General features: G+C 44.1%; 1 protein-coding gene and 1 long non-coding RNA gene across 4 annotated transcripts; one reads left to right on the top strand and one right to left on the bottom strand.

Annotated features, from left to right (window-relative positions):
* Positions 1-18,308: 18,308 nt before the first annotated feature.
* Positions 18,309-25,789, bottom strand: NR4A2 (nuclear receptor subfamily 4 group A member 2). Of its 2 annotated transcripts, none has more exons than XM_088462015.1 (8): positions 25,540-25,789; positions 24,153-24,277; positions 22,688-23,550; positions 21,603-21,732; positions 20,859-21,022; positions 20,073-20,275; positions 19,720-19,898; positions 18,309-19,606 (listed from the first exon to the last, which is right to left on the bottom strand). In XM_088462015.1, exons 3-8 carry the CDS (start codon positions 23,546-23,548, stop codon positions 19,350-19,352), a joined length of 1,794 nt encoding a protein of 597 aa, XP_088318141.1. In that variant the 5' UTR covers positions 23,549-23,550; positions 24,153-24,277; positions 25,540-25,789; the 3' UTR covers positions 18,309-19,349. The 2 variants fall into 2 exon arrangements, with proteins under 2 accessions (XP_088318141.1, XP_088318142.1); XM_088462016.1 differs by having other exon boundaries at positions 20,934-21,022.
* A 5,736-nt stretch (positions 25,790-31,525) lies between these two features.
* LOC148453519 (uncharacterized) lies at positions 31,526-44,982 on the top strand. 2 transcript variants are annotated; one of them, XR_015874930.1, is made up of 4 exons: positions 31,526-31,775; positions 42,060-42,144; positions 42,586-42,693; positions 44,809-44,982. It is a non-coding gene; the product is annotated as an uncharacterized LOC148453519 (long non-coding RNA). The 2 variants fall into 2 exon arrangements; XR_015874929.1 differs by lacking the exon at positions 42,586-42,693.
* Positions 44,983-72,089: the final 27,107 nt, after the last annotated feature.

Below are 72,089 nucleotides of genomic sequence, written 5' to 3'. Positions count from 1 at the left end.
CACCCGAGGCTGAATCAGTTGCAAAGTACAAACGCTACATTGGCCACTATATCATTACTCCTATACTGACATATCACCTTTGCAGAGTATAAGCCTACTGTACAGTACAGTATAACAGTGTAGTTATTTGGTTGTTTATTACAGGCCTGCAAATGGGCCCTCCAAACAAATCAGCGCTGGAATTTGTTTACACCAGGAGTTTTTCCACCATAGACTTGTCTTTCTAGCGTGTCCCACCTGCAGATATATTGGTTTTGTTACCAAAAATGTAGATCAACTTATATTTCTGGACCTTTGTGCTATACATGATATTATTGTAATCACTGTTCACTCACAGTTACCGATAACATGGCCTATGTCTCTGTATTGCCTTATATTGGGCGTTAAGTGCGTCCCTATGTTTTGTTAGTATGGTAAATGTCGGGAATTATAGGTTTCTTTTTATGATATTAATTGGTTGCATAGATTCCCATGTGTGGTGTGTTTTTAGATGGCTCCCCGTCTCTAGCAGTATAATAATAACCCATCTTCCATACACTAAAATCATTATCTCCTGGCTTTAATCCATAGCCGTCATCCTTATACCTGTATAGGCTAATCACTGAGTGGAGTCTTTGCCCCAGGTGAAAGAAAGCCCAGTTTCTCCCCTGGTGGTAATTGGGATTACAGCGTTATTCCTCCACAACGACCATTGAGCTGTTTATGTCCAGCACTGCTAGGACGCGTGATAGAATTACCTCCCAGGTAGAATGAATTTCTTTACATTTTAAATTAACTTATAATATTTTGAACTGTTGAAGGTGTAATTGGAATTGATTCACACAGTGACTCCAATCTAAATATTTCCAACCTTTCATGCAGAAGAAATATGAATGTAATGCATGTGCAAATGTTTGTTTTTCAACATTCATTATACACACAATAAGGGGCTAATTGTAATTTCCTGTGACACAGCCGTAAGCACAGCGATGTTTCCTGTCAGAGGAGTTGAAATTCTTAGCACTGTTTCAAGTTTAGACACATTTCAAATGCTGTCATACAACAAATGACATGAGAGGGACTTGCAGTGTTTCCTTAGTATTTAGCAAATTGCTTTGTAAATGTCTTCTTATACTTTGTGTAAGACGGGATCACACTTTTCATGGGTAAAAAAAATAGGCCAATGTTTGTCAGGATGAGAGGTGAATGGTAAATGATTTGAAAGTCAAGATATTTTAGAAAATAGCTGGTTAACTGTTGCTAGTGACTGAGGGCCTGATACAGTACTGGTTGAATCTCCCATATCCAAAATGCTTGGGACCAGGGGTATTTTGGATATCAGAATATTCCGTATTTTGGAATAATTGTATACCATATTGAAATGTCTTAGGAATAGGGCCCAAATCTAAACACAGAATGCATTTATGATTCATATACACCTTATATACACAGCCTGAAGGTTATTTTATACAATATTTTCAATAATTTTGTGGCTCAAAAAAAGTTTGTGTAGATACATGAAATTCATTTATATGTCATATACACCTTATATACACAGCCTATAGGTCATTTTATACTTTATTTTTAATAATTTTGTGCCTTAAACAAAGTTTGTGTACATTGAACCATCAAAAATCAATCAGGTTTCACTATTTCAGTCATGCTAAAAATATTCCGTATTTCGGAATATTCTGTATTTCGGAATATTTGGATATGGGAGACTCAACCTGTACTGCGAATGCAATAGCGATTATGCACGCAGTGTCACTACGATAGTATGCTAACGCAATGCTGCAGCACAACATAAGGACGCCTACTTTACCTTACACATATCCGTAATGTTTAGCAAGTCTGCGAAAACATTGGTACAATTGAGTACCATCGCAGCCTCATCCACACTTGCACAAGCCTTGACCTCACTCAGAAATTGCTAGCTTCATTGCACGCTATCAGGCCTCAGGCTACGTAGGGCATCGCAGTGGATAATTTATGCACGCCCCTGCATCGGCGTCCAAACGCACTGGCACTCCTGCATCTCCCCGACCACCCCCCCGTCACCACCCACAAACGTCACTCCCTGTCAATCACTCTGCGATGGGTCTGCGTAGTCACTGTTATCTCAGTCCCGATCACAGTGGCCGTTTCGCGCACGTGTACTGCGATACATACGTATGTGCAGAACGCAACAATCGGCCAATTGCATGCGTATTAGCAGTTGCTTTCCTTGCTAAATCAGGCCCTGAGAGCGATAATGGGGTCTATGTGGGGCAGCACAGATGGTATAATGGTTAGCATTACTGCCTCACAGCACTAAGTCGTGGGTTTGATTCACACCACGGCCCTAACTGTCTGGAGTTTGCATGTTCTCCCTGTGTTTGCGTGGGTTTCTTCCGGGTGCTCCGGTTTCCTCCCACACTCCAAAAATATACTGGTAGGTTAATTGGCTCCCAACAAAATGAACCAAAATTAACCGACCAACAAAATGAACCCTCGTGTGTATGTGTGTGTGTGAGCATGTGGTAGGTAACATAGGGCCTGATTCAGAGCCGCTCGTAAGCAGCCGCTCGTTCGCTCCGAGCGATGTTTGCCCAACTGCGCATGCGTACGGATCTTAATACGCATGCGCGAACCAGTCAGTGCAGCCGAAAATCGTTTGTTCGCTAAATAGCGAATGCCTGCTAATATGAGTGACAGGAGGAGGCGTATGTGGGTGGTAACAGGGGAAGGTGCTTGAAAACGGGGAGTGGAGATCAGAACGCAGGCGTGCTTAAAGGTCAAAACAGGCGTTTTATGGGTGTGCATAATTAATACAGCAGCGTCACTGACCACGTCACTGGGTTAATCTATAGCCAGAACTGCTCGCAAATTTGTGGTAGCAAAAACCAACCACAAGAATAGCGAGCAGTTCATACGCTGGTCGATGTACTCGATTAATCTAATAAATAGCGGACATGACGTAGGATGCGAGCGGCCAGGGGGCGTATTTTTCCAAAAAACGACTGCAAGTTTGGTTCGCTCGTTCAGACATAGAGGCGTGAACAGACCGCAAAGAGCGAACAGTTCATTTGAATAGCCACCCCTATTTTCTGGACGAGCGAGCGCTAATTGCGTCTGGCTCTGAATCAGGCCCATAGATTGTAAGCTCCACTTCTACAAAAGCAGTTGAAAATGTATATTTTTGGGGCCATTCACCAATGAGATAATGCAGGAGATATCACAGATACCTCCTGCTTACCTTTCTCCCTAGTATGGGGACAGAATTCATCAAGCTCCGAAAATATTTTTTTTTTCGGAGCTTGACTGCTTGAGCATTCACCATCTTCAGATGGCGTTTGCTCCCGGTTTGCTGCCGGCTCCTTCCGCCGGATGCTGGGGCTTTTGTGCACCTGCGTGACCTGTAGGTCCCACAGGCGCACTAGTTTCTCTGCACCAAAAGGAGCAGTGAAAAGACTTGAGGAGACAGCTGATTTTCGGATCAGCTGTCTCCATGCCAGAGCAATGATGAATTGCTCTGGCTCTCGCGTCGAGTTGGAATGTTAATTATCTGGGACCGGACCCCGATAATTAACATAATGAACAGAGGCCCTGATTCAGAGCCGTTCGCAAAAAGCGAGCGCTCACTCTGAATCAGGGCGGCCGCTATTTTTTTTTAAACCAGCCTCCTGGCCGCTCGCTATGCTGTGGGTGACCACCCACAGCTTTTGCGAGCGACCAGGTGATGGTTGCGATGGTCCCAACCATCGCGACCATTGGGCTTGCGACGAGACCCTTATGGTAGGGTCTCATCTGCCGCAAGCCCCAGTGAGCTTCCGGCTCTAATAGAGCCAAAAACTCACTACTGACATCACTGGTGATGTCAGTAGGGCCGTCCTCAAACGGCAGGCATTCCTTCAGGGATGCCTCCATTTGTCCAGCTACCCCCCCTCCCCGCCTACAAAACGGGGAGAGCTGTCGATCAACATTTGTAGCGAGCCCCGGAGTGAGTGAATTTCTCACTCGCTCCGGGGCTTGTGCACGCGCATTGCGCACGCCGCGCGTGTGCGCAATGCCCCAACATTGACCCGCTTGCGAGCGCATAGCTCTTGCGAGCGGGTCTGAATCAGGCCCAGAGCCCTTAGAGAGAGATAAAGTGGTTGGAGATAAAGTACCAACCAATCAGCTCCTAACTGTCACTTTACAGGCTGTGTTTGAAAAATGACAGTTAGGGGCTGATTGGTTGGTATCCCACCTACCCTGTAGCAGCCACCAGCTATACAGAGTCCCCTAGTAGCCCCCCCTCCCTCCCCCCCACGTGCCAGCCTTACACACACTGAAAAAAAAAGAAAATAAACAACTTACCTGAATCCCCGCTCCTGACGTGACCGCCACTGTCTGCTCCTCCCGAACCGCTCCGCAGTGCACTATGGGAGAGACGTCATTACGTCTCTCCCATCACCCGCTGCGGGCGGAGCTAGCCAGCTCCCTCCGTGGGTGCAGCAGTCAATGAGAGTCTGTCTGACTCTCATTGGCTGGCTGCTATAACAAACACACAGCCGCCGCTGGCGTGTTTGTTACTGTGTAGGGCAGGCCACTCTCACTGCGGTCTGCCCTAGAGTTGTGGGGCCTGGGGGACTAGTGGTGGGTGCAGCGGCGGCTATGGGCCCCTGCACCACAGCGCACCGCCGCTAGTTCCGCCCCTGGGGAAGTCCACCCCTTGGCTGCTGGTGGCACTGCCAGACGGCGCCCCCCTTTGGCCGATGCCCCTGGCAATGGGTAGATATGCCCCTGGTGACTGTATGTACGCCTATAACTCCATACATATGTACGTGTATATGTGTGCATGCATACTTCCCAACCATCACAATTTTGGCAGGACAGTCCTGGTTTGGTCACTGCCCCACCCGTGGACTGGAGGAATGGTAGTAAGGAAACTCTTTCACCTGCTGTGCACACAGTACTGGATAAGCAATATGCACAACCCCAGTGTGAAATTAAATGGGGGGCGTCATGTGTGACCACTCCCCTTTTTCATGAGCAGATCCAATGCTTGCACATGAGGACCCAATCTCTCCCAAATGTTGCTCTACAGGGCCCCCCAGTCTTAAGTACCCCGGGTCCCCAAAGTCTTAGTTCAGCTCTGGCAGTGGTGTTCACATGATTATATATTATCCAGCTGTGCCCGCATGGTTACCAAAGATAGAGATACCGACAAGATAATATACCAGCCAAGAGATAAACATATCATTTCTATATGTATGATCAATGAGGAGTGCTCACACAATTACATACCAGCATAACATGCCCATAGAACTTTTTTGTGTGCAAGAGCCATGTAAGGGTAGATGATTAGATGACAGTCAGAGGAAGGCGGCCAGAGTTCACATTACAGCCAGTAAGGGTGCCCATTTATTTATGCACTTGCCAGCGGTGTCTATACTGTATGTCTTCTGTATAAACCAACTTGAAGAAGAAGCTACATGATTAAATACAAGCAAGTGGTTCCCATTAGATTATAAACTGAGGGCCTGATTCAGACCCGCTCGTGAGCGCTCGCAAGTAGGTCGATGTTGGGCCAGTGCGCATGCGCACGACGGACCCGGCTCCGTCGTGCCCATGCGCGAGACCCGGATAGCGACGGGCAAGCCATCGCTATGGGTCTCGCTACAAAGGGGGCGTGCTGTCGATGGTGAGTGACAGCACGCCCCCTTTGGTGGGCATGCCAGGGGCGTGGCTGGCCAGATGGAGGCGTTCCCATGGGAATGCCTACCATCTGGGGCCAGCCCCACTGACATCACTCTGATAGAGCAAAAAGCACTCCAGGGCTTGCAGCAGACGAGACCCTACCACAAGGGTCTCGTCGCAAGCCCGATGGTCGCGATGGTCTTGACCATCACGACCATCTTTTTGGCCGCTCGCTATAGCTGTGGGTGGTCACCCACAGCTATGCGAGCGGCCAGGACGCTCTTAAATCAGGAAGGACGGCCCTGATTCAGAGCGAGCGCTCTGTCAGAGCGTCCAGCTCTGAATCAGGGCCTGAATGTTTTCTTTCAACTGTGAAATAAAACTATGTAGTTAAATAAAGATATTAGGGTTTCAGTTATGTTTGGGGATTTGGATTAGATTTTCACTTAGACTTTGATGTTAAGGTTTGTATTGACATTAGTGTTTGGATGGCTTTAGGTGTAGTGGCAGGTAGTTCCCAAACCTTAACTCTATTTACTTATTTCATTTTATGTGTGATTTTTTTTCTCCCAATTCAAACAACTCATTCTGAAAGTTAGTGCGACTCCTGAGCAGAGCCAGGTTGACCCGATGGGCCCAAGACAATATACTGCTTGAGGCCCCCTATTAATCTTCATTAAGAAGAATGAAAAATAAATAATGGGTTAGACCAGTGGTTCCCAAACTTTCTCAGTTGGAGGCACCCTTGGGGTCTCCATAATTTTTTCAAGGCACCCCTAAGCCAAAATAATTACAGAGCAGTCTCATTTTTTAAGTAGTGGGTTAAAATAGCATTAAAAGTATTTAAAAGAGAAAAAGAAAGAGAAAAACTGTGCTATACTTACCCTTTGCCCCTTCCATATCTGTCCTATTGCCCCCTCCATCTCTCTCCCATTGCCCCCTCCATCTCTCTCCCATTTGCCTCTCCATGTCTCTCCATTTGCTCCCTCCATATTTCTCTCTTTGTCCCCTCCATCTCTCTCCCTTTACCCTCTCCATGTCTCTCCATTTGCCCTCTCCATGTCTCTCCTTTTGTCCCCTCCATGTCTCTCCATTTGCCCCCTCTATCTCCCATTGCCCCCTCCATCTCTCTCCCATTGTCCCTCCATCTCTCTCCCATTGTCCCTCCATCTCTCTCCCATTGTCCCTCCATCTCTCTCCCATTTGTCTCTCCATGTCTCTCCATTTGCCCCCTCCATGTCTCTCCCTTTGTCCCCTTCATCTCTCTCCCTTTGCCACCTCATGTCTCTCCCTTTGCCATCACCATGTCTCTCTATTTGCCACCTCCATGTCTCTCCCTTTGCCCTCTCCATGTCTATCTCTTTGCCCCCTCTATGTCTCTCCATTTGTCCCTCCCTATCTCTCCATTTACCCCTATCCATGTCCCCTCTTTTACTTACCTTCAGTTGTGATCATAAATGCCGTTCTCCAGCATCACTCATCAGATCAGATCAGGCACTTCCTGTCTAATAATCTCCCACAACACACTGCACTGTAGGACCCCATTCAGCAACAGGCAGGCTCAGGATTCACTGTCTGTTGCTTTACAGTGACAGCTCTCCCCCCGCTCATTGTAACCTCCCCTCCACTCCGCACTGCCAACCCCTCTCCCAGTTGTGCAAAAAAAAAATTTCCACAAAAAAAATGCACTGGCCGGCCTCATTATGCCACCGCGGCACTACGATGACAGCGCAGTGGTGCACAGTTTGGGATCCACTGGGTTGGGCTAATCTGGGCCCCTGGCTGCCCACTGAACCCCAGGTGGGAGCCTCAGTTGAACTTTGGATTAAGCATTTATGTTCCTAAGTGATAGGGTTAATCGATGTGGTATTTTTTTAGAACCACAGGTGCATCAATGGTTGGAATGTGGACCTCTGTATACCTCCAGTCCTGTCATCAGCAGATGGAATTATAGTGAAGGTATAATACAGAAGAGATTTTACTGGCAACACATAGGAATAGCATCATTGGATAAATCTCCCTATACTGCAATGTTATAAACTAGATAGGAAGTGACATTTTGCAGCATTATATTACTTTAAGGTTTTTTAAACACTATTTTTTACAGTTTTCCTTAAACATAAGTATGTGTTGTGGAAACCGCTTTAAGTGATAATAAGAGTGGCAAGAAGGCATTTGGTATGATTTACCGCCGCATGGCCGGAAATCCTGACCGTCCTAAAGGTAAGTATAAACTAATCTAATTCTACCCCCTAACCCTAACCCTCCTTTAGGGTGCCTAACCCTAACTTCCCCCCGGAGATGCCTAACCCTAACCCTTCCTCCCCCTAGCCTAACCCTAACCTCCCGGGGGAGTGCCTAACCCTAACTTCCCCCCCTGTGCCTAACCCTAATCCCCCCTCTAAATGCCTAAATCTAACCCCCCCTTCCCCGCCGCCTAAACCTAAGTCCCCCAGGGGGTGCATAACCCTAACCTCCCCCCGGAGATGCCTAACCCTCCCTCCCCCTAGCCTAGCCCTAACCTCCCGGGGGGGTGCCTAACCCTAAGTCCCCGCCGGGAGCCCCTAACCCTCCCTCCCCCTAGCCTAACCCTAACCTCCTGGGGGGTGCCTAACCCTAAGTCCCCCCACGGGAGTCCCTAACTCTCCCCCCTCCCCCGCAGCTGTCCGCACCCGGCGCCCAGCATCACTTCGATCGGGATGCCGGGCACTGGTCTTCCGGCGTTGGTAAAATGACAGGCGTCTAAATTTAGACGCCTGTCATTTAACCCTCTCCGGGATTAAGTAGTTGGGATACCGGCTGTCGGCATTGCGACGGCCGGTTTCCTGAACGTATACCACAAGAAGGGTTACTTGCAAAACTGCGCTCCACACCACAAATAATATGTTGAAATAGTAGATTTATAGTTTTTGCACAATTGCATCAATTTATTTATACAAATAAACATAAGGCTTAGCAAGACAAGATGGCAGCAAGTGTGCGTGGCACAATGTTTCGTTTTTCCTGATGGGAATAGCTGGGTAGATTTGGGGGTTATTTGCTGAGTTTATGAGAAATGCTCTCACCAGCACGAATACAATTTCTTGTTTCTGGACAAGATTTTCAAATCTGATTCATAAACAGCCAGCTGCAGAGACTTTATACTTCTCTGCGATAACCTGAATTTGTGCTGGCCAATCGTCTGCCTATAATTTCAATGTTACACTTTTTGTATTAATTTCACACTGCAATGCACAAATTTATGTTTGACTACGCCAAAAAAATTTAAAACGTCCAAATGTGACACATGCAATGCAAAGTTCAAATGTTCCCTTATTCTCATTACTAGTCAAAAATAAAACTTTTTAGTTAAAAAGCTACAAGTAGGCAGGGCTCTGAAGAGACATTTTACTTTTAGCAGCAAACAGATTGTCATCTGGTTAAGCAGACCCATAAATTGGCACTCAGGGCCGTATTCAATTAGACGCGAAAAGCCATTTTCGGCAAAAAAGTTTTGGTGATGACATAATTTCGCCAGACGGAAAAGTATCGCTGTATTCAATTCCAAATACTTTTTGCGGATGCGTAAAAAAAATGCAACATAATAGGCCAAAAAGATTTGCCTATGAATAATTGGTGAAAAAAAGTGGTTTTCGGGTGCAAACGTCTGGAAACCACTCAGCACCCTTGGAACAGTCCCCCAAAACCTAACTGTGTCAAAAAAATCCTAAAATATAAAGAACACCCCAAAAAATTATTTTGAAAAAGGGGGCAAAAAATCAAAGTCGGGGTACAAACTTAAAAACTAGCGACATAAGCTTTTGGGGGGTCTGCAAGTATGGGGGAGGTATTTTTTCGTTTGCAGGTGCTTGCTGAAGGTGCTTTTTTTACATTTTTAAAAATTTAACTTTTGCAATTTGTAACCATACTTGCACCCATTTTCATGTACCCCAAATTTGCCGGGACTAGTTATTTTCTCAAAAAAAACCTGCTAAAGGCTATTCTTCACCACTTGTGCAAAGACATTAATTAGCAGCTATTGAGAACATTTAAGTACCCCAAATACCTTCAGCAGGGCTATTCGGGGGCATCTACATTGATCCCCAATGTTAGTGCATCTTTTGGGGGGTGTCAGGCTGATTTCCCCAAATCTGACAGCACTTTTCGCCTGTTTGCGTTTCACCGGGTCCCGTTTTCGCGTCCTTTGGAATTGAATAGGGCGAAAAGTGGGGCCAGCGCACGAAAAGTTTTCGCGTCCAAAACACGTACATTCTGCCGACAGCTGCGAAATTATCGCTGCTAATTGAAAACGGCCCCTAGATGGGCTGAGTAAGAGATTCACTTAAGTCGACTGCAATTGTGCTTGCACTGCGAATATGGAGCTAAGAGTCTGATTCAGCAAGGATCGCACCTGCGAATATGCAAGCAATTGGCCGATTGTTGCGCATGCGTATGCGTCACAGTGTGTGTGCGCAAACGATCCACTGCGATCGGGACTGCGATCGCAGTGGCTACGCAGACCCATTGCAGAGTGATTGAAAGGAAGTATCGTTTGTGGGTGGTGATGGGGGGATGGTTGGAGATACACAGGTGTGCCAGTGCATTTGAACGCTGTTACAGGGGCGTGCATAATTAACCCCCTGAGACGGCATACGCAACCTGAACTCTAGATTGCAGGGGCCAACACCAGAGCAGAGCTTTGTGTTGCCCTGTGCTGGCCTCGCCCCCAAGCACGTAACATTGTGATGTCACACCAAGGGGGCGGTGCCACCAGCAGCAGAAAGTAGAGCATACCCCAGAGTGTCCTTTGGATACAGCGGGCAGCTCTGCATCAGCACTACAGGCTGCAGGGTGCCATACTTGCACTCTGGCAGCTACTGGCCTCTAACCTGCCAGACTCCTGCTTCCTCAGTGGACCAATGGCTGCATGTTCAAAGATAGAATAAAGTACTTCATATCCACACATCACAAACCAGGCATTTTATCAAGATAATTACAGATTATCCAGGTGCTTTGGATAAAGTCAAATAATATCTGTAATACAATTTGTAAGAATCGTGGACGGGGATAAGGCAATGGAGGGCTGCAAATGTCTTGTCTGGAGACTGTGTTAGTGACACACAGTACAGAGTACAGAGGCTTATTACCCCTGTGAGAAGGAGCATGGGTACGATGATAAGTCGGCAGCTGTGTTTGGAATCTATTCACTTTTTTTTTTTTTAAATCAAACCGAACACATAATCCAATTTCCTTGGCTACAGCAAATTCATGATACAATTTGAAGCTGAAAATCTGTGCTATTGTCACGTTATTTCCAGATCCACAAAACTCTTTCTTCAAGGAAAATGGTTTTACAGATTGTGGCCGACATACTCAGTTGCATATTACATAAATGTATGCATTGGAACAGAAAGCCTTGACAAAGCACCCGAGGCTATAAAATTCATTGGGGTCTTGTCAGGTCACAGGCTGGTGCAGGTTCTGCTTCTGTTCACCATCACTGTTTCTATTTCCATCCGAGTTTAGCGCTTATATAGCAATTCAAGACTCATATTTAATTACCTTATGGCTGTATATTAGATATTATTATTAATACAGATATCAAAAGCTGCATGTTCAAAGAACAGTCCAAGTGTATAAACATCCCAGTTTAGAGGGAGTATATATATGAATCAGTGCAACAATCATTTACATAAACCTAGTATAGGTGGCATCTATGAAAGCATATTACTGTGTATTCTGTCATTGAAAAATTCAAATGAGCCATGTGACGCAAGTGACATCATTGCTCTCCAATTCTATGGATATAGGGCCTGATTCAGACCTGCTCACGAGCACACAGCGCTCACAAGTGGCTCGATGGTCCCCGACTGCGTATGCGCTGCCCCTGGCGTGCGCATGCGCGAGACCCGTACTGCGATGGCAGCTCCGTCACAACAGGTCTCGCTACCAGACGGGGTGGCTGTCGATGTTGATTGACAGCTCACCCCGTTTTGTATGCGGGGAGGGGGGGTAGCTACACAAACGCAGGTGTTCCCTTAGGAACTCCTGGCATTGTGGGCGGCCCTACTGACATCACTTGTGATGTTAGTAGTGGACTTCCTGCTCTATTAGAGCAGGAAGTCCACTCGGGCTTGCGAGAGCAGAGACCCTACCACAGGGTCTCCTCGCAAGCCCGATGGTCGCGATAATTGTGACCATCGCCAGGCCGCCTGCAAAAGCTGTGGGTGGTCACCCACAGCTTAGCGAGCGGCCTGGAGGCAGAAAAAAATAAAAAACACCCTGATTCAGAGTGAGTGCTCACAAACAGTGAGCACCTCTGAATCAGGCCCATAGTTACTATACAATGGCACAAGACTGCAGAATCTTTTTCTGGAGTGCACTCTCTAAAGAGCTCCTCAGAGATATTCCACACTGAAGATGTTAGACTCATACTTACTAAGATGGTGGTTTTTAGAAGTGGAATGTTGCCCATAGCTACCAATCAGATTCTACTTATCATTTATCTAGCACCTTCTAGAAGATAATAGCTAGAATCTGATTGGTTGCTATGGGCAACATATCCACTTCTAAAAGCTCGCACTAGTAAATGTACCCCATTGACCTATAATTTTTTGGCATAGATCTCCATCCAGTGGCAGAACTAGTGCTGGGGCAGGACTAAACTTTTATCAGTCCTGATTGGACAATTAGTGCCAAATCCATAAACATTTTGTTTTTTGACCAGTTAGGATGCTAATTAGGTTACACAAGCTGTGTGCATGTACAAGACAGTGCCAGATCATCAATTATGCACCCGCCTAGAGACCAGTGGGCAATGTGGGGCCCAAATTATTTAAAAATGTTGTTCTGCAAGGAGCAAGGAAAGAAGGGAGCCCAAACCAGAACAGTGTCTATAGCCTTATAAATTCTTAAGCAGGATCTGGTCCAAAATCATCATCTGACTAGTTGAAGTCATACATGCAATAATGTAGATGGTCAAGTTGATTGTTATAAAGGTCTATGGCCAAGGCAAAGATCCGGACATTGTGCTCCTGGGGCAATCCTCCGCATCTATCAAAGCTCCATTAGTTTGATAGATGATGCCTGGATCAGATGTAGTGACCATCCAAGCACATGTCTCATTCTACATGTTATACCTCTATATCAGATATAGATTGGGATCTGAGATTGTTGTTCTAATGTAAGTGGTGATTTAAAACAACCTAATCACAGCGTATATAGGCACATTACCTGTTCCAGCTTTGGGCCAGAGAGTCTACACTACTGGGCAACGCATAGATCATCCAAACATAAACCCCCCTCCCCCCCACCCCACAACTAGTAAAAAATACCAGTAATAATCATTAGCGACCCTTACAAGTGGAGCCCATATAATTGACAAGTAGTGTATATTTTAAGCTTCAGGTTATTGATCTGTTTGGGTGGTAAAACCTGTCATGAAAACCTTCCCCTGTGTGTTGTCATGAGGTGACAGGGAACACTGTACATTTGCAATATATTACAATTTGTTTGGCATACCCACTAACTGGTCAGATCTATTTTGGCCATGCATGTGACTAATGAAATTAATAACAGATCACAGCATGGTGTCTCTACATTGTTGCTACATTTTTCCAGACACAGGAGCTGGGTAACAGTAACAACAAATTTGCCACATAGTTCAGGAAAGGTGATTACAACTCTTCTTGTTGCTGAACAACAGCTCCCAGAATGCTTTACTAGTATAAGCCTACAAAGTGTTTAGTATACAGTTGTAACCTAGATTATATTATTGTATTTCTAAGAATGCCAGCTCATGTAACAAAATGATTTACTATGACACAAGATGAGAGGGGAGCCCTGGTGGTTTTTTAATGGATCAAAACATTTGCTATTGAATTATTACATTCTGAGTGACTTCAAATGGAGTCATATTCATTTAGAAACAAAACATTTTTCCCCATTGTACAGCAGTAATAAAAGCTATTTTGGTCAAATAAAGTCAAATAAAGTATAAGGGTATTGATTAAACTCTGGTCAACTGCTGGATATTTAAATATTATGTGGGAGCTGACAGTGTGTGAGTGTGTGTGTGTGCGTGTGCATGAGTGTGTGCATGTGTGTTTGTGTGTGTGCGAAGGGGAGGGGGGGAGAGATTATTTTTCAACTTTTATCTCCAGTAAATCCTTGAAGCCCAAAGTCAGCAGACATCATCCCTGCTGTATACTGTATATAAATGGGGGGGAATCAGACACCACATTTTTGTCAGAAATATTTGTCTTATGTTTGGGGGGGATAAAACTGTATGGCTCATCAAGTATACACTGGATAATGTCAACATTACCCATATTCTTGACTTTATTACACCCATACATCCCTAGATTGTAAGCTCCTAGGAGCAGGGTCCTCCTCCCTACTGTCTCACAACCCTCTTCTCTAGCACTTCAATGACAGCCTTCACCTTCCCAGCTGTATCGTGTACTGAGAATTGTGGTGCTAGTTGTGACATGTGCTCTGTTTATGTTCTGATTACTGTGTTGTAATGTAATGTTCTGTATGCCCTGTACTGTCCTACTGTTGAACTATGTTCGGCGCTGCAGACCACTTGTGATGCCCTATACATAAAATTTTATAATAATAAGCGTTGGTATAGCAGTTAAAAAATGATGTATGAAACATGCATTCTGCTGGACCATAGGATCTGCAAATGCACCACGCAGTCTATCAGATTATAATATTATTTGTAGTAGTCACCTTTCTATGTGTACTTTTGGTCTTGACATTGTCACCCCAGCCAAGTACATCAGCATTGAAAACCAGCCCTGTTCCCTCTGTAACTTGTAGAAGGCTCTTATATAAATGTGTCGGTTATCCTCACACAGGAACAGTTACTAATAATTACTTTTCCCTGGTGTAAACACACCTACATATAATATATTTAATATTACATGAGCTGCGCTGGCCAAGTGTTGAAGATCATGTTGTGCCAATATAAAAACTCATAATCCTAGACACCCAACCAGCTTTCATTTATTTAGCCATGGCAAAAAACTTTGGTTACTGGTCTATCTGTACAGTATCAGGACTGAAGAGTTTATAGCGATTGAAAGAGTTAATGGCTGTAATAAATGTAAAATCTAGAAGAAAGTCACTTTGTCAGTCTACTTTACAGCTGTACCGCCAGATTGTCCTCGTAAACCATTTACTAAATAATGTAAAAAAAATGTGCAATAACTCTTCGCTGCTAATCCGTCATTAGATGCAACTGTATAACTTACACTAAGCTGCTAATTGCTGATGGGTTAGTACCAGTGACTGTACAATGGCACTGTGCTAGTTTATAACTCTCAGGAGCGCAGATCCGTTCTATACTGAGTGAAAGCTGATAAGGCATTGCTAGACCAAGTAGTCTGCCCATCATTGCTGAATTAAACCTATTGTACACTACAGATCGTATGCTTGCAACATTAAAACTTCCCAATAGTGTAGAGTACCAGTGCTAAACATGCACTGGGACAGGTAGAGCCTTGCTCTGACATGCTGACAATCTGTGTTTCGGTGCCTGCAGTGCACTGACATAAAAGTTACCCGGTGAAAAAAAAGGACAAGTGAGCTCCCTCTGAACCAATCACCAGCAATATCCATCACAATACAATTCAGCAGTACTGCACACAATAGTCCTGTATCTTAGCAATAAGGTGATCTATTGTCACTCTCTGTTTCACACTGTCATTACAATTGTAGCACACGCTCAGCACCTCCTTGCTATCCTTAAATGCTTGCACAATGTGTTATCAGAACATAACTAGCATGGAGAATAATAACCCAGCTAGCACATTAGACAGCTAAATCCATGTAGCACTGATAGGCAACCGGTGTCTCTGCAGCTGTTGAGGAACTACAGGTGCCAGCATGTTCTGCCAGCCTGAGCCTAACAGTGACAAGGTATGCTGCGATTTTTAGTTCTTTGGCAGCTGGAAAAGACACGGATTCTGCCTCGTAGAATATTATTCAACGCATAATAGTCTCTGTTGCCTAAAATATGTGTAGCTGCTACATACCGTATAGGAAACCTGCTACTGTGTACAGATACTATTCACATTGGGATGTACTTACTTGCTAAATGATTTCATTGCAGAGTAGCTAAATCCAAGCAGTTTTATTTCAGCCTGCCAGATCAGAGAACGCCAGCCACTACTGACTGCATTCTGGATTACGAATACAAAAGCATGGCTGTTGCAAATTTAACCATTTAAAAGAATAAAGGTTTGGGATGTGCGGATTAGAAGGCGTTAAACTGAAACCCCGTGAATTTCTTTTTACAACATTAGTGAAGTTATCTGGAACTCCAACACTTCGTAGGGATTTTAAATACTGGTGTAATAAATACAGATGGACAACTGTCCTTCATCTACTGTATACCCATACTCTTGCTCTATAGATGGGTTATGGACAAATGAAATATGCTTGTGTGCTGGATAACAGTAAAAATACTTGTGATGGAAATGTTAGTGCATGAGTCATACTTTATAAAATAAGCAAATATTTTGGATCTTGTCTCTACTAACACGTGTCACCAAAATGTCCAGTACATGAGGGATCGTACTGTCCTGTTTTCCAACTTTACTGTAAAACTGTTTCACGTTTGCTTCAACTACTGGAGCATAATCATTTTATCCAAAAAGTGTGATTACTGGGACTGTGTATAATGTACACAGTGTTTCATGATTGCACCAACTGCACAACCTTGATGCAACTTTTACATTAATCTCTAGCACGCGCTGCGCTTTGCCTTATACACGTCGCTGGAATAGAAAGGACTTTGCACTAGTGAGGTTTCATAGTGCACAAAAAGTCCGCAGCAAACCGCAATTATTATAATAATTCTTATAAGAATATTGTCTGGAATTTAGCGTCAGACGAATTTTACACGATTATAAACGTTATTCAAAAGGTTCTTGATGCTGTCAAACTACAGAGGGGAAGAGAACTTTAATCTTGGGATGAAATGATTCATTCTGTTTACTGTACGTATATTCAAAGGGGATTAGTGGCTAAATTAAACCCTTAAACATTACTGATAGGTGCCGGGAAAATGCAGCTAAATATTTGTACTAAATCACTACTATTGATTTTCTCATTCTAAATAGAAGTGGGATCAGTGTTGTAGAAAGGAAAAAGGCGAGAGAGAAAAAAGGGATAAGCTAAAAGAAACAGAGGGGGTCGATAAGACAAATGTAATATAGCAGAAATGAGAAAATAAAAAAATGACATTTAATAGGCTCAGGTAATGGGATAGAACAATTTCCCAACCGTTTTATTATTATTATTATTATTCCAGGTTCTGCAACGGTTCCTGTATTGGGAGCTCCTTTACTACCACTGTATCCCTGGAATATTTCAGTGATACCATATTCTGAGCACAAGAACGGTGCATCTAACCCATGCACACACTATCACATGCAAATACCATTTTCATCAATGAATTTAGAAAAAAAAATCGATTTTTAAATATTGCAGACAAGTATGATTCCAAAAAAAAAAAAAAGGAATTAAAATAAAACGATACGAGATCCCTTAGGTGCGAGTCTGCGGAAATATGTAGTGTTCGTGTTGGTTCATTCATAATTGGTGAGTCTTCATTTAAGTGAAGACTAAGAAACGTCTTTTAACAATCTAAATAAAAAAACATAATTATATATTTGCTGATCCTATTTTCTTTTAAAGATTAAAATGTAATTTATATCCACCATGAAAATCTGTTTTTTTTTATTATTTGCCTTTCGATGTCAGTGAATTTCTATTTTGATAAAGATCTGATTCTGATAACCATGGAAGAGATTATTTCCCAATCTTTGCACTGTTTATTTGTCTGATAAGCCTCGTACAATAAGCGCTCTGTATCCAAAGGCAGGTCTCAATAAGTACATTTTATTCCATTAAATAACGCTCTCAGCAAGTGAGGGTCTTGTCTACTTATCACAGTATACTGTCTGGCTTTTGAATTAACTCTACTACTATTATATATTGGTATTCAGGAGCATACAATAAGTGCTCTAATTGTATAACAAGTATCCTCCACTGAATCGATGCAGGATAAAAGGGATTCAGTGCTCTGTTAGTTCATACTTTAAAGATATGTAATCTAGTTTAATGCTGTTTTAATAAATAGGGATGTTCAAAGTATCAAAAGCTAATATATATATATAATTATATATATATATATATATATATATATATATATATATATATATATTGTAGTATATTATGTAATATTATATTTCAAAATGCTGAACTTGGTCTTCTATTTCTTTCGTTAAAACAAAGAGCGGAACAATTACATACAGATAAACGTAGCAAACAATATGAGGAGATTTCAATCAAAGGTCACGTTTTAAACTACATAAATTCTAAAAGAAAATCAGTATAAATACACTTTACCACCATATTCCTTCACGACCTGGCAGGTGCACCTGTACAGACTTGTTATTTTACAAAGTCTTGCTGCTCTTTAGAAGAAATGTCATTCTATTGAATTTTGGAATATAAGATTTATCCCGCATATTATGGAATAACATATATATATATATATATATATATATATATATATATATGTATCAACAACAAAAACAGACACGGCTCAGTTGTAAGCAATGAATTTCCAATGCGCTGTGGTAGAAAAGAAACATACTAGAACTGCTGGCAGTATTACAAATTTTTACTTTCAAACATGAAATAATATATTAACTGACAATTTTTGAGACAATAAAAAAAATCAAAGTGCTCAGTAATTTCCATTGGGCCTTGAAGTTCCTGGAAACCGTTTGAAGCTGTTGCATGCAAGTTTCATTTAGCCTTAGACAACAAAAAATAAACTAAGGTACTGTATAAATTTTGTATTAACATCAACAGTACATACAACACTTACAAACAAGGAATGTTGGACGGTGTTACAAACACGTATATGTCCTTTGCAATGGTCAGTTTATTGTAATACTTGTGCCTACTTATTTTACAGGTCAGAAAACATTTTTCTTTACTTTTATTTTTCTTTTTTAAGCTCGAATAACCACCAGTCTTTATAAAATCTAGCAGACTACATAGTGTCTGAATACTATTTATATAATATAGACATTACCGGAGAAGAAATTGTCTATAGGTTTTCCCGATCTAGCACTGTATAAACATGCTTTTTATGCAATATTTTTTATTAGTATTTATCATATTTTTTTTGCAAACACAGCTTGTAGAATCGGTTTAATATTTATTCATAAATAGGCACAAAATGATTAAAAATAGCTAAACTGTATCTTATTCATGTACAAGCCTTTTTTCCTTCATGCCATCCACTGAACATGTATTCCACAATATATTACAGCTTTCTTTTACAACAGAAAACTTTTTTTTAAAGTCTTTGTAGGGGAGATGTGATTGGTCACCTTAATACTATTTACTTAGGTCAATCATGATTGCACTTAGTAAATTAAAAAAATGTTTTAGAATAGTTAGACGTTGTTCTGATGTGGAACGGTGTCAACTGATGATGGATAGTTGATAGCAGTATAATTGGTGAGTCCTTTGTCTTTAGATCCTGAAGAGCCCATTCTCTGTCATTGGCAGATACCACAAGTCACTGTTGGCAATTTGGCACCCAAACTGCATATATTTCACAGGTAGAGTCCCCTAAGTCTGGTAATGTTATTTTTTTATTTTTTTATTTGTTTTAGAGTTCATTGAAAAGTTTTTCTTTAAAAAGGCAAGGTGTCCAAAAAGAGCTTATCAATGATGGCAGGCGGTGGTACCAAATCCTCCAGTTTTAGGTAGAAAATGCGCTGGAGGCCTTGAGTGCAAAGTGTGCGAAGCTCTGGGAGTTTTCCTAGAAGTTTGGAAAGGTAGTTTGGGCGATTTAGTCCCCCGTTATTGAATGTAACATGGTCCTTTAGGCAGTTTACAATCTTATTTTGCAGTTCCTCTACTCGTTTTGGTTCTTTTAGTCCGTGTCTCTCTGCGGGAAATAAAATAATACAAATCTGTTAATTGCAACAAACATTCCCCTCTGCACTCTTGAAAGAAAGAGAATATACTGCATCAGTTCTTTGCACCGTGTGAGACCCTCACCTGTCACCATGGCCAAGGCAGCAATACAGGAAAACGCCGAAATGTCAATGTTCATACTTTGTAAATTGGACGAGAATTCGACAATAGCGTCAATCCATTCCCCAAAGCCACGTACGCATTGCAACCTGTGCAAGACCGCCCCATTACAGAAGATGAGCTTGCCCTCAGCTGGGTTAGACCTGAAGTTAATTAAAAAAAAAAAATCAGAAAAAAAAGACAAAAACTAATTAGTATCAGAATAATAAATGGGCGTTTAACAGACTCCTAATTACTGCGGAGCCAATAAAATGCAAATCAATTGACCTTGAAAGAGGGTTGCTTATATAACAATTAAAACTTAGTTTGGTAATTACCTGTAGGCTAACCGCAAGACGAAGAGTTCCAGGAAAGCTGACTCGAAGAGAAGATCCTGATCCTGTTTGTGCAACTCAGAGAACCCTGGGATCTTCTCAGCCCAGCCTCTGATGATCTCCATAGATCCAGTCAGCAGATCGTAAAACTGCTGTATGTGTTGAGTGTCATCTCCATTAATCTGGAACTCTGGGTTAGCTTGAAACTGGAAAACAGAAAATGAAGACAAAGTTAAAAAGAAAAAACACGTAATGACTAGTTCCAAAATATATATCCCGTGAAATTGCAAACTTTGTTTATTTTAACAAGGGAGCCTGAATTCATTTAAACAATTACAACTCACTGTGATCAGCAGGAAAATGAGATGCCCCCACTGCCAGTCAGGTCATTATACAGAGTGGCACCAGGTCTGGACTTAATTTATAAATCCCAGCAACCATGCGGCAATATGGGCTCATTTGCTTGTTTTTATTAGAGTACATAAATATAATATAATGTAGATATCACGGTGGCTCTTACAGCTCTGATTTATTAAGGCCATAAAGGATTTGAGACCAAAGCTGTCAGAGCCAGTTGTGCAATTACACTATTATGTGCAGGAGAAGATAGAAGTTTATTTAAGCGTTGGACATCGAAATTAGATTAATTTGCACCCTGATAAATATTCTCGATTTGGCAACAGACATTGTAAGGGGTACAAATAGATCGGGGTGAGGGTGGGGGGTATAGGTCATTTTTATGGTGCACTATGAAGGCTGCTGAGTCTTCCAGTCCAGACTCCCACTTACCCTGGAATAGTCCAGGCTGCTCATTGCCGGATTGGAATCGACGTGGGCTCTCACTAGGGCACTGATCAGACTCACCGGGGGGCTAGGGGGCGACGGCTCCTGGGGACTCTTGGGCTTGGATGGCAAGCGACCCCTTCGACCTTTCAAGCTGTCTGTACGAACCACTGCAAGCAAAGAAAAGATCAGGATGTTTAAGACTTGGTTCCCACTCACATTCCTGGCACACAATGCCCCCTGCCTCATCACAAAGGCACCCTTCAACCCAGTCTGCCTGCTGTGTGCGCTGGGCTAATTTATGAACAATACAATGAACATCAGAACTGGTGTCTTGTAAATTCCCTGGCACCAGAATCTCCCCAATGCCATCCTCACTCCCCACTCTTCCCCACACACATATATCTCTCTGCTGCAAATCAGGGACAACAATCCAGCCTGCAACTCACCCCTGTAACCATAGAGCAAATCAATCCATTCTAATAAAATTATATATATATTTTTTTTTCATTTATAATTTCTCTATCTCTCATTTCATATAGTTTCATGCAGGGACTTCTAATCGATATTAAAAAAAATGTTTTCAATGTACAAATAACCTAATTTACAAAGTCATAAAGATCCGCTGCAAACAAAGTTTGAAAAGTAACCGCCCCAGTATTCTATGTATAATAAAACGGCGTGAATATGTATGAATATGAATATATATATATATATATATATATATATAATGTAAATTTATATAGGTACCTTCTTTGACCATTCCAACTGCAAGGCACTTCTGGAAGCGACAATACTGACACCTATTTCTACGTCGTTTGTCAACCGGACAGTTTTTATTTGCTAAACAAACATATTTCGCATTTTTCTGGACCGTGCGCTGAAAGAGAGAAGAGAAGGGGGTTTGCATTAGACTTGATTTGTTAATTCTCATTATGAGCTGGGATGAGAATAATGCGTGTGAACGGCTAGGACTTATTGTCTATGGATGGGAGTGCAGGGCATGTAGCAGCAGAATAATTGATAGCGTTAACATTGGATCTGTCCTGCAGGATCTAGCTGTGTTTTATATGCCAAGAAGGCAAGGAGAAGGCGTTCAGTAAATACAATTCCGTGGGCATTCATATTATTTACATCCCTTAGAGACGTCTCTATTTCAAATGATAAGATTATTCAATCAGGACGCTGAAATAAAGAGATCACTTAATTTTACCATAGGGAATTCTGTTCCACTTGGTTAGCTCAGACACGGTTCTCTGTCCTAACCAATTTATATCTAAAGGGGGGAAGGCTGCTTGTAGCACATGCAAATAGAAATGTTCAACCAAACACAAGCAAAGAAATGAGAATCGGAGGATATGTACTAGAAGCACTGGAAGCAATGTCTAATTGTCCCTATTTTATTTCCCTTCAAGTGACAATTGTTTCACCATGCACAGCAAATTAAGGCTTTGCTGCAGGATTTTGCATTCTTTACAATTTATCAGTGCAAAAAATGTCCTTTACAATATCTATCTATCTATCTATCTATCTATCTATCTATCTATCTATCTATCACAATTATCATAGAGATTTGTTCCAATAGAACGAAAAAGTATCCAGGCTGGTAATAAATTCTGCATCGGGAATAACTATACCAGAGAATTATTATTGTCACTCATTGTTCCCAATGTATTATTACTATAGAGGGATTTAATTTAGAAGACATATAATAGAAATATGTAGAGTGCAAAGGCTCTGATTGAAGATGCTGTGAATTTAGTGAGTGTTATCGTGAATACAGTGACTTATGAAACTGTCAACCACAATGAGAAGATAATAAGCCTTCTGCTCACCTTGAAAAATCCTTTGCACCCTTCACATGTACGAACTCCATAGTGTTGGCAAGCAGCATTGTCCCCACAGACCGCACAAAGCCCCTCGTTTGATGGGGAACCTCTAGAAGGGGGTGAGGGGACCTGGCTGTCAATGAGTTGGGACGCATGGCCAAGTTGGAGTCCAGGAAAACCCATGGCTACCTGTTTTCTGATGGGGTTAGGGACTGCAAAAGTCTGTCCATCCACCAAATGGTGGGCTCCTGATGCTTCAGGGTTCATAGATACATGGTGCCCATCGAATCTCATTTGGCAACTAGACACTGGTGTCCCAGGAGGAGACTGCTTGAAGGAGAACAGAGAGAGCCTGGACACAGGACCTTTCCTCTGATCAATCATGTGGGTGGTAGCTACATAGTTCTGATGGAAGCTGTGGAGAGAGCCAGGGTCATCCCACATTGAACTGTGCTGGACAGGGAAACCTGGGGTGTTGGAAGTTGGGGGTGAAGAAGGTTTGTAGTAGACTGAGCCCGAATGTGACATCATCTCCTCGGACTGGGGTGCCAGATGGCTGTGCTGCTGGTAGCTGTGCATCTGAATATCTTCAACTTTTATTGAGGACTGCTGGCCAGAGATTGGCATTTGGTACAAGCAAGGTGGCTTGACGTCGTAGCTGGAGTTGTAGTTGTCCATAAAGGTACTGAAGCTGGGGAGAGAAGTGGTTGCAGTGATTTCAGTGTTGGTCAGGTCCATGCTAAACTTGACAAACTCTGGAGTTAAGAAATCGGAGCTGTATTCTCCTGAAGAGTGGTAACTGTAGCTCTGGGAAGCTGGGCTGGCTCCTTGTGGCGATGACCCATACTGAGCCTGAACACAGGGCATGGCTGTAAATGAAACAATTAAATAGATACCCATACTGTTCAACTGCGTACTTCTACCAATTCTCAACCATTGTTTCATTTACCCCAAAACATACAGTATTTCAACGTTAACACCAAGGTGTCATACCCACCCTTTTAAACAACTTCCCAAAGGTGTCATTACATCTTGGCAAGCTCAAGGAGTGTGGGGCAGCAAGCTATAGAGCGTGCCCTGCCAATATGTGTCTGCTGGGACTAGTAGTTCCACAACAGCTGGCGACCAAAAGTTGCTTATTTCCTCAGTATTTTGCAGAAATTGTCATACACTTCATTTGTTGATAACTTAGATTCCCACTATCCCAATTAGTGAACCATTCATGCTGGAAGGATGTAGCCACTTGTAGAAGTGGGGTACAGGCTGATCACCCCTGCCCCACCCCCTCCCCTTTTCGTAAGCCAACGATTCACATTTAAAATCTGTACATTGTTTAAAAATATCTAGATCATGTTTCAATGGTGCTATATCTATGGCAAGCTCATTATGTTAACCCCCTAAATTTTGTGAATTTCCCACTCCATAGCCCCCAATACAAATCCCCCTTCTCTATAATAGTAAGTGAACAAACCTTCAGCTGGGCTGCTGGCGTTTTCGATGAAAGTAAAGGTGGACAGTGTTGTGATTCTTGCTGGGACAGATCTCCAGGATATAAAATATTCAGTTTATTAGCAGCCACGTTTCCAGCATATGTTCCTGGAATAGAAATACATGACACGTTAAATGAAAGCAGCCACTAAATGACTTTCACAAGCTGGCAGCTTGATATCACCTGGAAGTTTTTCCACTATTTAACGCCACTATCCCAGGTCAGATAAGTAGCAGAAAACACAGTGATCATTAGATTACTATGTTAGTGTACATGAGTCAGTGGAGAAATCCCTGTCCCCGGCCACTATAAATCACTGTAAGCTCAACAGGCTGTGAGTCATTATACTGATCGTAGTGGGTGTTCACTTTATTTAAGTGTGCCCGAGAAATCAATTAGTGCAGAACAAGACAGGCATTTATACTGTGACAGGACACAAATCTACCCATCAGAGGTGACAGGGGAAGGCCCAGAGCATGCCACTCCAACTGTCTCATCACTAACATCCAATATTCATTTCACTTTAAAAGCATCCTTGATTATTTATAGCACAAATCATAGGAAATAGTTGGCATGGCGATGTAACCAAAATAACCACCTTTATCTCAGATATATCCAATAGTACCTAAACACAGCTGAGGTATAAACAATTATATATATCAAGTCTAAGTACAATTTATCAAGTTGTGTAACAGTATCCAGAGAAGCCGCCTCCTGCTGCTGTCACCTCAGTACAGAGACTGAGCTCTGGTCATATTGCTTATTAGTGCATTACATTGTATCAAGGCATCCAGCTCTGTTCCGTATTAATTGGTCTGCATCACCTCTTACAGCTGATGGCCCCGTGTACAGTAACTAGGAGACCGGAAAATCATTCTCTCCAGAGTCAGCTACCAGCAGAGTAACTACATTACAGGCAAAGCAGGAGCAAGCATCATTCTATAGGTATCCACCAACTTACAGTCACATGCCTAGTGTACACACAACACATACATGTGTGTATGAATATAAATATCTATATAAATATATAAATATATATATATATATATATATATATATATATATATATATATATATATAACAGAAGAGACAAAATTGTCTAGCAGCAGAATTTTTGCCTTCTTTGAATTGATAAGCAATCTATAATGAAGCATGACAGGTACCTGACAAGTTTCTTAGAATATAAAAAAAAAAAAACAGATCCAGGCCAATAGGTGGGTAATAAAACTTTGCTCGCTTGTTCCGATCCATAGCGTGCCACTCACTACCAGGCTGCGCTATAGCAGCACATGATACTGGCAGCAGCAGTGGGCAGAGTGTAATGGTCCCAGAGAGCCGGCACACAGCAGCAGGCAGAGCGGCCACTTACTTGCAGAGCTGGGGCAGAGGCGCCTCTCTCTCCCTATGCAGCCAGATGTGAGCACATCCCTGTGTGTGTGACTGCAGCAGCAGCAGCGGCGGAGGGGAACTTGCTGTACTACTTAGCAGCGCTCTGAGCCCGTCCCTCCAATGTGCCTTTGTTTATGTGGGCTGACTGGCTCAGGCTTCCACTGCTATCACCCTTAGCAGGCGGCGAGCGTCAGCCGACGTCAGCCCGGGGCCCGGCCAATCCGCCGCCGTTCTCACCCGCTCCGAGCTCGCTGTTGGCTTGTTCTGGCTTTTGGTAAATTTCCGATGTGACGTCACAGAGCAAGCCGGGTGTAAGGTGGGAGCGAGCCGGGTTCTCACTCTCTGTGCGTCCTGCCTGCCCAGTGGGGGCAGCCTGAGGGAGACTGTGAGTGTGAGTGGGGGCTGCTGGCAGGGCCTGAGACTAGTGCAAGTACAGGGGACTAGGAACACTCATATTCCAATGTCCCTGAGCGCGACCATCTTATGTGGCCCCTTGCACATTGTAATATTGTGCCATGTTACTATCTCATTCTGTACAGTCACTATATATATATATATACACACACATATGTACAGTATATATATATATATATATATATATATATATATATATATATTTATGTCTGTCTATCCACGTCCAAACATACACATACTCCTTAGAAATACTAGGTAGCACTCTTTGAGCGTTTGTATAACATTTTGTTCCAGCAATCTCATAGATTGCAGCATTGCCCCTGATCTGCTAGAGCTGACAACCAAAACAGTCATTGAGTGACAGCTCAGCTTTTTTTCCCAAGAGGTTCTGCAGCAGCTGCACGTCCAGTGGAGAAGGATCAGGGCTGGAAAGCACGGGGGGACTTAGTCATTATCCCTCTGGATGCTGTCTTCTGTCTTCTGTCAGATGAAAGAGGGAATCACACAGCAGATCATCTCCATCTGCCATATGTGACATAATAGAAGGCTCTACAACCAAATAACTGGTTTCTTTTGCAGTATCCTGAGTCATAAATAAGAAAATGACATAATATCTACACACATATGCAGCTTGTATCCTATAATTAGCCATGTGGGTGATAATGCAAGCTCGCTGCTGTGTTATAAGCAATCCAGAATTAGTCTCTGTGCTTCAAATAGGTTCCCACATCATTGGCCCCATCCGGGCACTGTGCAATGTTACTAACAGGAATCCCCCCTCTGTCCTGTGACTGTAGTAGCAGCTCCTGCCCCAATTGTCTTATTGCTGCTGCTGGGATGGGCAGGTCCTGTTTATGGTGTAATGATAATAGACCATACCTCCTCTAATTTAGCAGAAAGCATGCCAAATAGCAGTCAATAAAATGACGATTTGACAATCAGATTAGCAGTATATTATATCCTATAATGCATACATTGCATATTTTAAAATAATATTGCATTTATATAATACTTGATTAGATATAAATAAGACTGTAAGTAGCAATAGGTGTATTTATAGCACAATAAAATAAAAATAACCCGGTTGAGTACACATGCAGATCTGGTAATATTAAAGAAGACTGCTGCCTTTATTTTATTTTACTTTTTTTCTTATCTTTTTTTGTAGTATTATGGAACAATGCTATTGAGGACTCACTAAATATGCCACCCAACTCAGCTAATGAAGTGTTAATCAATTCTGACGCCAGCAGTCAGTGTCATGCAGACACAAAAGGTTTATAGTGTTATAGGTTGGAGATGTTTTCACAATATTTGCATAGGTAATACCAAGGATCACTTCAGATTACTTGCATGAGGATGTATTCATTTCAATGAAGTACATATTGTGCCTGTGCGTAAGGAACCATCCCCCATGTTGGAAATTCAATACACAGAATAGGTGCCAAATGGCAATTTCAAGGCATTGGAGCATTGTCAAGATGAAGGTTTGAATCCGAATCCCTTGCCACTGACCCTAAGTGTAGAAGATGAATAGGAGAGCAGAGGAGCTGTAATTAAAGCAGTCAATCAAATAATTTCTAAACAAGATAGTTCTCCAATAGGGAAAGGAGTCAGCCTATCCTAGAGCCTGTCATGTGCATAACAAGTCCTGTATTTCCATGTTAATGTGAGGTGGCTTTCCCCAACGTTGTACTTTAACCCGGTTCTTGCATTCGGATATACAGTATACACAGCATTGATTGAACATACAGTTAAATGTCCATTGCAGGTTTAGATTAAATAGATTAAAGCGCAGGCCTGGAGTTGCTCCTCACTAACCCCCTACCTAAAGCCAACAATATACCACCGAGCCTGGTGTAGAGTATTCCAGCTGCTGCAGAACCTCTTTGCTAGATGCGCTCTGAATGCCTATCACTCTCATAATCTCTGAAATATTGCTTCTACAGCTGTAGTCGCACCACAAGTTCCAGCATACTCTGTCAGCATTCTGCATGCTGGGAATTGTAGTTCCACAATAACTGGATAGCCGAGTCTGCTCGGTATGATCCTATTATTTTATTTATTTATTCGAAGGAATGTCAGTGAACAGAAATGAATGTTTCCAAAGTACTTTTAACCCAGAGAGCTAATTTAGTAAAGGAAACCACACATTTTGTCACCTCCATCAGTTACATTCACACACCCTGCTGTGGTGGCACAGTTATTTCTGTGTTGGCCCACAGTGGAATATTGCTAGTCCCCCAAATACAGCAGGATTCTGCAAATGACTCTGCAGATGGGCTTGATATAATTATCGTATCTGCTAAACGCTTAGAGGCCTACTGAGTAAATTACAACAGAGGCCACTTTTAAAATTTTAATTTCTGCACCTCGAGTCTTTTAGCTGCATGATATCACGGTAAGAGGCTGAGAAGTGTCTGGGTGTATATATTCAGTTTTAACACCCCTAACCCCAACCTGTACCTGGTCATTTTGTGACCTTTGGTTATATTTTGCACCTTTCCCTAGACTTTATAATGGAGTATAAGGAGTAACACTTTTCCTACAAAGGTGTTAATTGGTCTCACTTTCATACCTATAAGATGATCTCTCAGGTCTTATCGCCTCTCCCCAGGGACCTCCACTTCTCTCAGCCAACAGGTGTATATTTAGAGTAATGGGCTGACTATTTATTTTCCCATTTATGTCTGAGCCACAAAGAGCTATATATACGTCTTAAGTTAAAATCAATACTTCCCCTGCAGACACCACCATACATCTATCCCGAGCATGTAATGTCTTTAGGAAAAATAAATTCCTCTATTTTATTGCTAATTATGATGTATGAAATGCGCTATCAGGCCCTGTACTATTTGCCACCAGCCTAATGAGGAGGGGTCGAGGTTATTAACATCTGGGATCAAAGGACAAGCTAAGGAAATAGAGATTATTTTGAGAAGGGAAAAACATTTGTGAGAAGATCAGCCGAGAAGCTTCCATCATAATGACAATAATCCCGGTCACTGATAAGAGCAACATTGTATAAGTAACCCATTCCTTGCTCCTATTATTCGGATTATGGGTGGACATGACCTAAGGGTGTCCCTATTATCCATGGCAGGAACGTCAGTGAAGGATGAATATCTAATATAGTGTGAGGAAATGTTCTTTTTGTTCTTATTAAGACTTCAGCTGTAATTGTTTACTTAGAAAGAAGAATTACACTGAAAAACACATCACTGTGCCAAGTGAAACATTGTAGCTTGTTGTGTGATACAAGAATAACACAACTGGATGTGTACTGTGCATCTGTGATTGCAATACACAGTCTACTGGACCGTGGGTAAGCAGAAGTGTATGACAGTTGTTACTATATGTCATGCACTGCAGAAATGCATGTTACACATGTATTTAATAAGTATGCATGCAATGCATCTGGTGTGTAGTCGCTTATGTATAAACATGCAATGCACATGTAATATGTAGTCACACAAGTCTGTATGTATGCAAAAGTGATATGTAGTCACACAGGTATGTGTGTACAGGTAATATACATTTGATGTGTAGTCACACAGGTATGTGTGTACTTGTGATGTGTAGTCACACAGTTATGTGTACATGAAATGCACATGTTTAGCCACATATATAACTAAACGTGTAATGCACGTGTTTAGTCACATACGTATGCAAACATGCTATTCACATGTAAAAAATTTTGCCACACAGCTATGTTCATGCTTTGCACATGTGGTGTGTAGTCTCAAAGATATGTGTACATTTATTTCACATGTGGTATGTAGTTACACAGCAATGTGTACTGTACATGTATTGCACTTGTGGTATGTAGTCACATTTCTATGTGTACATGTATTGCACATGTGGTATGTAGTCACACAGCAATGTGCACATGTATTGCACGTGTGGTATGTAGTCACAGCTATGTGTACATGTATAGCATATGTGGTATGTAGTCACACAGCTATGTGTACATGTATTGCACGTGTGGTATTTAGTCACAAAGCTCTGTGTACATGTATTGCACGTATGATGTGTAGTCACACAGCTATGTGTACATGTATTGCACGTGTGGTATGTAGTCACAAAGCTATGTGTACATGTATTGCACATGTGGTATGTAGTCACAAATCTATGTGTACATGTATTGCACATATGATGTGTAGTCACACAGCTATGTGTACATGTATTGCACGTGTGGTGTGTAATCGCAAAACATGTATTGCATATGTGGTATGTAGTCACACAGCTATGTTTACATGTATTGCACATGTGGTATGTAGTCACACAGCTATGTTTACATGTATATTGCACATGTGGTATGTAGTCACACAGCTATGTGTACATGTATTGCACCTGTGGTGTGTAGTCACACAGCTATGTGTACATGTATTGCACCTGTGGTGTGTAGTCACACAGCTATGTGTACATGTATTGCACGTGTGGTATGTATTTCACAACATGTATTGCATATGTGGTATGTAGTCACAGCTATGTGTACATGTATTGCACCTGTGGTATGTAGTCACACAGCTATGTGTATATGTATTGCACCTGTGGTGTGTAGTCACACAGCTATGTGTACATGTATTGCACCTGTGGTGTGTAGTCACACAGCTATGTGTACATGTATTGCATATGTGGCACGTAGTCACAAAGCTATGTGTACATGTATTGCACATGTGGTATGTAGTCACAAAGCTATGTGTACGTGTATTGCACGTGTGATATGTAGTCACACAGCTATGTGTACATGTATTGCACGCGTGGTGTGTAATCGCAAAACATGTATCGCATATGTGGTATGTAGTCACACAGCTATGTGTATATGTATTGCACATGTGGCATGTAGTCACAGGTATGTGTACATGTATTGCACATGTGGTATGTAGTCACAAAGCTATGTGTACGTGTATTGCACGTGTGATATATAGTCACACAGCTATGTGTACATGTATTGCACGCGTGGTGTGTAATCGCAAAACATGTATCGCATATGTGGTATGTAGTCACACAGCTATGTGTATATGTATTGCACATGTGGCATGTAGTCACACAGCTATGTGTACATGTATTGCATATGTGGTATGTAGTCACAGCTATGTGTACATGTATTGCATATGTGGTATGTAGTCACAGGTATGTGTACATGTATTGCACATGTGGCATGTAGTCACACAGCTATATGTACATGTATTGCACGTGTGGTGTGTAATGATACAGCTATGTGCACATACAATGCACATTTGTGCACATATACATATCATGTGTACATGTGATGTGTATGTGCAGAGGAAGAGGAAGGATGTAAGAATGCAGTTATCTGATGGCTCTGGTGCTATTTATAATAAATCAGCCTGTTTCTGCGGCCATTTATAGAGCAGCTATAATAAGGAGCCCAGGAGGGGAACAGGCTCGGCCACCTGAACTTTCCCCAGCTGTTGACACTGTTGTGAGTGGAGCCCATGCAGCTGATTAGCATGAGGGGCGCGTCACAGGCGGCGGGCGGGCCCGCTCCCTCCAACGAAAGGGAAAAAGTGAGCCGGGCTCGGAAGAATGGCGTGTGACGCAGGGGGCGCCGCCATTGACGCAACCGGGCGTCTGGGCCAAAAATAGCAGCAGGCCGCCCCCTCCTCCTTCTTCCCCCGCTCACTGGAAGTCTCTACACTGCCTCGTACATCAGAAGTCACCCGTGATTCTGTGCCCCGGGGCCGGGACTCCCTCACCCTCTTCCCCAGTCACGCAAGGGCTGGGGCCACTGCCAGAGGGTACACTCACTGCCTGCTGCTGTGCCTCAGACATACTGTACGTACGTGGGCTGGGGCTAGAGGCTACACTCACTCCCTGCTGCTTTGTGTTCCGAGGCTGAGTCTCCCTTTACTCTCTGCCCCAGTCACACAGACCACACACTGTACATTGGCTGGTGCCAGAGGGCACACTCCCCTGCTGCTGTGCCCCGTGGCCGGGCTTCCCTCACCCTCTGTCCTAGTGTCACATACATAGTGTACATGAGCTGGTGCCTGGGAGCATACTCACTACCTGCTACTTCCCTCACCCTCTGTCCTAGTGTCACATACATACTGTACATGGGCTGGGGCAACTGCCAGAGAGTACACTCACTGCCAGCTGCTGTGCCCCAGAAATACTGTAGATAAGCTGGTGCCAGAGACCACACTCCCTGCTGCTGCTTCCCTCACTCTCTGCCCCAGGGTCACAGACATACTGTACATGGGCTGGTGCCACACAGTATCACAGACATACTGTACATGGGCTGGTGCCAGAGACCACACACTCTCCCTGCTGCTGCTTCACTCACCCTCTGCCCAAGTGACACATACATACTATACATGGGCTGGGGCAACTGTCAGACGATACACTCACTGCCAGCTGCTGTGCCCCAGACATACTGTACATGGGCTGGTGCCAGAGACCATGCACTCTCCCTGCTGCTGCTTTCCTCACCCACTGCCCCAGTGTCACATACATACTGTACATGGTCTGGGGCCAGATGGCACACTCACTGTCCGCCACAGTGCCCTGAGGCCAGGCCCTCCTTTACCCCAGTTACACAGACGACATACTGTACATTGTCTGGTACCACTCGCTCACTGCCTCTGTGCCCCAAGACGTACTCTACATAGGCTGTGACAAGAGGGCACACTCATTCCCTGCTGCTGTGCCCTGGAGGCGGGCCTTCCTCAGTGCCAGTGTCACTGACATGCTGTAGATGTACAGGTACTGGGGGCACACTCACTCCCTGTTGCCCATGGTAACCACCAAGGTGGGGAGCAGGGATGTGTTCACCCTTTATGTCACTAGACCACTTAAATTGTTGTTATTCCACGGGTTTAACCCTTTTCAACCAGAATTTAAAATTGGCTAAACTTCCCTACTCCAGGGTTTTATTGTTAAATAACTATTACAAAGTGTATTAACTGTTGCCAACAGACAAAGTATACAATTATCCCCATATTCAATTTCAAAGACTGTTTTCGCTGGTGCAAAAAGTTTTGTTAAAAAATGGGGATAACTTTTCTATATTTAATACATGGCGAAAAAAAGTGCAGAATTGGGGCTTAGAGGTGCAGGCTTAAAATACATAGCCTGCAGCCCTGGGGGGGGGGGGGTGTTCCCTAAAAGTAACCTGTATAAAAAAAAATCCTCAGGACGCCCCCAAAAATGTACTTTAATTTTGGGAGTGATCCCTCATGTCAGGACATCTTTAGGGGGGGTGCCAGGATGATTTCCCGAAAATTGACAGGACTTTTCGCCTGTTCCAGTTTCGCCGGGTCCTGTTTTTGCATCCTTACAAAATTAATACGGGGATAAGCAGGGACGCGCGCTATACTTTTCCCCCTGCAAAACAGGCGAAAAGTCCGGACTTTTCGCCTCAAATTGAATACGGGCCTAAATTGTGGAAAGGATATGTTTGGAGAGGGATTGGGATGGGAATATAAAATTATATTAACCTATTCTAGATGTCTATGACCAAACCCATTGTCATGTGTATTTTTACAGGATTCAGAATTTTGTTAAATAATTTAAATATATACATTGTTGTTTAATAGCCATCAGCCATAATGTGGTCTATACAGAGAGTAATTTAATGCCAGCCATACATCTACTGCCCGATTCCCTGTTCTGCTGATCCGCAGACATCGATGATTGGTGAATCAAAGAGAAACAGCATGTTAAGAATCAATGACTTGCTGTTCCCAATCATTTTTTGGCCATGATCGGTGAATCGAGGGTTTCCAACATGTTGTATTTCCCTGCTTCCCAACCCCGCTATCGGCAGAATGGGAAATTGGGGCAATCCATAGCAGATGTATGGGCCCCATTATCGAAGGAAAGCAAATAAAATGTAGATTTTCTCATTCTACATGGTATAGGCATACCAGATGTAATGTACTATAATATAATTAACTTTTATTGTATACTAGTGTTTGCCTGCAGCTTTGCTCACGTGTATGTCTGTTTTTGCTCAGTGGAACTAATTTTACAAAGACAGTAGTGGCATCTAATATTGTGATTTTATATTGTAGACATTGATCACAAAAGGTCTTTGTAAACAATATTTGCAGTTTTCCTTCAGGGATTAACACAAACAGATGCTTGAGGCTACTAACTCGTGAACAAGCCACGTAAAGATGCCCATTGGTGCGCCATCTACTGTATTGACATGTATACTGCAACTTCATGAGTCAAGATAAGCTACTTGATCAGTGCTTAATATGTAGTTGGATTTTCCTGCTAAATAGATCTTGATATATCTATGCATTTCTACATAAACACATATATAACTGTTTGCATTCGGTGTGTGCAGTATATGTATATGTATATATATATATATATATATATATATATATAGTCATTTTGAACTTGAGCCTGTGCAAATTCCAATAAAAAAAATGTCTCCATAGTTCATAAACAGTCCCTAAGCGGTAAACTTACTAAAGTGAGAGTTTTTAAAAGTGGAGCTGTTGCCCATAGTAACCAATCAGATTCTACTTAACATTTAACTTGCACCTTCTAGAAGATAATAGCTAGAATCTGATTGGTTGCTATGGGCAACATCTCATTTCTAAAGTTCTCACTTTAGTAAATTTATCCCTAAGAGTGTATTTGTCAATGAAGTCCATGAAGGGCTGGATGGTCATCAAGGAATGCAACATGGCCGTTACCGGTCAATGACATGCTCAGGCGGACCAGCGAACCCAACCCATGCCACGTGAACACATCCCATGCCATTATGGAAACACAATGAGCCTGCAAGGTGTCTTGTTGACAACTGGGGTCCATGACCTTATGGCGTTTACGGTACACTTAAAGCCTACCATCAGCCCGAAACAACTGGAACCCGTAACTCATTGGACCAAGTCACATGCTGACAGTCCTCCAGGGTTCAATCAGGGACATCAAGCCCAGGTGAGGCACTGTGTCCAGTGTCATAGGTGTTAACAGGGGCACTCTGGTGGGTCTTCTGCTCCCATATCCCATGGAAGTTAGAACGCTGCACTGACCTGCTGAATATGCGTCTGGTATTTCCTGCATTGAATGTTGATGTCATTTGGGCCAGTGTCACTTGTCTGTTACCATGGACAATCCTGGCCAGATCCATGAGGTATTCCCTGTACACACGTGACACTGTAAATCGAGGAATACTGACTGTCCGCACAACTTTGGAAATGGATAGTCCCATCCGTTGGGCATCCACTATGTGTTCAAACTGACTCACAAGATGTTAGTTTACAACTGATGCAGGTCTGGGCATTTCCAAAATGTCACAGTACAGTGACGTCACCTACCTTTATATACTGCTATCCCATAACTTTTGGAACTTCAATGTATATTTCACCCTTTAATTGGGGCAATTGTAATGAGATAATCAATGTTATTCACTTCACCTGTCAGTGGGTTTTAAAGTTATGACTGATGTGTGTATATACTTGTATATTGGACCTGGCTAATGGTCAAGAAGAATCTCCTCTCCCCCTCCTGTGCCCCTACAGCAATACCTGCAGCATGTGCCCCCGATAACATTATATATATATATATATATATATATATATATATAAAATGTTTCAGTCAAACTATATGTACACAAGTAATGTATGTCAAAGTATATGTACTCAGATAAATTGTTTTCACTAGCGATTCTGTGAGGAAACCTGGAAACAATGCACTATTAGGGATCACTGAGGACAGTAGTTGGAAAGAAATGGGTTAAATAAACAAGTGCTGGACACTTGGTTACAGGTCCGTCTGATCATGACACCAGCAGCAATATCTAGCAACTTCTGATTGGCTGGGTGAAACTTTGAAAAGGAGCCCGTTACTTGCTGAATGAGTGCAGTCTGGAAAGATATCCGGTGGGGAAGCAGAATCAAGGAAATTGATTTTCATTTATCTAGGAGTCTACACTACATTTCTTTCCCTTAGAATCAAAGAATAAGGAAAAGAAAATTACATCATTTGGAAGATTGATATATCAGTCTGAACATTTTTTAGTTATATACCCAATACGGATACCCAATTTTTCCTTTGATTTTTATGTATCATATTTTGGGTTTGATAACACCTTTTGAAAATCTAGCAGCTCTGGTGTATTTGAGCAGTGTATAGTTTTATATTTTGATGTGTGTGTGTTTCAGTAAAACTATATGGACACGAGTATTGTATGTCAAAGTATATGTATTCACATAGAAGTTTCACTAATAGGTCATGTGATGATGGCACTTGCAGAGTTGAAAAGCCAATAAGCATAAAATCACACACACCCTTTGTTCATCTTCATTACGCTGACATGCATTTTCCAAGTCATGTTACAGAGACATGTCCAAGTAACTTGTTTTGGCCACGTAATAAAATACTGGAGCAAAGACTATTATTTTGTATCAGGGACACAGTTCATCAATTAAAGTGCTCCCTTGTGGACGTTTCGCTACCACCTTGGCTCTCATTTTCCCTTCTACCAAAGGCCTATCACCAATGTCCAATGTGGATAGTCCCACAAATTAGACACATCCTCAATGCAGCCAATTGCTCCATTGCAGCTAACTGGAAGACAGCATACCCCCTCCCCACTTTCACTTCACTACACAACTTGGCATATTTATCATCTAGAGTATATCAGGGCCGTAACAGGGCTGAATAGCACCCTGTGCCGGCCTGCCCCTTAGCACCTGATGTCATTACGTCGCATGGAGGGGGCAGGGCCAGCAGTACCATTAAGTGCAGTGCTGATTGGGGGGTCCTGAGGATGTTCTAATCAGTGGCAGTGACTGCAAAGTGCCTGCCAGGTGTGTCTAAAGGGTTATGTGTCAGCGCCACGGCTGTGATCCTGGTTGCATGGTGCCATCCCAGTCACCCTACTATCCAGAAGCAAGGGCTGCGGAGTGGCGACGATGTCTATCTTTAGTCCCGGGTCAGGCTTTTATTGTCGGGAGGCTGGCATCCCAGCCACCGGTAATCAAACTGCATCCCCTAATAAAATGTACTGACATAAATAGGATCGTGGCTGCCAGAGAGAAAACAAAACATAAGCCATGACATTTTGCAGAGAGTGTAGAGACGGGTTGGGTATGAAATACCGGTGGCTGAATAGCCGGCAGTTCTCATACCAATGCCAAAAGCACGTCAGCTACAATCCCGACTGGCGCTGGTAAGTATTTTTACCCTCCCCTGTCCCCCCTAACCCTCCCTTGGTGGTGCCTAACCCTAAGTTCCCCAGGGGGTGCCTAAACCTAACCCACCTCCCTGCACTCTAAACCTAACCCTCCCGGGGGGGTGCCAAACCTCCTCCAGGAGGTGCCTAACCCTAACCCCTCTCCTCGCAGCCTAACACTCCCAGGGGAGGTGCCTAACCCTACGTCCCCCTGGGGAGGTGCCTAACGCTAACCTGTCCCTGATTACCTTCGCTCGGGATGCTGGGATTTCAACGTGGGGCTAAAGATAGGCGTCAGGATTTCGACGCCTATCTTTAGTCCCGGGTCGGACTTCTATTGTCGGGATCCCGGCCACTGGTAATCAAACTGCATCCCCTGGTTCAAATCCCGACTCCGAGGGTTCCTAAATCTAACCGGCCCCCGCCGCGGCTAAGTCTTAACAAGCCCCACTTTCGTTCAAGATGCCGGCTGTCGGGATAAGGATAGGAATTTCAATGCCTATCTTTAGTCCTGGGTCGGTCTTCTGGCCGCCGTTAATAGAACTACATCCAGTAGAGACAATCAGCCTGATTATTAGCACGAATGCAGTGGTGTCATTCTATCAAGGGTCAATCAAACATATAGGTAGGCGGAAGATAATACAGTTAGGGTTGGGTACGTACAACTTCCAACAAAACAGAATGGGCTAAATGAGATCCACATACTGCTTTGTATTGTCATTCATTCTGCACTTTTATTGTACAAATATTACAAATTTTTTAGATAAAAATAAATGTTTAATATAAAGTGCTCAAGTAAAAGAAAGATAAATTACCCAATATATTATAAAGAAAGATACTCTGCCAAATGGCTTCTAATGCAACGCAAAAGTGGAACAATGCGATCAAGCAGTGATGTAATAAAAAGAGGAACACCACAAGTGAACTGAAAGCTACAATATATTTCTCTCTTGAAACTTGCTGATAATGTTTCAGTATTCCGGTAATCGAGATAATCCACACGGGCAGGTTCTGTTATATAACGCACATGTGATTTCGGTCATAAGACATGGAGGAACCAGGCCAAAGGGATCCCATTCATTCAGCCATTGCAGCCACAACTATATATTCTTTCCTTATTAGACACAAATCTCTTTGAGCGCTGCCCTGACAAAAAAGTAACAACCGTGTGATTCCCGGGACAACTGGGAAATAAAACTATAAGATTTCATTGTATTTTTTATTATAAAAACATTAAATTGTAGGAGCAAAATAGCTGTTGGTACAAGTTTACACGTTCTGCATTAAGCAAGATATAATAAGGACTCTATATATATATATATATATATATATATATATATATATATACACACACACACGTTTGTAAGTCTGTGGTGCTATTGTCAGCAAATAGAGAAGTCATAGGGATCAGTGATCCTTATGGCAAATTCTCCTTCACATGCACCTTTCTCAATAAAGGAAATGTATAAAAGAGCAAATAACATTTATTACATGGCAGGCCTAGGTTTGCATTAATGTACACTTTTTAACAGTAAAGTGTACGGATTTGCAGACCATGATTGTGGCAAAAAAAAAAATTCTAATATGTGGAGGATAGATCAGGGGTGTTCCTTGCAATGTGGGAAATAGGAAAATGGAAGGCGTAGTGGTTAGCATTAGGCTACTGCCGCATACTGTACCTGAGGTCATGAGCTGTATGGAATTTTTATGTTTGCATGGGCTTCCTCTGGGCTCTGATTTCCTCTCACAGTTTAGAAACATACTGGTAGGTTATTTGTCTTCTGACAAAATAAATAAATAATGAAATAATCAAAGTGTGTATGTGTGCCCACGTGATGGGAAATATTATCGTTTATATGGCGCCACAAGTGTTCCGCAGCGCCTTACAAGGTACATAACCAAAAAGTGACTTACAGTAAAGTACAATACAATGAAGGACAAGGACATGGATAATATACATTGATACATGGTGGCCATAACACCCAATTAAGCAACAGAGCATAGGCACCAAGTGTTAGGTGTCCTAGTGGTGAGTAAGAAGTAGATGAACATAAAGTAAGGAGAAGCACAAGAGGGTAGAGGGCCCTGCTTGCAAGAGCTTACATTCTCAAGGGGAGGGGCAGACAGACTGGCATGTTACAGATGGGGAAGATAGGGAGGAGGGAGAATGTAGTAGCAAGTTAGGATGAGAGCTGGAAAGCATTGATGAAGTAGTGGGTCTTGAGAGCCCGTTTGAAGGATTGTAGAGAGGTGGAGAGTCTGATGGGGAGAGGGAGAGAGTTCCAAAGGTGTGGAGCAGCACGGGCAAAGTCTTGAAGGCGGGAGTGGGAGGAAGTAATCAGTTGGCATGAGAGGCGGCGTGCATTTGTTGAACGAAGAGGGCGGACAGGAGAGTGAACGGTGATTAGGACAGATATGTAAATGGGAGAGGAGTGTGTGAGGGCTTTGTAAGAGAGTGTGAGAACCTTGAATTGGGTTCTGAAGAGGAAGGGGAGCCAGTGGAGGGCTTGTAGGAGAGGGGAGGCAGATGAAGAGCGTTTGGAGAGAAAGATGAGTCGAGCGGCAGCATTGAGGACAGACTGGAGCAGAGAGAGTTGGGAGTTCGGGAGGCCAGATAGGAGAAGGTTACAGTAATCCAATCTGGAGATAACCAGTGAGTGTATTAAGGTCCTAGTAGCATCCTGGGTGAGAAAGGGTCTGATCCTGGAAATATTTTTAAGATGGAAATGACAGGACTGTGAGAGGTTATAGAGAGAAATATAAATTGTAAACTCCACTGGGGCAGGCTCCAGCGGGTATATTTACTAAAGTGCAGGTTTTTAGAAGTGGAGTTGTTGCCTATAGCAACCAATCGGATTCTACTTATTATTTATCTAGTATCTTCTAGATGAAGATAACTAGAATCTGATTGGTTACTATGGGCAACAACTCCACTTCTAAAAATCCACACTTTAGTAAATATACCCCTAGGACCGATGTCAATGGCTGAAATATTCTTTGTAGAGCATTGCAGACTATGTTCACACTGTATAAATAACTGTTAATAAATAAAATAATAAATACTGTAATGTAACACATGCAAAAGTTAGATTTTGATTTGTGGGGTAGGATTACTGAAATGAGAACCATTATGCTAATGGGCGTCACAATGATTGATTTTATGTTTAAGGGGGGCGAGTGGTGTCAGGAGATTATTTAATTTTAGCACACACACACCCCCTTACTCCCACCCTCTCTGCCCCTCTCCCTCCAACTTACCTGTTGCTGGTTGGTGGCACCAAGGAGGAGGAGGCTGGCACCATGGAAAAGGGGGAGGGTGGGATCATCAGGGTGGAGTGAGCAGGAGGCAGTGGCTGTGCACATTAATGCAATAGGCTGCACAGCCACAGCACTGCACAGAGGATCTTTTAACTTAAAGACAGCACATTACACATCCTCCGTGCAGTGCAGGGGCTGTGCAGCCTATTGCTATAATGCACAGCCCGAGCGTCCATGGCTGGTGCCTCACAAAGTGTATGGGTTGGGGGGGGGAGGAGCCACCCACTTGCCTACCCCTGTTGCAACGCCTATGCCTACGCCTATTCCACCGTGCTAATTACCAGAGGGGTGGGCAATAAGGTTCACTCCAGCTGTTGTTGAACTACAAATCCCATCATGACTTGCAACAGTTTTAGCATGGCCAGATAGCAAAATTATGGCAGGGCATGCTGGGATGTGTAGTTCTACAACAGCAGGGGGACAGCTTATTGCCCACCCCTAAATTAGACCCACAAACTCCCATAAGGTAGACACAGGTGAATTTTCCATGGATGTGGGCCTGCTCAATAATACGGTAAGCACTAGTCTTTGTGTAAATACAAAAACTCTGTGTGCATCGTTTTGTGAGAGTTACCTTTACTGTGTTGTACTTCCAGCATGCTTTAAGATGTGGACATAGAAAGTTTATAATGTGGATCCATGCTCTATACTAGCTCAAGTTTATATATGGTTGTCTACAGTGAATGCAACGCAATAAAAAACATTTGTGAATGAGCCCTTGTACTCGTATATGGCAACTAGTTCTACATATTATTTAGCACAGAAAAATACAGTAAATGACTTTTATAATATGCCCACTTAGCAAGATTCAGTTTAGAATATTTGAAAAAAAATCAACATTGTGACTAGAAAAACTTTATTAATTCCAGTTCTGTAACTTCTTATTAAATGTCTTATGAAATAAAGAGATACCATCAAACTGAATGTGACTTAATTATGCAGTCTGAGACTGAAAATTGCACAAAATACTAGAATGAAATTTATTTTCAACATAATGTTTACAATTGTATAATTGAACTGTGTAATGTAATTAGAAAATGCGTACTATTAAATAATTTCTATGCAGTTACACTTTATCTGGATGATACTCTTTAAAGTACGTTGCCTTGTACATGTGCACAGACAGCTGGGTCAGTATATATTCAGTTGGCACAACTTTAAAAAAAAAAATGTATAGCATTCCTTTAGTGCGATGATAACTGGATGTAAGTTACTCTGTACAGATATGTTATACATCGATGCTCTGATGCCTATTAGTAAGGATATATTGCTGTACATATCTGTCTGCATCTATTACTAGTAAACAACAGTTCTGGATGTGTAGTGATTGGCCTGCCTCTGCCCATGATTAAATCCCTAATTTTTAGATTTTGTAAGACAGTGTTATTTTTTTATTTTAGCCTGAAACCTCTGATTATCATTTATTTTATGAAGATATCTACTGCATCTAATGTAAAAAAAATGCAAAATAAAATTTCATACGCTATCTATAAAGTCATATAAGGAGACAGGATGACGTTGTTTACATCAATAATTAATTCATTCTTTGTTTTTTCCCCCTTGTACTTACTACTCACACCACCGTTTCCTCTTCTCATGTGCAGCCGAGGGAAGTACAAAAGGATTATTCTGAATGCCAGCACTTACCAGAAGGTGGCCACCGAAAACATACAAAGCCAAACAGACAAGGTATTTTCATGAATCACATTTATTGAATTATTAGTGTTACAGTAGACAGACACAGTTCTGTATATATTGTCATAAAAGGTACACAAATTACAAAACCACATAAATAGTGTGATTGTACCTTTTTATTGGACAGTTTTCTTCTATTGTAAAATATCATGCAGTACTTTACCAACTAAAAATAGTTTATTTCAAAGATGTAACTACATAAGCATGACTAAACCGTTTTGCCCATATTTGTATGGAAAATGGGTTATAGCAGTGGTTCCCAAACTGGGTGCCATGTGTTAGAGGTACAGGACCAAAACAAAATATTTATGGTCATTGCAAAACCAGTGGCTGCCAATCATAAAATATGTGTATGAACAGAAGCACACACAATGCACCTAAGGATGACAGGCACGAACAAATTACTTCATTTTTTTTTCTAAACTTTTGGTCTAGGGGTGCCGTGAAAAAACTCCTGATTTTCTAGGGCATAATGATTCAAGAGAATTTGGGAACCACTGGGTATGCCATGCAGAACAACTACATCATCCAAATATGCATCAGGTACAAATTAGAAGTTCTACATATTTACACACATGCATATTTATCTTACTAGAAGAAACATTTACGCATTATTTTAGTGTAAATCACAATGTGGTGAGATATTGGGCTGGTCACCGATACCCCTTTTATACCAGAGCTAAAACCCGGATTACTGCAGGGTTAACCGGGGTAGCTCCTTGGTGTAAAAGGGGACAGGGTTGGATTTCCGGGGAATAACCCGTGAAACCCTGTAGTGTAAACGGTACGATCCGGGTTATGATGACCTGGAGCACGCTGCATCCCGACCAATCAGTGGCACTTGGAGATGACGTCAATCAGCAATAAATTACAGAGTTTGGAATAAAACTGTATAAAATTTGATGATAAAAAAATGTAAAAGCAAAAAAAAAAACCACAATAAATGCTTTGGTATAGCTAACCTGAAAATGTCAAGAAAATTACCAGAACGCAGAGCCGGCACAGTGACCGCCGCCGGCTGCTGTTCTCACGCACTACTGGTGGTCTGTGCTCTCACATGGACCCGGCGCCCTATCCATGTGCGGACACTGTTTACATTCTGGCCAGTTCAGCTCCTGATTGGCCGCATGACGTAGCTATTACATAATGAGAGAGGGTGCATGGGCGATACAACACGTGAGGCTGCTGACGTAGGGGGTGCTCTTCCCTCACCTACTTTCTCCAACACGTCGATTCCAGGCTCGCAACTCCCAGCCAATCAGCAACTGGTTTGCGCCTCGAAAGCAGCGCCTCTTTTCTCTGCTTTCCACGAGAGCTGCCGGCAGCCGCTGATTGGCGGGAGGCTGGGAGATGGTGAGGCGTAACAGTGCATTATCATTTGCATCTATAGGGGCTCAGCTTGCAATACCTCCTGGAAATGGTCCATTTGGCTTCAGAGTCCATGGACAAATATATCATTGCTCTTACAAATTGGCAAAATGTTATAATAAAAACATCCCCAAAAACTATAAAAGGGTGTGGCTTAGCCGGTTATGTTTCACACACATCTTTTATTACCCAATTCCGTCCTATTAACATATGACCCAGCCATTATCTAGCAAAGCATTTTTCATACGTATGTTCTGGGTTCAAATTGCCAAAATGTTCGCCACTGGCATACTAGTAAGTATAATAAAATATTACCCACACAACAAAATATATAAGGCCTGAATTGGGCATTGCAGGGCCTTACAGCAAAATCAAAAGGGTATTGCGGGGGATTGCCTTTTCAAGACATGCGCTGCCTGAATCCTGCACCGACTGAGGCCTCCGCTCTGCTCTTTTGGGAACAGAGTGGGAGACCCAGGGTCCCAGGGAGGTGATGGGGCCTGGAGGGAAAAGTGGATTACCCAGCATTGCAGAGTCCTCATTATCTACAGACTCATTGCAGTTCTGCCACTGGGAATAGTGTCTAACATTGTTTTACCGAGCAAAAAGTTTTGAAGGAGGATCTCCCAGATATGATTATAGCTTAAAGTGTATGCAACAAAAAAAAAAAAAGGATGCATTCCAAAAAACAGACAAACAAACAAACAAACAAACAGGAATGACGTCGTTACAATTAAAACACTATCAAGTTCTCATTTACCAGTTATGGACTATAACAAGACATAACTTGTTATATAACATACATTGAAAAATAGAAGTGTACAGTACGTATTAAAATAATTGCTGCATGAACATTTTCTTATGCAAATTAACATCTTCAGTTTTTGAAACAACTCTGTCTTTATGGGAACGGCTTACCTCGAATTTCTTGAATATTTGTAATGATAACGTAAGAGCAGGTAACCTTGGTAAAAATATGACCCACCCCTCAAGTGAAAGTGCACAGCATTAGCTATTTACGTAACACGCCACAATATGACAGTCAAAAGTTCATGTGAAAACCACATTGATTTCATGTCTAATTTGCAGCCACAAAAAGCACGTCATGTATTTAAAGAATGTTATCTATGAAAGCATGAACTGCAAACGGATTAAAGAGCTGATTGTATTAACTGTGATGGGTCTAAGAATGTACTAGGAGGCTGGAGACTCTGCTTAAAGAACCAGTGACGTACAAGTTCCTTACATTCAACCGTTTATTACATGCACAGAACTGTGTGTATATTTCAGGTGCTTGTCATAACTTAACGTATTGGAGAAATAGTCATGACTGCGGTGAAGGGTTTCTTATGCACAGAAGACTTCCTGCCTGGAAAAAAGTGAATATATTATATAATTTACACCTTTATCTCTACAATTCATTTCTTTCACTAAAATAGTTTATTTTAATAGGTGACCTTTATCAGTGACTTTTGCAAAAAGATTTATATACATGATATAGATTTTATTTCACACATATTAGTCAAACTTTATACTTTTTTTTTATATACCAAACTTTATACTTTTCCTTTGATTTTTTATTGATATTGGCTTCATACAGGGTGTATGTAAATTATATATAATATGTTTTGTATATTGCATTGAGCATATTTAATAAGAAACCTATTTTTTATTGTTTATCTCATTTTTAAATGGATTCATTCACCTTTGACATGTCCTCTTTTTTTAATCTAGAGGCTAGTGAAAGCTTATGGGTAAAATAAAAAATAAAAGAAAAATTTACGCCCTTGTCTCAGTTGATGATTATGCTAATAACCATGTACAGTATAACATGGTAATTGCAAACTAGGCAGCACTAGGCAGACTTTCATCTGCTACAGTCCACACAGTAGCCATTCCTTGCATATGCACAAACATTTTATAAAGCAATAAACTACCTATTCTTTGTTTGATGTATGCAGCATAATGAAGAAATCGCATCAGTAATATCCTTAGATCCTGGTAAATTCATAGCCTTAATTCTCGTGTATCCCACAAAATGGTTGCGGCCAGCAGCGGTTCCTACCCTCATTCATGAGGGGGGCTACCACTACTGGTCCAGCCGTCCGGGTCCCGGTGCCTGCGCAATGGATTTTCACAGGTACCGGGACCGGTGCATGCGCAGAAGCGGCTGTGGCGCCACGCATGCGTAAAAAAGTACTGGCTTTTAGGGACTGCATCGGCTGTAGTCCCTAGAAGTCATGTAGGGCTGCCCGAAAGGCAGAGAAGTGGCTTCCACTGGAAGCTGCTCTATGCTAATCTAAGCCCGGACTCATAGGCAAACACAGGGGGAGTTTCCGTCTGCCTGGAAACCCCCCTCCCCAGCACACACATGACCACAGTAGAAATAGTAATATAATAGAATTTTGCTAGTGCTGCATGTTCTTCTCAGTATCACAAATGAAATCATTTGCACCACCTTTGGATCTTTTAACATGTATCAGACAGTAATAAATAACCTGTGCACCAACTAGGAGATCTGGAAAACATTCACTCTTAGGGATGTGCTGCTATAGAGCCCAATATGTACATATATGTACAGTGCAGTGCTAGGTTCTTCTGCTGCTCCTCCAGGCTCCCGGATTTGCTCCAATAGTCTGGAATGGTGCTCATATCTAAAATAAAAACATCCAGTTCAGGCAGGATGGCCTACTGATGCATCTAATGGCTTATTGTGATTGCTGGTCCTGTATATGCTGGAATTAAGACACACAATACACTTCGTATGATGCATATTAAAACTAGAGATGAGCGGGTTTGGATCAGTTCGGATTTCCATGTCCAGGAATGATGATGTTTGTCCATGAAAAATGACATTTTGCCTCTTTCTGAGTCCCATTTTTTGCCGGGAAAAATCCAAACTCGGCGTGGAAATTGGAACTAATCCGAACCCGCTTATCAGTACTAATTCTACCCTCTTCATGGACTGGCCACACTCGCTCTAAAATCAAGCATTTGTAAACCCCCCTCTAGAAATCCTGCGTTTGCCACTGGCGACTGGAAGTCCCCAGGGGAAGAATACACCTCCTCCTGGGGCTGCATATCCTGTGTGGTGACTGACAGCTAGTGCTTCCAATGGGAAGCCACTGCCAGTCTCAGTGTAGCCAGTGCAGTCATGGACTGCAACTGGCTCACTGAAGTGGCGGATTTTACTGGGGGGGTTGCAGCCCTATCATCCGCAGGCATCATCATAAGTATCGCGCTTGTACCACCCCCATGCTAGATGCAAGAGATTAGTTAGAAACAGGCTTCCCTTCTCCATACACACACACGACTCAGAATTGCATGGAGCTGTACATACAGACCAACTCCCAAGATAATCCCATCACAAATAGCCGCTCTGTGTCAGCGGAGGTTTAAGAGAGCAGAGTGCAATGTTTCTGGTAGCTTCTCTACTGCACCCTCCGGGCCATTTTCTCTGTGATTTCTGCTGCTCTGGCCGCTGCGAGTCTCTGGAGAGGTCAAGTATAGTTATATGGGTGCAGGCCTGCTGGACCCAGTGGCCCGTGTGCACCGCACACCCTGCACCCATTATAGGTTCGCCAATGCTCTGTTCGTCTTGAAACCAGAAACACCTATTTCATGCTGGTGTCCTTTCGCCTAAGATGCGGCATGCACGCACCTGCTTGCGACACATCATGCTGCGAATGCGCATACCCTGTTTTGGAATTCAGACGCACGTGCAGTCTGCTTGAAAACGGGAAATGCGTCTGATTCAGGATCCTGCCTAAGGTGCATAGGTGGCCAATGTAATTTTTATATTTAACCATCTAGTGCAAAAAAAAAAATTTAAACATTTATACTAATACAAGTTTTAAAACGTTGACAGTAAAAAGCCCATTTAATATACATTTGCCTACAATGATTCTTTGCATGAGAAAAAAAAATGCTAAAAGTGTGTTTTCACCTCAATTTAAAGTTTAGCTGGAAAGCATATGCATGAACTTAAGCAATTAAAGCATCCTTATATAGACACTTATTAAAGTATTTATACATATTATCTTAAATCTACATCTATCATTTTGCCAATTAAAATTAGGACCATAATTGCAATTAAGTAATTTAATTGCCAATTGAACAGCAAAATTGCTAAGTGACTAATTTTAATGCCTATTTTAATTACCAATCATGACTGGGGAGGGAGCTAATCAAGTTATATCAAGCGGTACCTGGGTAATGATGTGAGTAAAATGAAGATCAAACATTGAGAGCTAAAATTCTGAAAATGCCTCCTCAATGGTGAAGCTGTGTGTGTGCACGTCCTTTCATGTACAGGTGCATATAGCACTAACATCTTCCTCCATCAATGTGACAGGAGCTACTGAAGGACCCTGCTCCTTACACTACCTAATACCCCTTTTACACCACAGCTAGAACCCCGGTTATTGCCGGGTTAACACGGGTTGCTGCTACTGTAGGTGTAAAAGGGGGCCAGGGTTGGATTCCCGTGTCCAGTGAACCAGCAATTCATCGCAGGTAGTTTGCAGGGTGTAACACGACCCTCTACACGTTATTACACTGCCAGTCTGCAGCTCACTTTCCTCTACACATTATTACACTGCCAGTCTGCAGCTCACTTTCCCTACACATTATTACAGTCAGTCTGCAGCATACTTTCCTCTACACGTTATTACACTGCCAGTCTGCAGCTTCACTTTCCTCTACACATTATTACACTGTCAGTCTGCAGCTCACTTTCCCTACACATTATTACCCTGTCAGTCTGCAGCTCACTTTCCTCTACGCGTTATTACACTGTCAGTCTGCAGCTCATTTTCCTCTACACGTTATTACACTGCCAGTCTGCAGCTCACTTTCCTCTACACATTATTACACTGCCAGTCTGCGGCTTCACTTTCCTCTACACATTATTACACTGTCAGTCTGCAGCTCACTTTCCTCTACACATTATTACAGTCAGTCTGCAGCTTCACTTTCCTCTACACATTATTACACTGTCAGTCAGCAGCTTCACTTTCCTCTACACGTTATTACACTGTCAGTCTGCAGCTCATTTTCCTCTACACATTATTACACTGCCAGTCTGCGGCTTCACTTTCCTCTACACATTATTACACTGCCAGTCTGCGGCTTCACTTTCTTCTACACATTATTACACTGCCAGTCTGCGGCTCACTTTCCTCTACACATTATTACACTGTCAGTCTGCAGCTTCACTTTTCTCTACACGTTATTACACTGTCTGCAGCTTCACTTTTCTCTACACGTTATTACACTGTCAGTCTGCAGCTCACTTTCCTCTACACGTTATTACACTGCCAGTCTGCGGCTCACTTTCCTCTACACATTATTACACTGCCCTGTCATTTGCAGCCCTATCCTCACTACTCCTTTTACATCTAAGTCTCAGGTCTGATCTTGGATTTGGAACACGGTTCCAAACTGGGTCAGATTCATTTCACACTGTGGCTCCGACCCGGGTTATTCCCGACGCTGTGCCATTCACGCAGCACCCTTCTACCGGCGCTTGGAGATGACATCATCTCCAAGCGCCGGGAAACCCATTTTTCCCCATGCTGTAAATGGGACCCGGGTTACCCGTTTACATTGCAGGGTTACATGGGTCGTTCCAGTGTTAAACCCAGCTCGCTACCAGGGTTGGATTGCCAGGTCACTCGACCTGTGAATCCAACCCTGGCCCCTTTTACACCAAGCAACAGCCCATGTTAAACCGGCAATATCCTGGGTTTTAGCTGCGATGTAAAAGGGGTATAAACACATCACTCATTTCTGGTATACTCTGTAATGCTGGGGACAATGCACCTTCCACTACTTATCTCTGGCTTAACATGTGCCTCCACTCTCCTTGTTGGAAATGTGTGTACAGATGGTAGTTTAGTAGAGTTAATGTACACACCAGTGGAATGTGTGATTGATCCAAGGATAAGACCTGTTTAGCTTAACCAGGCAGTGTGGTTTATTGAGCAAATGATAGTTTAGCCGTACTCACTGTTAGACTGGTTGAAGAGCATGAAGCAGAGCAGGGCTCAGACAGATCACCAGTCAGTGACTGTCTCTTGGATGCGGTAGCAGTGCAGGTGCTGGAACACCTGTATTGCGGGTAATTGGTTGCAGTCTCAGGAGCTAAGGGGGAGACATCAATCTCCCACTACTTCACTCATACAAAGTTTGCAAAGTATCAGAATAAAAAGTGCAATAATGAATGCGCAATAACAATGAGGTGCAGTTGAAGGTGCAAAGGAGAGTACACACCCAAGTAATACTCAAATAGTACAAAATAGAGAAAAAGATTATTGCACCTATATATAGCGCTCCCCAATGGACAAATTCACATATACAAAGCACCCTGTGAGTGAAAACACACAAGATGAACAAAAATAATCACCATAAAGACATAATGAGAGTTCCAAATAGAACTGATGGTCCTCCTGCAAGAGGAATATGGGTGATCCTCTACTTCTTTAATACTCGTTACATGGATCCAGGAAGTCCAGGAAGCCAGATGGTACGCAGACCAGGTATCCGGATAACCCGTCTGATAAGGCAATAGACGAACACGATTGCTGTGTGCCTTGTGGGATATACAGATATGCCATTGTTTCTTCTATGTTTGTAAGTGATACTACCATTAAACCTTTGAAATTATAAAGGACGACTACACTATATATTTTTTTTCTCTTTGTGCATGTTTCCTTCCACATTGGATCCATGTAACGAGTAGTAGTGCGCTCTCCTATTCTAACACTCCTCACTTCATTACACTGTTCTGTCACATGCATCCCGGTCCGCTAGTGCACTGCTGAACGCAGATTCCCGATGTTCAGGAATCTGCGCAGATGCCAGACCTGTTCTGCGCATGTGCAGAACGGGTCTGCAAGCCCGCATGTAAACTGGCAGCAGACTGTCAGTGATTGACAATCTGCTGAAATTTGGGGGACGGGGAGAGGGCAGCGATGCCCTCCATTCCCCGGAACGGAGGAGTGTCGCCGCCGTTGAGGGAGAGGGAAGAAGCCAGGATCTCCGTTGGCTGACAAGAGATTTCCTGGCTTTTTCATCTCAACTGCGGCGGCCGGCCCCATGGGTCACCTTAGCCGGTCGATGTCCCGCAAAGTATCCGATGCTGCGTTGGACAACGCAGCTCGGATACGTAATGCAACAGGAGGCGTGATGTCTCCTGCTGCATTAACATATCAGTACAGACGGAATAGCTAACCTGCTTGCGAGCAGCTTTGCAATACCGTCTGAAGCTGAATCAGGCCCTCAGTTAGTTTATTATGGCTGTCTAATCACACACATCTCATTTCTCATCAGAAAACACGTACACATACAATATGTATATATATATATATATATATTTTATATATATATATATACATACATACATACATACATACATACACACATACATATATGCGCACACACACACACACATATATACATATACACACACACACACACATTACATACATACAAAATATAAAAAAGAATTTATTTTCTCCAGCCAGTCGACAAGTCAGAGCTTACATATTGCTGAAGTAATAAAACATATGCATTATATATTAGAAATAAGAGCAACAGGGATTTTCGGAAACGGGTGCAAGGGCTTTAAAATATAAAATGATCAATAAAACGTTCACTATCAGATTTAGCATGTCATTTGGTTTGGAATATCATTGCACACCGTAAAAAGCCTTGCTGGCTAAAAGTATATATTGCAAAAAGCTTGCTATCAAAATGCAACAATACTTTACAAAAGCATGGCAAACCATATCGTCAGCATGTGATTATGCCCCTGAACAATGGCAGTCTGGTTGGTAGAGAAACATCACAGCTGTAATAGTGCACAATGACAGAGGCCAATCTACTTTTACGATGAAGATGTCTCTCTTCAGTGTCATGTGTCATATACTAAGATAAGAGAGCCATGACAATTTCAGTATAGTACTGCGATTTGTCAACACATCTGTGTATCATGTCACTTTCACTACAACAGTGACAGCAGCAAGGAATCTAAAAGGCAAGCATCTTGACATGCGTGACAATTCCGTTACATAGTATCACTCATCATTTCATTCAGTCACCTTTCATTATCCACACTGTACGTTCTACCAGCACATCAACAGTCAGACTTTTCACAACAGAGCACATATGAGCCTAACTAGCAGTGACCAAGACAATTGCACACAGTACAAGTTCTGAGCTTCCCTTCATGTTTGAGAATCCTTATAAAACTGAAAAAATAAAGAATGATAAAAATAAACATGAAATCTACCATAAATCAGGTCCGTATTGAAAACATATATTTGTTTGAATCACAAGGCTATGACACACACGGCTTATATTAATCAATGACTGTCTACAGGCCGCCTAGTCCCATTTCACATAACCAAATGATAAATTACTCGTTGCATAGTACTTGGTTTGTGTCCATTATCAAGACACTAATTTAGCGAACATATTCCAATATTGCCCTGCTAAATGGAGGATACCATTTAGCAAACCTCATGAATATAATATAAACTGCAAGACAATATGAGTTATTAGAACACTTTCCATGTAATGTTATATTTTGGATACAATTATAAACCCTATATTTGCCTAAATATTAACTCCTCATTGTAAATCCTGAAAATGAAAAGCATTTTTTCGAGCAGTATAAATAGCAGACCCTGTAGTTATACATCTCGTTTATAAAGGCTGAAATTGTTGATAATACCCACTTTGTATTGTGATGGACATTATCCAAGTATGCAGCTAATTTAAGGTTTATCCTCAAAATCTTAGCGTCATTAACATTTGCGACTTCATGCATTACAGGTAAATTTGTTGCTAAGAGGTTTAGAATGGGCAATAAGTTTGGTTTATTTATATTCTCTATACCCATAGTATACTATACTTTTTGTAGCTTTGAGCAGCGCTACAGAATCTGGTTATACTATATAAGATAATAAATTATGGGGCCTTTTACATGTAAATCATAGTTATGAACAATCAATGAAATGTGGCCTTCTTTACAGCATGATCCACAAAACTAGTGGACCCAGTGTCTATAAAACACATTATAGACTGTAGCACAACTGTTCAATAAAACACAAACTGCCTTTAAAATGATAGTATCTATAGTGATGCTTTTCTCTTCCTCTACAGGTAAGGTTTTATAGGCTCCTGAGTAATTCATACATGGTGTATAATAGGCCTGGCAAGCATTTTCTTTTCTCTCCTGCAATAACAGGTCTTTGCTTATGTTTTCAAATTAGGCTACTTTCCTATGTTGCACAGCAATATAACAAAAAAAAAATATGTTCAATTCCTGCAAAGTTAATTCTGCATTTTTCAAAACAATTTAAAATTAAAACCTATCTACTAAAAAATTTTTTAAATAAATTCAGTTTATACAATGAGATTAATGCACCTAAAGTACATGGGACAGCCAACACGTTTATAGGATTATATAACATTGCTGCATTGACAATTCATCCACTCTGAAATAAAGAAACAATATTGTTAATCGTGTCATGTACCTGATCAATGTAAATGTACATGAGTAAGATTTGTGATGGAGACTGAGTTTTGTTTCACATGAGAGGGCTGATGAAAAAAAAAAAAAATGCTCATTTTCCAGCCAAGCACCATGAATTTTCTATTAACACATATATGATTGATAATCACAGAGGTGAAGGGCTAATTGAGCCATATGGAAACACACTGTATTCCATATGCTATTTGCTTATCCATGCTTAAAGAGACATTTGCAACATCTGGCTGCAGCAGATTCCAGCTGTGCGGCAGTAAGTGCACAAACCCCACCAGTAACAGACCTTCATCACAAGAACATGCCAGTTATTCCTAAACACAATTTCATAGTGCAATCTGACGTTATTACAGCAACAGATTCCTGGCTAAAAATACATTTGTTGGCAGAGGAAAGTAACAGCAAGATGACACACTTATTTTTATTACACAGCTAAAATTACAGGGCTCCTCCTTCACATTGTGCAACAACAACAAGGGAAGTGCATAGCAGGAGATCCTCTACTAGACTTTGTGTAACATTTCCGGAAAACTCAAGAGTTACTAACATTTTATTTTATCTAATATGCATGGACTTTGTGCCAGGTTCTTAGTACTGCAAGAGGGCATGTGGAAATGTCTTGGGAGACCTGTCAGAACAACTACTACCTCCACCCATCCCACCCCCACGGGCATTTACCACCGCACGTCAATCATGAAACATGCAAGATGATAGAGGTGACATGCATGGGAACCAACTTTTTTTTTTTTTGGGGGGGGGGGTGCTCATTAAATTCACCATATGACTCAAAAATCCTCTGCAAGGACATAACTGCGGGCTGCACAGATATTGGGGACACTCCAGCACCCACAGAGCTGGCTGCAATGATCTGCAGATTAGCTTTTTGGGAGAGCTGAGGTCTATGGACTACATCATAATAAAGAATTAGCAAAGCAGTTGTAGCTAGATAGTGGTATGGGAATAGAACAGGCAGAGGCTGTAATGATGCTTGCCAAGAGGTGCGGCAGCAGCTGTCCCGATTTTCCTTTAAATCCCGTTTGTTTCACTTCCTGCCTGTATGTTGTGTCCAGCGCAAGTGTGGGGGCTGATGATGGGTAATCTGTGGATAAGTGAGGAATACCATAAACCCAGCAGATAGGGATCGGCCAGCATGATGACACAGGCTTATCTCTCCCACCCACACCCGTTGCACATACTTTACCCTCTTTGCTTCCGATTCCTCCCCTTCTGTCAGCGGTCTTCAGGACTCTCTCTCCTCCAGATGGGGAAGGCGAGGAGCTGCAGAGAAGAGCCCAGCACCACTGACCCCTGGGCTTCTAATGCTGCAGATCTCTAATTACTCAGTATTCCTTTATTTCTCTTTTCTGCGCTTAGATGCCCCCTCCCCCCCCACGATGGGTTTGTGCATTTTCCAGCCTGCCCTTGGTTGCATGGTGCGAAGCCGACAGATCAAGCGCAACATTGTAGCAGCCCAGTCGCGTCCGGCAGCAACAGCACCGCAAGCCCAGCTCTCCAGCCAAACGCGTCAGCGCTGACATCAGCGGGGCCTGTCTCCGTGACGTCGCTGCGCTATAAATACCGCACGGGGGCGGTTCTCCTGTTGCAGACGCGTTCATTCATGATGTGGGCGCTGAGATAGTACAGAGAGGTGCAGATGGGGAAAGCGATCTGCTGCTGCCTGCGGGCGGCTTCCCCCTCCCTGATTTGCTAGGAAACTATTTTCCACACGTGGGGCTGAGCAGCGTGCAGTAGGAGTATCTGTGACAATAGCTGGTCACACATTAGCTGCCTGATGGAATATACACAACGTAGCATAGGAACCTGTATGTGAAATACCTTATAATGGATTTAAATAGTCTATTTGTTACTATTGATTGGTAACAGCTCATTTCATTTCTTGGTGCCCTACTTTCCAAACACACATATATATTCTGTTGATTACGGGTCATCTGCTAGGGCATAGTAACACCCTAGGGGATTCGTGTGCAGCTGGCCACCCCAATCCCTCCGTATTTTACCCTGTGGCGGCAAGCAGGTCCCCCCTCTTCCGGGGCACTACGTTACCCAGTGATATTCAGGAAGATGGTGCATGCGCAAGAGAGAGCAAAGTCTCTGGTACAGTGCCCACGTTTTTGAGCAGGCCCCCCCTTTTTTCCGGGCGCCAGGTTCCCAGTGATATTCGGGAAGATGGCGCACGTGCACAAGAGAGCAAAGGCTCTGGCACAGTGCCCGATCCTTTGCTTACACTGCGCAGCGCCATCTTTCCGAAGACGTCATTGGAAAGATGGTGCCACAGAGGAGGGACCCACTTGCCAGCATAAGGTAGGTATACTGTGGGTGCAGGGTGTGTGGTGCGTAGCCCCCTGGACCCAGGTGGTCCGTATCCACTACCAGAGCCGTAAAAGTGCACGGTTGCCCCCTGTCGCGGCCTCGCCCACTGAGTGCACGGCGTCATGACGTCGCACACATGACGTCATTACTTTGCACAGAAGGGGGGTTGACCGGCTGCTCTGGTAAGTGCAGCTCTGAATGGGGTGTCCTGAGGATGCCCAATCGGCTGCATATACTGTGCAGGGTGCCCATCTGTAGCGTCCACAGGACACTCCGCAAGTGCTGCAGCAGCAATCCAGGCTGCAGGGTGCCGTTGCAGGCACCGTGCTAGCCAGGAGCAAGGGCCGTAGGGTGATGGTGGGGGGCACGGTGCTGCCCACAGAGCCTCTGTGCGACGGCACCAATCAACCATAGCTAATTACAGCCCTGACCTACACACTCCCATCACACATTATAAATATGCCTTGCCAATGGTTATGCATTAGCATGAAGAAAAATGCAAATGCAAACCATACTGTACATTACAACCATATAAACACCGTGGGGATGATGCAAAGTGAGTACTGAGTGAAGAATGAATATTTAGTTAACAGAACTCTGGTCATTTTTCAGAAAGCAACAGTGTGCATACAGTATGCACCTCTGCAGACCGGACCTGCTCTCTTTTTGCACTAAACCTTACAAAGGTGCCCATTTATCAAGGATCGCTTTTGCAATGCGATCGGCATGCCAGTTATGCCCCTGATCGCATTTCAAAAAGCGATCTCTTCAGCCGGATGTATCATCCGGGACATGGGCTCCGAAAGGAGCCCGTCCCTGCGAGGTCTCCGGAGAGCTGTCGGCCAGTACAGGTGGTGGTGCGCATGCGCAGTCCCATTAACTGCACATACACATTCGCCATAGCCGGGGAGGGTTCCAGCGGATCCTTCCGCCGGCTAATAGTGGCAAGTGTAGCCCATAGGCTAAGTCGGCTAATGCCACCTTCAGATGGCGTTAGCTGCGGGAGCCAATATCTGGAATGCATCTCAAAGTGAGTGACGGGCTGTCAGCATTTTGGGGGGTGTTTTCTGGGATTTTACCTCAAATACACTTTGATACACATTGATAAATGGGCCCCAAAGAGAGACAGAACGAGGATGGTAAGGGGCATATACATACAGGCATGGTTTAGTAAGGTCGTGTTCACACATATTCGGCTCATGCAGACCCAGGGCCGTAAATAGGACAGGCACGCCTGCATTTTTCTGACCACTCCCCCATCACCCCCCCCAAACGCTGACAGCCTGTCACTCACTTTGCGTTGCATTCCTTTGTGCTTCCGTAATTGCAATGCAATCACTGCGCACAGGCAGTGCGGCTTGTATGCATGCGCAATGGCAAACAGTCGCTCGACTGTGTGCATACGTAGGCTGCTGAATCATGCCCTATTTAGCGGGAATGCTGCTGCTATAATTACTGGGTTGCCAGCATACTGTTGCCACCACTATAGGGGTTCAACAACTGTTTTCTGTGGGCCAGATTCAGCAAGGAACGCAACTGCGCATACCCACGAAATTGGCTGATTCATCACAGTGCGCGTGCGCGAACCAACCACTGCATTTGGGACTGCGATCACAGTGGCTATGCAGACCCATTGCAGAGTGATCAGGAAGTGCCGTTTGTGGGTGCTAATGGGGGGGGGGGGGGCGTCAGCTGAAAGCAGGTGTGCCAGTGCATAAATTAGCACTGCAGCGTCATATGCAGCCTGAGGCCTGATAGCGTGCGATGAGGTTAGCAATTCCTCAGTATAGTCAGAGCTTGTGCAATTGTGCGTGAGGCTGCGATGGTACTCGATGTTACCGATGGTTTCGCAGTCTTGGTACCGATTACGGATGTGTGTAAGGTAAAGTGGCCGACCTTGTGCAGTGCTGCGGCAGCATTGCGATTATAGTTGAACTGCGTGCGTAATCACTATTGCATTCGCAGTTGCGATCAGTAGTGAGTCAGGCCCTGTATTAACAACAGCACCTACACAGCTGTTCAGGCTGTTATAGAAGGGTTTGGAGACCTCTGGACTTATTTTACACCTTGCAAGTTCCGTTGGAGAATTTATTGAACACCTGATTCTACAGCTGCCTGGTAGAATTTCTACTTATTGTTTTATGGATATAAGGTTTATTTGACTCCTTTTTAACTCCTTTTAGTTCACACAGGAGTATTCATATTGGTTTTATTGTGTGTAATCCTTTTTTATTGTTATATATATTACATACTTGCCAACTCTCCCTGATTATCAGGAAAACTCCCTGAAACAGTAGTACTCTCCCTGACTCCCTGATATAGTAGTAATCTCCCTGAAGAGTATAGAAATCTCCCTGATTGCACCCAGGGCCAGCGCTAGGCTGTGCTGCGCCCAGCGCCGTCCTGTGTTGTCGCCCCTTCCCTCTTCCGCTCCCTCCCCCCTGAGCTTAAATATATTCCATAGCGCTGGGAGGGAGGTGGGCGTTTCCTGCACCATCCGGAAACAGTAGCGCTCCGGGCGACGGACCGGCTTGCCCGTGCCTGTAGCCGCTACTGATTGCACCTTACCCCCATTATGAAGCTGTTATATATAAGAAAAACAGAGATATATACATAAAAATGGTGTAATCAGTGCCATTTCCCTGCATTGGTAATAATAATGTACAACGTTTCCTATGGCTACATGCATCTTCTGAAAAGTAGATCTTACTAACTACATTGGGGCTCATTTACATTTGCATGTAAATCAATGTTATGACACGCCTCTCAGATGTAGCAATACGTGTCCACTTTACCGCCACGCACATAGGTGGTGCTTTCACAAACTCCCTGAAATGCATTTTCAAAATGATGCAAGTATGATATATTAATTGCACATCTTGTTTGAATAAATGTTTCAAAGCTGGGTACAAACTGGAGCGACGGGCATTCGTTCCGACATGCCCTTGAATGGGGATTGCCTGTCCACACTTGAACGAGTTAATGAATGACAGAACGATCACTGGCCCTGATTCAGAGACGTACGCTCTGAAAGAGCGCTCACTCTGAATCTGGGCATTTTTTTTTTTGTGTGTGGCCCCCTGGCCGCTCACATAGCTGTGGGTGACCACCCACAGCTATAGTGAGCGGCCAGGATGATGGACGCGATGGTCAAGACCATCGCGACCATCGGACTTGCGACGAGACCCTTGTGGTAGGGTCTCGTGGCCGCAAGTCCCAGAGAGCTTCTGGCTCTAATAGAGCCGGAAGCTCTCCCACTGACATCACTGGTGATGTCAGTGGGGCCGCCCCCAAATGGCAGGCGTTCCTTCGGGAACATCTCCGTTTGGCCAGCCACCCCCAATGCCCGCCTACCAAATGGGGCGAACTGTCAATCACCATCGACAGCTCGCCCCCTTTGTTGTGGACCCGGCTCCGTCGTGCGCATGCCCAGTGGGCAAACATCGACCCAGTTGCGAGCGCTCAGCGCTTGTGACCGGGTCTGAATCAGGCCCACTGTTCCGTTCTTTATTAACATACCACAGGTCGCTAGCGATATCACTAGATTTTATGTGCAGCACATCAAACCTAGCGACTGTGGGAGCGTGCATTCGCCGGTACACACTGAGCGATGTAGACGATTTGTCATTACGATACGGCAAATTGGCCTGACATCGCTGCAGTGTGTACCCACTTAAAACTCTACCTATTGGTTATTGTAAAGATCCACATAGTTTCTTATAATCCACTACTCCTTCTTTGTTTTTTCATTTATTAATTTTTTCATTTGTTTTTTCCCCTTTTTTTGCACCAAGTATATACAGCACTTATTGTTACATCTATTTTTTATTTGCACTCAATAGGATATTGTCAATCCTTAGGGCAGCAATGGTATCCAGATGAAGGGTCGACACCAGATGGTCGACAGGCAATAGGTCAACATGGACAAAAGGTGGCCGGTAGAAAAGGTCTACTGACAAAATGTTGACAGGTACAAAAGGTCGACAGGTTCAAATGGTCGACAGGTTCAAATGGTCGACACACCGATGATCAACGCACCAAAAAAGGTCAACATGATTTTGTTTTTCAACATTTGGGTTGGGGTTAGGCACTTGAGGGAGGGCTAGGCTTAGGCTGCCGGAGAGGACAGTTAGGGTAAGGCAGTAGGGGGAGGGTTAGGCTATGGATAGGTTTAGTCATTTTGGGGAGAGCCATCGCTGGTCGTTTGCGACCAAACAGTACATGATTGCTACACGATTAATGAGCGATTGAACGATTACGATGTCATAATTGTTCAATTGCTCAGTTTTATCTGCTAGTGGATACGCGCCTTTAGGGTTAGACACCAGGTTGGAGGGTAGGGTTAAGGTAAGGATTAGGCTTAAAATACAAAACAAATGTGTCAACCATTTTTGTCGACCATATGCATGTTGACCATTTGTCTCTGTCGACCCATTGCATGACGACCTTTTGTCTGGCGATTCTTTATACCACACTCAGCAGCAGGCTACCCTTTATAATTACCCTTTGTTTGCACATATAGATTTATTTTATTGCGCATACCGACAGGTCAGTTTTCTGTGGGAGGCTGGGGCATACAATGTGGGGACCAATGTGTTGTATTTTTTACTGTAGGGGACAATGTGTGTGTGTGTTTTCTCTTTGCAGCAATAAGAATTATAGATCACCTGGATGTACTATTAATCACCCGCAGGGACAGGTGCTCCAGACGGAGAGCCCATCACTTTGATGTTTAGTGAAATTATCTCAAAAACGATCATTTCACTTCTCCTTCGGGATCCGGGTCCATTTTGTGCATGCGCAGTCTTTTGACCATTGCTGGGGAGGTCTCCGTAGCTTGGTAAATCTGACAGCTTTGCAGCCTCTATAGATATGGGGTCTGCGACTGCTGTCGGTAATTGAGGGACTGCAGCAGATATGGAGATAACTGTTGCGGTTACTCCATGGTACATTCGGGGACCCCTTAATATTTGCGGGTACATCACATATAATATGTTTTAAATAGGCCCCTATATCTGGTGACATCATGTGCTGTATTTCCCCCAGCTAACCTGGCTTGATATACCATGCCCATAGACAACCCCATCAGCTAGCCTGCTCCGTCCGTGATCCGGGATTTATTAAAACTGCTGCACGTATAGGAAGAGCGCGTATAATAGTGATTCATTAATCACTATTATGACAGGTATTTTGTCTGTGTTCTGGTGAAGGCAGCAGTTTCCAAAAATACAGCTTTAGACTTTATGCAACATTTTATTCATGCAAAATGAATGCAATATGAAATCTGAATTCTGCACAATTGCAGTGTATATTTCACTTAGTAGTGCTTAGATTAATAATAGCATATTAAATGTTTAGTAGCATTTCTGTATCCCTGGGTCCTATCAGTCACCACTAGTAAAATGAAAACATTATTTCTCCCTTCTGGTTTGCCTATGTTTATTTTGTTGGCTAGTAATACTGTACTGACTAATATATGTAAACCATCGCTTATAGCGTCCTGTCCCAGTGCATCTGCTACATGGTGCTTCCCATGTTATGGAAGTACATCTAGAAGTCCCAGATGTGTTTTATGAGTGCGTCAAAACAAAAACCAAATGGTTCGAGCATGTTTTCAGAAAAATGTTCTGGCATGACCATGCTGTTTTTCTATTCACTTTCCATTCAAGAAGTGCCTATTATTGCCTGTATAAAGATCTTATGGAGCATTGTTTCATTGACTCACTGTTAAGGGATATAGGTCTTCATTCAGAAGCAGCCGTACGGTCTACGACCTCACGGCCGCCTCGATGTTTGTCAAGTGCGCATGCGCACGAGGGAGCCGGCTCCTTCGTGAGCATGCGTGAGACCCGCTACGACCGACAGCGCTGGTCGTAGCGGGTCTCTTTCCAAAGGGGGTGAGCTGTCGATGTTGATTGACAGCTCGCCCCGTTTGGAAGGCGGGCCGGGAGGGTGGCAGCCCAAACGGAGGCGTTCCCATGGGAACGCCTACCATTTGGGGGAGGCCCCACTGACATCACTAGTGATGTCAGTGGAGAGCTTCCGGCTCTGACAGAGCCAGAAGCCCTCCGGGGCTTACGACAAGTGAGACTCTACCCTAGGGTCTCGTCGTAAGCCCCGATGGTCGCGATGGTCTCTGACCATCGCGACCATCACCCTAGCGGTCGTTAGAGCTGTGGGTGTAAACCCACAGCCTAACGACTGAAACAGAGGCGGCCGGTCAGGATGCAAGCGGCCACCCAGTTTCTGAGCGACCGCTTGCATCCTCCGACTGCCTCTGAATGAGGGCTATAGTGAGGTTGAAATTGTTTCATCAAATTTACTCATCAAAAGACTGAAATAGAGGCATAGTGTATGATGTGGGAATTTCTTTGTGGATAGCACTATTGTTTTCTAATAGAATGCTTATTTTCGTTATACTGTACATGCCCTCTTTATAAGCACTCTTATTACTAAACTATGAACCCGAAATACTCCCCATTTTTTTTAGTCATGTGATGAGCCTTAATTCTTTTATTAAGGTAAGTTGTAATAGGGTCTATTCATGTAGAAATGTGGTTCTTGTTTGTTATGTTTCACCAGGGGTGTATCTAGGGATCCGAGCACCCCTGGCAGGGTAATGGACTGGCGCCCCCCATCCCCATAATTTCAGGAAGTGCCCCCAGTAGTAGTTCATTCTATGCAGTGCCCCTTATGCATTGCCCCTTATGCATTGCCTCCAGTAGTAGTCCCCCTCAGGGCCGTAGCTAGGGTAGTGCGGCCGGTGCCATCGCACAGGGCACCACAGGTCAAGGTGCGCCGTTTGGGCCTGTAAAATTTCTGTTTATTATCATTCTCACTTGTAGCTTCCTCTAATTTCATCCCCAGCATCTCCTGGCCTCCCCTATCTCTTCCCTGGCCCCCATGAGGCCATTCCCATTTTTTGGGTGCATTATGTCCCTTTGAAAACTGGGGGGGCACCAATGCTCTTTCTGGCACAGTGCACCAAAAAGTCTAGTTACGGCTCTGGTCCCCCTATACAGTGCCCCCAGTAGTAGTCCTCCTATACAGTACCCCCAGTAGTAGTCCCCCTATACAGTGCCCCCAGTAGTAGTCCCCCTATACAGTGTCCCCAGTAGTAGTCCCCCTTACGCATTGCCCCAGAAGTAGTTCCCCTTATACAGTGCCCCCAGTAGAGGCCACCCCCCCATAACGTACCCCCAGTAGTGGCCCCCACAATACAGTGCCCCCAGTAGCGGCCATCCCTCCCATAACGTACCCCCAGTAGCGGCCCCCACAATACAGTGCCCCCAGTAGCTGCCATCCCCCTCATAACATGCCCCCAATAGCGGCCCCTGCAATACAGTGCCCCCAGTAGCGGCCACCACCCCCAACATACCCCCAGTAATGGCCCTCACAATACAGTGCCCTCAGTAGCAGCCATCCCCCCCATAACGTGGCCCCAGTAGCAGCCCCCACAATACAGTGCCCCCAGTAGCTGCCACCCCCCCATAACGTGCCCCCACAAAACAGTGCCCCCAGTAGCTGCCATCCCCCCGATAACGTCCCCCCAGTAGCGGCCCCCAGAATACAGTGCCCCCAGTAGCATCCATCCCCCCCATAACCTGCCCCCAGTAGCAGCTCCCAGAATACAGTGCCCCCAGTAGCGGCCATGCCCCCCAACGTGCCCCCAGTTGCGGCCCCCACAATACAGTGCTCCCAGTATCATACATTCCCCCCACCATAATGTGCCCCCAGTAACGGCCACTCCTTATACAGTGCCCCCTAGTAGCCACACTCCCCCCCCTCCTGTGCTGTGCCAGAAAAAAAACCACACAGAAAAAAAAAAGAAACTTACCTGATCCCCGCTTCTGCCGACGACCATTGCTGTCCACTCCTCCGGGCCCGCCCTCGCTCTGCACTATGGGATGGGAGAGACGTCATGATGTCTCTCCCATCACCCGCTGCGGAGGGAGCTGGAAGACGAAGCTCGTGAGTGACCTCCAGCCGGCTCCCTCCGTGGACGGCGCAGCAGCCATTGAGAGTCTGTCTGACTCTCATTGGCTGGCTGCTATAACAAACAGACAGCCGCCGGCTGTGTGTTTGTAACTGTGTAGGACAGACCGCTCTTACTGCGGTCTGCCCTACACTTGGGTCCCTGGGGTAGTCCACCCATTGGCTGCTGGTGGCACTGCCGGATGGCACCCCCCCTTTGGGCGGCGCCCTGGCGAGTGCCATCCTGGCCAATGGGTAGATACGTCCCTGTGTTTCACTATATATTGCATCAGTTTGATGTGATATATACGCTATGTGAAGTGGCAATTAATGTATACTTACCTGTGAGGCGAAGTGATCCGAAAACAAGGGTTCTGGTGATCCAGTCTTCTATTGCGGTCCACTTAATTACCATGGAGTTGAAAAGGAGGTCTTGTCTGCACATGCGCCTGCGTCTGTTAGCAGGTCCTTTCTCCCCACCGCTGGTGTCTGAGATCTGTGTGCACATGCTCCGGTGTCTGTTAGCAGGTCCTTTCTCTCCACCGCTGGTGTCTGAGATCTGTGTGCACATGCGCCGGCGTCTGTTAGCAGGTCCTTTCTCCCCACCGCTGGTGTCTGAGACCTGTGTGCACATGCACCGGCGTCTGTTAGCAGGTCCTTTCTCCCCACTGCTGGTGTCTGAGACCTGTGTGCACATGCTACGGTATCTGTTAGCAGGTCCTTTCTCTCCACCGCTGGTGTCTGAGACCTGTGTGCATATGCTCCGGCGTCTGTTAGCAGGTCCGTTCTCCCCACCGCTGGTGTCTGAGACCTGTGTGCACATGCGGCGGTGTCTGTTAGCAGGTCCTTTCTCCCCACCGCTGGTGTCTGAGACCTGTGTGCACATGCGCCGGCGTCTGTTAGCAGGTCCTTTCTCCCCACCGCTGGTGTCTGAGACCTGTGTGCACATGCGCCTGCGTCTGTTAGCAGGTCCTTTCTCCCCATCGCTGGTGTCTGAGATCTGTGTGCACACGCGCCTGCGTCTGTTAGCAGGTCCGTTCTCCCCACCGCTGGTGTCTGAGATCTTTGTGCACATGCGCCGGCGTCTGTTAGCAGGTCCTTTCTCCCCACCGCTGGTGTCTGAGATCTGTATGCACACACGCCTGCGTCTTTTAGCAGGTCCGTTCTCCACACCGCTGGTGTCTGAGATCTTTGTGCACATGCGCCTGTGTCTGTTAGCAGGTCCTTTATCCCCATCGCTGGTGTCTGAGATCTGTGTGCAAATGCGCCGGTGTCTGTTAGCAGGTCCTTTCTCCCCACCGCTGGTGTCTGAGATCTGTATGCACACGCGCCTGCGTCTTTTAGCAGGTCCGTGCTCCCCACCGCTGGTGTCTGAAATCTGTGTGTACACGCGCCTGTGTCTGTTAGCAGGTCTTTTCTCCCCACCGCTGGTGTCTGAAATCTGTGTGTACACGCGCCTGCGTCTGTTAGCAGGTCCTTTCTCCCCACCGCTGGTGTCTGAGACCTGTGTGCAAATTCGCCGGTGTCTGTTAGCAGGTCCTTTCTCCCCACCGCTGGTGTCTGAGATCTGTGTGCACATGCGCCTGCGTCTGTTAGCAGGTCCGTTCTCCCCACCGCTGGTGTCTGAGATCTTTGTGCACATGCGCCTGTGTCTGTTAGCAGGTCCTTTCTCCCCACCGCTGGTGTCTGAAATCTGTGTGTACACGCGCCTGCGTCTGTTAGCAGGTCCGTTCTCCCCACCGCTGGTGTCTGAGACCTGTGTGCATATGCTCCTGCATCTGTTAGCAGGTCCGTTCTCCCCACCGCTGGTGTCTGAGATCTGTGTGCACACGCACCTGCATCTGTTAGTAGGTCCTTTCTCCCCACCGCTGGTGTCTGAGATCTGTGTGTACACGAGCCTGCGTCTGTTAGCAGGTCCGTTCTCCCCACTGCTGGTGTCTGAGATCTGTATGCACACGCGCCTGCGTCTTTTAGCAGGTCCTTTCTCCCCACCGCGGGTGTCTGAGACCTGTGTGCAAATGTGCCGGTGTCTGTTAGCAGGTCCGTTCTCCACACCGCTGGTGTCTGAGACCTGTGTGCACATGCGCCGGCGTCTTTTATCAGGTTCTTTTTCCCCACCGCTGGTGTCTGAGATCTGTGTGCAAATGCGCCGGTGTCTGTTAGCAGGTCCTTTCTCCCCACCGCTGGTGTCTGAGATCTGTATACACACGCGCCTGCGTCTTTTAGCAGGTCCGTTCTCCCCACCGCTGGTGTCTGAAATCTGTGTGTACACGCGCCTGTGTCTGTTAGCAGGTCCTTTCTCCCCACCGCTGGTGTCTGAAATCTGTGTGTACACGCTCCTGCGTCTGTTAGCAGGTCCGTTCTCCCCACCGCTGGTGTCTGAGATCTTTGTGCACATGCGCCTGTGTCTGTTAGCAGGTCCTTTCTCCCCACCGCTGGTGTCTGAAATCTGTGTGTACACGCGCCTGCGTCTGTTAGCAGGTCCGTTCTCCCCACCGCTGGTGTCTGAGACCTGTGTGCACATGCTCCTGCATCTGTTAGCAGGTCCGTTCTCCCCACCGCTTGTGTCTGAGATCTGTGTGCACGCGCACCTGCGTCTTTTAGCAGGTCCTTTCTCCCCACCGCTGGTGTCTGAGACCTGTGTGCAAATGTGCCGGTGTCTGTTAGCAGGTCCTTTCTCCCCACCGCTGGTGTCTGAGATCTGTGTGCACATGCGCCGGCGTCTGTTAGCAGTTCCTTTCTCCCCACCGCTGGTGTCTGAGATCTGTGTGCAAATGCGCCGGTGTCTGTTAGCAGGTCCTTTCTCCCCACCGCTGGTGTCTGAGATCTGTGTGTACACGCGCCTGCGTCTGTTATCAGGTCCGTTCTCCCCACCGCTGGTGTCTGAGATCTGTATGCACACGCGCCTGCGTCTTTTAGCAGGTCCTTTCTCCCCACCGCTGGTGTCTGAGATCTGTGTGCACATGCGCCTGTGTCTGTTAGCTGGTCCTCTCTCCCCACCGCTGGTGTCTGAGACCTGTGTGCACATGCGCCGGCATCTTTTATCAGGTTCTTTCTCCCCACCGCTGGTGTCTGAAATCTGTGTGTACACGCGCCTGTGTCTGTTAGCAGGTCCTCTCTCCCCACCGCTGGTGTCTGAAATCTGTGTGTACACAGGCCTGCGTCTGTTAGCTGGTCCGTTCTCCCCACCGCTGGTGTCTGAGACCTGTGTGCACATGCGCCTGTGTCTGTTAGCAGGTCCTTTCTCCCCATCGCTGGTGTCTGAGACCTGTGTGCACATGCTCCTGTGTCTGTTAGCAGGTCCTTTCTCCCCATCGCTGGTGTCTGAGATCCGTGTGCACATGTGCCGGCGTCTGAGATGAGCAGGTCACGTCAGACCTGCTAAAAAGGACGCTGGTGAGAAAGGGGGCGGAGCAAGCATCGGGTTCCGGGCATAGAGCATTGAAGAATTCAACTTCTTTGCTGTTCTTGTTTCGAAGTAAAGATTATGCCATCCTGAGGTGGCGAATCTGTACACAGGAGCGGAACGGAAATATGTTATATGAATGGCGATCATTTTTGCTACAAAAGACCATTTTATTGCTAACTTCATTATCAGCTAAACTGTTCTAACTCATGTAACCAATTGAAAAAAGTTACATAACTGGTTACAGGTGATTAACAAGTCCAGATTGTAAAAGAACTCAGCTACTGACACCTGCAGAGCAAAGTAATTTAGTATAAGTCACCGCTTCATATAAAAACTTTCCAGGGCAATGGTCTGCAAAACATTGTCCAAAAATATAAATAAAATTCAGTTCCAGCATTTTTTTGCCATTGCGCATGCATATAAGCTGCGCTGCGTGTGAGCAACGATCGCAATGTCATTACAGAACCACAGAGTACTGTATACATTGCAAAGTGAGTGACAGGTTGGGGGTGGGAATGGTGGGGTTTAAATAATGCAGGCGTTTGACTGTTTGAACTCCATATTAATAAGTGTGCATAAATTAGCCACTGCGATTGAATTCGATGGTACCAATGTTTACGCAGGAGAACAACATTGGATGGATATGAGAAGGCAGCGGTGGGCGTCTTTATGTCGGCTGTGCTTTGGCAGGCATTAGCATATTTTCACAGCCGCGATTCACAAGAGATTGCAGTTGCGATTGCATTTGCGTCCGCTGCTGAACCTGGCCCTAAGTCAGAAATAAAGGACGACAACGGTCAGTGCACCACCTTAAAGCTGGGTACACATTAGGCGACATGTGTACCCAGCCGACCCACGATGCGACGGACTACATACCGTGCAGTCCGTACACACAGCAGGATCTGGTGAGCGACTGCACGTTATGTCATTCACCAGCCAAATCCAAATGCATGGGGTCACTCATTACAGTGACAGATTGAGCAGTATGTACAGCAGATCTGTAGATGCGATGACCGACCCTGTAGGAGCGTGCATGGGCCGACATACGCAGCATACACAGTTGCAACTGCGTACGCAGATCGGCCAATTGTTCAGTACTGCGAATGCGTATGAACCGCACTGCTCATGCGCCGCATTGCGATTATGCATGCAGATAGGGATCAGTCGCAGAGTGAGTGACAGGCTGTGAGAGTTTGGGGGTGGTGACGGGGGAGTGCTTGCAGAAACGCATGCGTGCCTGTCCGTTTGAACGCCGTTGCATGGGCGTGCATAAATTAGCTACTGCAATGGCATAAGCAGCTTGTGTACTCACTGTGTGCGACGAGACTTGCAATTTCTGCGACTGGTCAGACCTGCTGTAATTGTGCATGATGGGCCGATGTGCTATGATGTTACCGATATATATGCAGGACTGTGAGGATTTGGGAAGGCAGTAGTGGGCGTTTCTATGCGTGGGTTGTCAGACGGGAGAAAGTTAATCACATGCATTTGTGTTTGGTAAATGTCCCGCTCAGTTTTTCCGCCCTGAATGTGTCCCTTTTATTCAGACCACGTGCGGCATGGTCAGCAAGCCGGCAGTAGTATTTTACCATTATGATGGTCAAATCAGCAGGGACCCACGGTCAGGGGAACAGCAGCCCATGTACTCAATGCCTCTCCACAGCGGGCAGTGTGATTAACTTTCTCCCGTCTGACAACCCACGCTGCATATCCACAGCCTCTAATTACTAATATTCGTTTTGAATCCATCCATAGCTCTAACTGGGATTGTTATACACTTACGAGCTACGATCCATCTATACCTTGCTTCAGAGAATTTTCTCTTTTGGGAACATTTTTTAGCAGGAACTATTCCAGATACAAATGTATACAGTTTTTTGAAGGACATGTATCTCTCTTGCTAATGCTGGGCATACACGGCAAGATAAAATGTCTGTCAGACCGACAGACATTTTATCTGGCCGGCTGCCAGCCGCAGATGTCCGCGGCATACACTGTGAGAGAAATCTCACAGTGTATAGCCCAACATCTGCTCTCCGCCCCCGGGGGTGGAGACATTTCCCTGTTCCTTCCGTAGGAAGGAACACAGGAAATGTCTATCTGTCGGCTGCGCTGGGCATACACTGCCCGATGCGGCCGACAGTTACCGGGTGAATATCGCATCGGACGGGCATGCTGGACAATCCAGCATGTCCGACCGAGCAATATTTAACCCTCGGTCGCACCCCCCACGCTACAATTATCGCGGCGATCCACCGATATCGGGCAGATCGTCACGATAATTGCAGCGTTTATGGCCAGCATAAGTGATCCTAGTATCCTAATCGATTCAACATTGCTACATCTGTGTTTATCAAACAGCAATTGCTCTGTGGTTTAATACATTTATGTAGTTCTATGTGCAGCACCATACGAGCAGTGGTGCATGCTGTTTTATCATTATTGTGTATGCATACACTGTGTATTTATCATATCATTTCATATTAATTTCATTATTCATTATTTTTCATTTTTTAGGGTTCATTTTATTGTTTATTTTGTATTTTTTATTTTTATTTCTATTTTTATTTTTCAGTTTTATGCATTATCTTTAATTTTAATATTTTTCATCTGTTGTATTCTCATTTAATTTATACGTTCTGAATAATATCATTTATGTATTTCCATATGTGTTTTTATCCCTTGGAGTTTACTCCTATTGCCCCTTATTAAATGCCTTTTTTAATTGTACCCTGATTAGCGCCCACTATTTCTTTTCCCATTGCTCTATGGGGATGGTATGTAACAAGCTCAGAAAAACATAACTTTTTGGAGCTTGATTGCATTGGCTAACACCATCCTCAAATAGCGTTAACCTGTTAACTTCAATGGAGCAACCGTGCCGGGGAGAGATCTTGCGATCCCTCTCTGGTGGGTAACAGTTGTTCCCAATGCACATAAATTTTTTGCATAAGCAGCCAGATAGCCCCACATGTGCAGTACTGTGGCCGGGTCCGAATCCAGGAGTGATCAGATAAGCAGTCACTTTACTCCTTATAGATCACCAGGACAGGCTCTTGCCTACCACGGCTATTCCCAACAACCCTGGTAGGTATTGGGAATAGCTGTGGGTATTGGGTTAATTGGTTTAAAAATAGAAATACTTTACCCCTGGTGCACAACAAGTCCCAAAATGTCCAGGCAACCTTTAAAGGACTGGGCATGATGGCACTTGTAGTACAACAAGCTTCAGCATACTCATGGCATCCAAGGCATGCTGGAATTTCTAGTGTGGCAAGAAGAAATTGTATAAAAAAAATACCCAAGTAAAAACACCCTCACACATCCCCCGCTCTCCAATGTATTGCTCACCTATGTCCAGGGCGTCCGTGGGATGTCCTCTTCATTCCATGTAGACATCCATGATCCTTGGCTTGACACCAAAAAAAAACATTACATGACACCACTTGTTCCTTGCAGAATCCCACTGCATATGACTCAATGCTAATACATATCTTTATATATAGTGGGAGTTAGAGCTACGCCAATAGCATAACAAATGAACTACAGTATATGTTAGGCTGTTAAAGTAGCTTATGTAAATTGTGTACCTTACGCAGTATATGCAAATAAATTTTTTGTCGTACGTTGTGTTCAAGTCTGCATAGGATCCTGTGTATTCATATTTTACGAGAAATGGCACTGGGCCTAATTCAGAGGTGCACGCTAATGTAGCCGCGATGGTGTCTTTTTCCGTAGTGTGACCGTGTCTTTATGCTAATTCCGCAGCCGATGGGATTCGTACAGAGACACCCACTGGCTGCAGCGCTAATCCGCTGCTTTGTGTATTAAGACGCACCATTCGTCGCATCATCAAACACTGCACCAGCCCTTTGGAGGGTCTGAACAATGCCGCCAAAATCAGTGCGACTATGGAAAAAGACGCAGTCACTGACCGTAACACACCTGCATCTACCTAATCACACCCCCGGTTACCATCCAGGAATGTCCCCTGTAATTGTCTCTCTCTGCGACCAAATTAGTTATTTGTCCCCCGGGTGGTATCCAACAGGACACAGCATACAGTGTGACTCACGCGCAGACAGAAACATTGGGCCTGATTCAGAGCCGGACGCAATTAGCGCTCGCTCGTCCAGAAAATAGAGGTGGCTATTCAAATGAACCGTTCGCTCTTTGTGGTCTGTTCACGCCTCTAGGTCTGAACGAGCGTACAAAACTTGCGGTCGTTTTTTGGGAAACTACGCCCCCTGGCCGCTCGCATCCTACGTCATGTCCGCTATTTATTAGATTAATCGAGTACATCGACCAGCGTATGAACTGCTCGCTATTCTTGTGGTTGGTTTTTGCTACCACAATTTTGCGAGCAGTTCTGGCTATAAAATAACCCAGTGACGTGGTCAATGACGCTGCCATTTTAATTATGCACACCCATAAAACGCCCGTTTTGACCTTTAAGCACGCCTGCGTTCGGATCTCCACTCCCCGTTTTCAAGCACCTTCCCCTGTTACCACCCACATACGCCTCTTTCTGTCACTCAAATTATCAGGCATTCGCTATTTTGCGAGCACATGAATTTCAACCGCACTGACTGGTTCGCACATGTGTATAACGATCCGTACGCGTGTGCAGTTGGGCAAACATCGCTCGGAGCGAACGAGCGGCTCTGAATCAGGCCCATTGTCCACTTGCGTCTGACATTGACACTGCGTACTAAGAAGAAGAATATTGGGCCTGATTTCGATTTAGACGCTATTTTGTTATTCACACAGTTAAGCTATTATCGTGGACTGCAATATGTGAAATGCGCTCAAATGCGACTACGGTTGTAGTGAGGATTTATTCATAAGTGATCGACAAGCAGGGGCCATTTTGTGGGAGGAAACAGCGAGTGGCGGCAAAAATGCGGGCGAGTTGTGACCTTTTACATCTGCACTCCCGTATGCAGAAAATATGGCACCAGCGTCTAATTTTCCGAAGCCATTCTGCGCAACCATAGGGCTACTCAGATGGTGAAAAGAATCTATAATTGTTTATAATGCTTAGTGTTTATAATGCTTAGTGCAACCATAGGGCTACTCTGATGGTGAAAAGAATCTAGAATTGTTTATAATGCTTAGTGCATATTATTATAACATCATGAACTGTTACAATTTCTTGAAGTGTAAATTTCACTTTTGCATTAGTCATTTTTCCAAGAGTACGGATTAGATAAACTAATGTCTCAGCTTCCTTCTACTGTAGCTGTAAAACTCTTCCTAATACAGCTAATGGATGTTCACTGGATTTTACCCAACTATAATCTG

The sequence above is a fragment of the Taudactylus pleione genome, unplaced genomic scaffold (genome assembly GCF_031769625.1).
Source record: "Taudactylus pleione unplaced genomic scaffold, aTauple2 ptg001137l, whole genome shotgun sequence".
In the NCBI taxonomy this organism is placed as follows: Eukaryota; Metazoa; Chordata; class Amphibia; order Anura; family Myobatrachidae; genus Taudactylus; species Taudactylus pleione.
Note: the sequence above shows the minus strand (reverse complement) of the source record. Positions and strands in the feature narration are given on the sequence as shown.

What these genes read in the sequence shown, in the direction of transcription:
- NR4A2 (XM_088462015.1), bottom strand. Translation starts at nt 23,548, where the DNA reads ATGCCCTGTGTTCAGGCTCAGTATGGGTCATCGCCACAAGGAGCCAGC. An exon ending in GCAGCCTGGACTATTCCAGG is followed by an intron (nt 20,276 to 20,858) that starts GTAAGTGGGAGT and finishes TCTGTTTTCCAG; the next exon opens with TTTCAAGCTAACCCAGAGTT. An exon ending in GTCTTGCGGTTAGCCTACAG is followed by an intron (nt 19,899 to 20,072) that starts GTAATTACCAAA and finishes AATTAACTTCAG; the next exon opens with GTCTAACCCAGCTGAGGGCA.